General features: G+C 38.9%; 1 protein-coding gene across 3 annotated transcripts; it reads left to right on the top strand.

The window, feature by feature from the left end:
• Positions 1-4,502: 4,502 nt before the first annotated feature.
• Positions 4,503-33,610, top strand: LOC101420264 (NXPE family member 4). 3 transcript variants are annotated; one of them, XM_071212337.1, is made up of 6 exons: positions 4,513-4,592; positions 14,305-14,413; positions 25,856-26,589; positions 27,779-27,840; positions 29,793-29,999; positions 31,352-33,610. In XM_071212337.1, exons 2-6 carry the CDS (start codon positions 14,315-14,317, stop codon positions 31,885-31,887), a joined length of 1,638 nt encoding a protein of 545 aa, XP_071068438.1. In that variant the 5' UTR covers positions 4,513-4,592; positions 14,305-14,314; the 3' UTR covers positions 31,888-33,610. The 3 variants fall into 3 exon arrangements, with proteins under 3 accessions (XP_012383530.2, XP_071068438.1, XP_071068437.1); XM_012528076.3 differs by lacking the exon at positions 14,305-14,413 and having other exon boundaries at positions 4,503-4,592; XM_071212336.1 differs by lacking the exon at positions 4,513-4,592 and having other exon boundaries at positions 14,144-14,413.
• The last annotated feature ends 27,534 nt before the right edge of the window (positions 33,611-61,144 follow it).

Raw genomic sequence — 61,144 nt, 5'->3', positions numbered from 1 at the left:
TCATTGCTAACTTCCTTACCTTTTTGCAGTCAACTCAAATAATTACCTCCTCAAGGAAATCTACTCTAACCACACAATTTAAAATATCAATCCATTGTCACTGTCCCACTTTTACTCAACCCATACTCTCAACTCCCCTTCTTCAGTTCTCTTTTATCCATAGTAAAAACCATCTTCTAATGTGATATAAGATGCAATTTGTTTGATTATGGTTATTGTTTATAATGTGTCTCCCCCACCCTAGAATGTAATCATGATGATGGCAGACATCTGTGCCTGTTTATTCGTGTATGTTAACATGGTAAGCATGCAGTAAATTTGCTAAGTGAATAAATGGTATTAAATACTATAATAATATTGACTAAAGAGTGAGAATTTAAAACAAGGTTGAAATAAATACTAGATAAAACAATAAGATGTAAGGCAGGAAGGGATAATGGAAGAGGAGGGGAATAGATACTGATCAATTTTAAATCTTTTGAAATATGCATGTGAAAATTTTTTTAATTCAAATAACTATATAAATAAAGAAGATAAAACTTCTAAAACTATAGGAGGAGTGGGGAGGGAAGGAGAATAAAGAAAATAGTAGGTGGAAGGGAAAGAGATAAAAAGAGCACCTTGAATATAAAGCAAAGAATAAGATGGTAGACATTAATTCAAGCATATCAGTAATCACAATATTATAAATGCACTATATTCTCCTGTTAAATCTCATTGATTTCAAAATTAGAAATTCAAAAAATTAAATCTATCTTTAAAATGTACAAAAGATTTATCTAAAACATATGGACACAAAAATGTTAAAAGTAAAGAAATGGAAACATTTAAAAATATAAAAAAGTGGCATTTTCTTCCATTTGTTCCCCCAGAGCCTAACTTTTTCATTTTGTCTTCAAAGAAGTTTTAGGTTACAGAAAAGTCATGTACCAAATACAGGGGGCTTTCGTATACCCAACATTCTCCCCTTTTCCCCCCTTTGCCTATTAATATCATTTTATATGTGGATGGTACATTTGTTACAACTGATGTACGAATATTGAAACACAGATACCAACCATGGTCAATGGTTTACATTATGGTTTACATTTCGGACCATACCCTTTTATAAATTTTGATGAAATCTAACATGGCCTGTATCCATAATTGCAATATCATGTAGAACACTTCCATCTCCCCAAAATTGTCCCCAGTTCCACCTATTCTATTCCTCCTTCCCCCTCCCCTCAGGACCCAGAGCAACCACCAGGCTTCACTCCTTGAAGGACAGGATTCATAGTTACTTGCAACAACACTAAGGGCTTGACACACTGGTCTGTCCTCCCCTATCGGGTACTGTCCAAGCTCTCAAGAGACTCCTGCCCTTCTATTGAAAACATAGCGAGCCTCCCCAAGATGGGAGTCCACCACCTTCCAGCTCATTATGTGGGTTTCCACCCACTGATATAACACACTCTGAGAAGATGAACATTCACACAATCCCTAGAAGCCTGCTCCAGGTGCACCCTGTCCCAAACTCCCCCCACATACAACACCCTGAACCAGTAATCCTCACTTGCCATATTGTCAAAAGAGCATTCCCAATATTGTAGTTTCAACAACGGACCCACCAATTCCCAGTGTCCACCTACTCACTCCCCAAACCCTCCCCCCAGTTCCATAGATAGTCCAACCAACCCTCCCCAACCTACCCCCCAATGAACCAGTAATGCCCAACTCAATACAATCACTGCACCACTATTATGCCCCTCTACTGCACAGCTACATACATCCACCTTATCATAGATTGTACTGATATAGGCATTTGTTCACAACCTTCTCCCTTTCTATTTCCTGTAAACCTATCTTTCATAGTCTCACTCTATGAGTCTGCTCAATTTGCTTAATTCATATCAGTGAAGTCATGTAATATTTGTTCTTCAGCACCTGGCTTGCTTCACTCAACCTAAGTCCTCAAGATTCATCCATGTTATCCCATGTGTTAATACTGTATTCCTTCTTACAGTTGAGTAATATTCTATTGTATGTATGTACCATAATTGGTTTATCCATTCATCTGTTGACAGGTATTTGGGTTGACTCCAACTTTTGGCAGTAGTGAATAATGCCACATTGGTGTGCATATATGTGTTCATGTCCTTGCTTTGAGTTCTTCTGGGTATATATCCAGCAACTGAATCGCTGGATCATATGGCCATTCTATAGTTAGTTTTCTGAGGAACTGCCAAACTGTCCTTGATAATAGCTGCACCATTCTACTTTACCACCAACAGTAGATGAGGTTTGTGGAGAGGTTTTTGGATACAGAAGGGCCACAACTGTGAAGGCAAGGATTACTGGTACATGATGTCAGTAATGAGGGGATGTGGGAGGGATACACCTGGGACATGCCTCTAAGGCATATGAATATGTTCAAGTGTTCATGGGGCATTGTCTCAGTAGTGGGAGACCCACACAATAACTGAAAGAATATTGAATTTCCATCCTCGGGAGCGCTGCTATATTCTATAATAGGATGGCAAGAATCCCCTAAGCATAAGGACAGTGTCTAGTGAAGGAATATAGACCCTTAGGTCAGGCCTTTGATATTAATGATTGTCCTTATGAACCTCTTCTTGTGAAATTGACATTTAGCATAGTATTATATATTGCCTAAGAGTTACCTCCTGAAAGCCAACTTGTTGCTCAAATGCGGCATCTCTCTAAGCCAAACTCAGCATATAAATGCAGTACCACCACCACCACCACCCTGGCATGGGACATGACTCCCAGGGTTAAGCCTCCCTGGCACTGAGGGATTATTACCAGGCACCAACTAGCAATGCAAATGGAAAAAGACCTTGACCAAAAGGGGGAGATATTAAACACAGGTGAATTTTTATGGCCAAGAGATTTCAAAGTAAGTCAGTAGGTCATTCCAGAGGTTATGCTTATATACATCTCAGCAGGATTGTATGGACTACCACAGTAATGGTGCCTCAAACAGCATGGTTCCTGGGGGCTCTAGGGACATCAAGACACTATAAGCAGGCAGACAAGCTCAGGAATTCAGCACCCTGTCAGTGGGCCTTACTTTGGAATTTATGTTCCCCAGTGTAACAGAGTTAGACTCATTTATAGTTTCACTAAACATGGCTATTCTGCCCTTTTTATTTGTACCTATAATTAGCACTATACTTGTTAAATATATGTCCCAGAGACTTAAATCTTTGGTTTGTTCCTGTGCCAGCTGAGCCCAGAATCTCAGCAGACTTGCAACATAAACATTTCCATTCACTGAACTCACCTGGAACAACTAACAAGGAGATGATGATGGACAATGATCATCCCAAGGAACAGTGTCTGCAACTACAAGCAAGATAGTTCCATCCATCTGCCCCATGGGATCTAAGCCCCCACCCAATTAGAAACAGAGTGGGCATCATCATCCCCAAATCCTCAAGATTGGGGAATGAACACTGGACTAAGCTAGACTTACTATTATGCTACTATAGACTTATTATTCTAGCAAAGGAAAAAATTTTATATTTGATGTAAAGGCAGTGGCCACCAGAAGTTCTCAAGGAAGGGAGAGGGAAGAATAGGTGTAAACTATAATGTAAACTTTAGTCCACAGTTAGTAGCAATGTTTCAATACGTGTGTCTCAATTGTAACAAATGTACCACACTAAGGAAGGTTGTTGTTAATTTAGGAAAGTGTGGAAGGGACTGGGAGTGGGGCATATGGGAATCCCCTATATTTTTTGGTAACATTTCTGTAATCTAAAGCTTCAAAAAAATTTTTAAAAAACAACACATAAAGAACTTGTCTTTCCTGACTGATCATTTGAAAAGCATTGCTCTGGGGTGGTTTGCTGAGTACATGTCACTTGTGATCCTCAAAACCAAATCTTAGAAATAAGCACAAAGGTTTGGGCATCCAGGCCAATAAAGGACATGAAGTTGGAGTATGTTTCAGAGTGAAGCTCTAGTCATGTGACAAAACTGAAGGGGTAAGGGCCTGAGGCATGCGAGACAACCTCCTCAGCAAGAAAAGGAATTGCACCCCTCTTTCTCTATCCCACAGAGAAATAACACTTCCCCTTTTATTAGAGATTTTTTTCAAACCGATAGAAATACCTCCTGCACTCACTAGCTTGATGTCCTTGACAATATGTTCTCTGATTTGGAGCTGCCTTGAGGCCCCAGGTTTTCAGAGGAAAGTTTACCCATACAGTAGAGCCATTAGGCATATACTCACCCTACGATACCAAGGACCTTTGCTGTCTTAGAACTCAGAGACTTCCTTTCCCAAGGGTCTCTCGATAACACTTGGGGAGAGCCACAGAGATCCGAAGAAGTTTCTGGGAAACACCCCATTGGCAGAACCTGTGGAAATATAGTCATCTAATTGCACTCATCTTTATTGTCTTCCAAATTTACGCCCCAAGTTAATAATAAACCAGAACAAGAATTACAGAAACTGATGGGGGGGAGGGGTGGATAAAGCAAAACCCATTTACAGACAAAGAACACCGTCACAAGGGTCGGTTCAGAACTCCAAGATATTTTCAAACTACCCAGGTGGGAAAGAGAGAAAGACATTAAAACAGGTGAGTAAGCAAAACTCTGGGGACACTGCTACTCTCTATGTCTAATCTTGTCTGTGTTCACTGAGGAAGTGAAAAAAAAAAAACTAAGGAAAATAAATTAGAAAGACTGTCTTCTCTCAAATAAGAGAAAGAGAAGACAAGAAGGAGAAGTCAGAAGAAAGAGTGGGAAATAGGAAGTGATAATGAGAAAACCAAGTGGCCTCTTTTCCTGACATGGAAGGCTGGTTTTGACTGTGACGTGACCTGAAGAGAAAATATCTTTCTAAAAGTCAACGTACACAGCACCTAGTACATGGTAGGGACAGTCATATGAATGCATCTATAGTCACGTCTAGCTGGAGAAAGGGAGACTTGAGCCCAAAATACCTGTTTATAGCCCATGATAGTCTTGGTCTTGTTTCATGTGAGATATTGCAGACATTATCTGGGTGGGAGATATATAAATATCCCACAGGAATTTAGACTATAGGGGAGATAATGTGGTCTAGAGTTGCTTGGAAAGGTTTCTGTAGAGAAGGGTCCTCGGTTGGGGGCTGATTAGCTAGAGTTTGTAGGGGAGCTGAAGGCAAGCCATCGCGGGTGTAGGCGGGGTGGTCATAAACAAAGACAGAAATGCAGGAAGATTTTCTTTTTCTTTGTATATGTGTGTACCTTGTTTATATTGTGTGTGCATATTTTAATTTACATAAATAATGATGTGATAAAGATTTGTGATGTGTTATTACTTTCTTTACTTTGTACTGTTTTAAGAGCCCTCCATGTTATATGTAAATCAAAGAGTTGCTTCTAACTGCTCTAGAGCACCTCACAGTACATATCACTGTTTTCCTAACCATTTCAGAGTAATACATGCTAAGGTGTTTCTAAGTCCCCACAGCTACACACACAAATATACAAACAAATGAAATAAAATATTGTACATGAGAGTTTATGTTCCTGACTAAAACGTTCTCTGTGATAGATCCAAATTGGACTGTTTGAACTTAAGGGTATGGATATTCCTAATTTCCAAAACCACACTGCTTTAAAAAAGGATTATATTAATTTGTACTCTCACCAACAGTACAATAGAACAGTTTTTTAAAAAGACAATATAAATTATGACCCAGTTGGATTAACTCAACAATGGTAAAGTGGTTCAGCTTTAGAAAATCTATTATTGCAATTCACTACATTTTCAGAAAAAGGGAGAAAAATCATATAATTACCCCAAAGAACCAGAAAAAGCTTTTGACAATAATTCAACATCCATTAATAATTTGAAAAAACATTTAGCAAATTGTGAACAGAAGAGAATGTTCTTAATCCAATAGAAGGCATAAGAAACAGCTAATACCAATTACATCGAACCACCTACAAACATGGTGAATAATGAAATTAATACTGGGAATTAGACAAAGGTATCCAATATAGATACTTCTAATCATTTTTGTATTGAATATGAGCTGATTAAAAACAATATAAAAATAAATCACTTGTATTTCTGTAAGCCAGCCACAAGCATTTAGAAAGTAGAATTAAAATGATACTATATATATAGTATATACATATATGCATATATATATGCACACACTCATGTAATTTCTGCTTCTAAAAATAACAGACTAACTTGTATTAGACTAAATCTTTCGAGAACAACTAGAAAACTAGATACTTTTTTTTTTTAATTTGTTTGAAGCATAGGAGAGCTCTCAAGGTGTTGAGGTCTTGAGAAGCCTAGATCCAGAATGAAAATAAGAGAAGAGAAGAACAAAGAGTAATTAAGGAAATAAAAGGAAAATGGAATAACATCTTCAAAGCATTGTCCAAAATAAAACAAAACAGAAGCCTGTGGATATAGAATTAAATACCAGCAACTGCATCCCTCAAAAATGAAAAGAAATAATATATAATTTTAAGAATTTTTTACTAGAAGATTTTGACATACAGAAATACTAATGCTAGGTCTTCAGGTAAAAGAAAAATATTCCCAAATGACAGATGGAAATGCAAAAAAGGAGGGAAAAGCAATAGAAAGGGAAATTGAATGTGTAACTCTAAATGAGTATGTATTATACAAAATGATAGTAATAATATAGCATGATGTTTTAAATATTTATAGAATTTAAAAAACACAACATTAATAGCAACAAAAAATGAGGGTTTCAGATGTAAATGGGTTATTACTTTCTAAGGTCCTTCAGTTTGTAGGAATTACTAAAAGTGCCCATTTGCATTAGACTTCATTAAATCAAAGATGCATATTGAAATTTCTAAAGTACTGTAGACAGATGTATAACTGATAAGCTAAGAGTGAAAAAAATGAAATATTTTATTAATAAAAAAGAGTCAGAGGATGAAAGAAAATGTAATCGAATACAAGTGGGAAAAATAAAAACCAAGTAGTAAGTTAAAATTACACAGATATATCAATAATAATATTAAATGTAAGTGGACTAGAGTCCCAGGTACTATGCTATAAAAGCAGGAAAGTTATATGGGACTTTCTTGTAAATGACAGTATTGAACTCTGGAACAAAATATTAAAGAACAATTATCCCAAAAAAAATTTTTTAAACAATTATTTGAAAACACTAGAGAATGAAAAAAAAAATCCTGGCAGAAACTGGAGGGGATATGAATTCAAAGAAGGGAATCATCCAGGGTGAGAGCGACACATTACTGGCTTTTCCCCTAAGGACATGCCCTAGTCTATACTACGCAGCGCACTTAAACTCAAGTAGAAACCTATAGGCAGATGGCATATGGACAGCGTATGAAGAGTCCAAGACAGAGAGAGTGGCTGGAAACTGAGCTGGGAAATCTCAGGAAGGAGAGAAGCTCAGAGAGAAGAGCCACAATATCTGGGTATAAACTACTCTGAAATACTTGACTGACCTCTGAAATGCATGCACAGTTGAGACCCTGAGGACCTTAGCAGAAAACAACAGCCTGAAATAATCAAGTAGGGATTTCATCTCTTATTCACGTCAACTGGGAAATTACAAATTGACTTGTAAAGCAACAAAAGCATTTATGAGAGGTCTCAGAATTACAGTTCAGGGAGCACACAATCAGGTAAGAACCCAAACTTACTTGGGGCTTCCAAGCAAGAGTATTTAAAGAAATAGCTGTTTGGAAAGAATTAGAATTGGTAGATGTTGGGGGGTGGCAGCTTTCCAAATGTCCTTCAAGTTAGACAGTTGAATGAGCTTTTTATCTTGCAGGTATTTCATGGCATTCAGATGTCCCAGACACATTGCTGCTTATGGTTTTGCAGACCTTGGCAGTTTGTGAGATCTGGGTGAGAAGGTCATAAGAATAACCTCCTGAATGGCCTCCTAATTCCATTTTAAATCTCCTCACCATAGGAACTCCATTTTGTTTTATCTCTTTTCCTTGTCTTGTTGCACTAGCAAAGACTTCAAGTGCAATGTTGAATAGGAGTGGTAAGAGAGGACATCTTTGCTTTATCCCCAATCTTAGAGAGAAAGTATTGATCTCTCATATTAAGTAGCATCCTTTTATTGTTTTAAAATTTCTGATTCAGTGCTTTAAGTAAGTCTCTTGTATACAGAATAGTTTTGAATTTTGCTTTGTTAACCAATCAGAAAACATTTTAACTGTTTGTATAAACCCATTATTGAAACTGATAAATGTTTGACATCAGTTTGAACATATTATTTTATGTTATAATCATATACATCCATGTTTTTTATACTTTATTTGATTTGGTCTATCTTTGAGTTCTTTTTCTCTGCTATTTAGGAAAGTTTACATCTTCGTTCTATTACTCCTCCTTTTTATCTTGATTAAATTCTATTGGCAGTGGGGAGAGTATGTGGTCTGAGTCCCAATAAGTAAAAGACTTTTGTAAAAACCTTGGACTTTCCAAAGACTCACCCTAAAATACATAAAACCCAGCCTCCACACGTTCAAAATGAGAGAGAAATTACATTCATGAATTGGAAGGCACCATGTTAAGAGAGCAATTCTCTCCAAATTTATCTACAGACTTAAAAGAAATCAATTCTGGCAGCCTTCTTCTGTAAATGTGTAAAAAAAAAAAAAGTTAAACATTTACTACAGTCCACCCAGTCATGTCAGTCTCAGGTATTTACCAAAGAGAAATGAAACTATTTGTCCATATAAAGAACTACAAAGGAATATTCAAAGCAGTCCTATTCTCGATAGCTCCAAATTGGAAACAACCTAAATGTTCATCAACTGATGAATCAATAAAAATATGATGATATACCCATACATATCCATTGATAAACCAACTGAGTATACCACAACTGAGGAATGAAAAGGAACAATGTACTGACACATTCAACAACATAAATGAATCCTCAGAAGTGTTACACTGAGTGAAAGCAGCCAGACACCAAAGAGTACATTCTACATGATTTCATTTATATGAAACTCTACAAAACAAATCCAATCTATAGTGCCAGATGCCAGATCAATGGTTGTCTGGGGCTAGAAGTGAGGGTGGTGTAGGAATATAAAATTGGCTGGGAAAAGGAACAAGGGAACTTTGTCGGGTAATGGAAATATTCTTTATGTTGATTGTCATAGTTACAAGGTGTATACATCTTCAACCCTCATAAAACTGCATGTTTATAAGGTCTGCATTCTTATGCTTTGTAAATTATACTTCACTAAAGGTACTTTTTTAAAAGTTACTGCAGCAGTTCCTAGGCAGCAGTTTCACATGATCTGAAGTAGGCAGTGGTGGTGGTCTTAGGAAAAGGACCACATATTCAAGAGATATTGAATAGGTAGGTAAAGGTAGGCTGTACTGTAGGTGGAAGGAAGGAAGGGGGGGAGCGTGGTTAAAATGTAAGGATTTCAAACAAAATAGTGGTTTATCTCTTTCTCATGTAAACGTCCAGGGAAGGGCTTGCCCCTTGAGTTTGCCCAGGAAGTCAGGCATCACTGAAGCTCTGACATCTTCTACCAGTGGTCTTAACCTGGGTATACAGACCCTCAAATGGAACTATGGCTAGAATTAAGGAGGTCTTTGTACTTGGATGACAAAAAAACTACACCTTTGATGTCACTGATCTCTAAATGAAACTTTACAATCCCGACAGTAATAGGAGAACCTGTGGCTTAGTCACCAATATAGATTGCAAGTATTTTCATATCATTATACAATTATGGCCAAAAATTCACATTGCTGAAATTATCATAAATATTTGACCTGCCACTAAATCATGTTATTTAGTGTGCTAGTCAAGAATTGCTATATCACCAATTAAGTTTTTAAAAATTATAAGTTTTTAAAAATAGGGATAATATCAATTCAACATAATTGTTATCAATCTATTGAAATATTAATTAATTAATCAATTGGTTATATTAAAAAATATCATTTGGAGAAGAGCTCTAAAGACTTCTCCAAACTGTCAAAGGGGCCCACATTACAAAAATGTTTTAAGACCTCCCTGCTTTAGCATATTGCCATCTCCTCCATGACTAAAGTTTGGCTGCTGCCATATCTAGTTTTAAGTAGGTAGGAAGAAGAAAGTTGGCATGGAGGAGGTATACTTTTGCCTTAAGAAAAGGTCAGGCAGCAGAAAATACCAGCTCTGTTTAAATTCCATTTCCAAGGACTCAGTCCCATGGCCAAAAATAATGAAGAAATAAAATAATGGAGACTGAGAAGCATTATGTAACGGGGATACCATGAGCTGAGCTACATTTCTGTCACTACTGATGAAAGGGACAGCTCGCAGTCTCTACACATTGAAGCAATAGTGTCTGAGAATGACTGGATATGAGTATAAGGTGGACATGGCCTTTGGTGGTACCATTGAAAAAGATAGAGGAAGGAAGAGAGAGAGGACATATTGAAGAAGGGAAAATAATCCACTTGGACAGGTACAATTCAAGAATCCTGTGACCATGCGTATACTAATAAACCTGCTCCCCAAGAAACATAAATAAATAAAACTGAGGCAGGTTAGTTTAGGGAATGAGAAGATGAAGCTACCTGGCAGAAAAACATGGCTGTGAAACTTGTGACCATGGAATTCCACCTGTAAATACCCTGAGAGAAATACCTCCCAAGAAGGCTGCTGGAAGAAGCCCACGAGAAGCCCCATTTGGAACAAGATTTCGTCCAGAATCAAGGAAAAGCCTCGGACATTCTCAAGGAGTCTTATCATTGTGCCTCCCCCCACACAATGATGGTGGGGTAATCAATCAAAAGTGCAAACAGGGAAACGGACTTTGGCCCAGTGGTTAGGGCATCCGTCTACCACATGGGAGGTCCGTGGTTCAAGCCCCGGGCCTCCTTGACCCGTGTGGAGCTGGCCCATGCGCAGTGCTGATGCGCGCAAGGAGTGCTGTGCCACACAGGGGTGTCCCCCGCGTAGGGGAACCCCACGCACAAGGAGTGCGCCCATAAGGAGAGCCCCCCAGCGTGAAGGAGGGAGCAGCCTGCCCAGGAATGGCACCGCCCACACTTCCTGTGCCGCTGACGACAACAGAAGCGGACAAAGAAACAAGACGCAGCAAAAAAAAGACACAGAGAACAGACAACGGGGGAGGGGAGGGGAATTAAATAAATTAAAAAAAAAAAAAGTGCAAACAGCTGGGCCCACTCCCCCCAAACATTAACAAGGGGAAGAATAATTAATGGTTTGAAAAGCAAGTGCAGAGGGAAGCGGCTGTGGCTCAATCAGTTGGGCTCCCGTCTACCATATGGGAGACCTGGGGTTTGCATCCCAGGGCCTCCTTATAAAGGCAAAACTGGCTTGTGTGCAGCAGAGAGCTGAGGACCCGTGCGCCACAGAGAGCTTGTGCAGCAAGATGACCCAACAAAAGGGAGACAAGCAGATACAGGAAAAACGTGAAGCGATGGACACAGAGAAGAGACATCAAAAGAAAAGGAACAAGCCACAAGGGGGGAAATAAATAAATAAAAACTTTTTTAAAAAAAGCAAGTGCAGAGGCTAAATAACTGCTTCTCTGCCTGAACCAGCTCACAAGTACACCTGTGAATCAATATTATATCCCATTTCTATTCTCTTCTCTCATGTCCTTAGTAAACTACTGGCCTAACTAAACCAGCGTGTCCTTAAATTTTTTTTATAGTATAGCCAAGAACCTAGAGGAAATCCGAGAGCAAAACCTGTTTGGAGTGTTTGCTGGTTTCCGTAAGATAAACAGACCCATAGTGGTTAATTCCAATCCACCAAAAGGACGTTACTGAAATGGAATTTAGGAAGAGCTGTGCGCCGCTTATGCACTCTCATAAGCTGGGGTGAGTTGGCTCCAGCACACCTCGGCCTGTGAGGATTTCCAAGTGGGGACATGCTAAAGACATTTGAATATACAGAGCTGAAGGTAAGGCATAGAATCTGGGTGAGACTGATTGCAGAGTCAATAATATTATCTGGTGACAAGGGTCTAAGAAGAATTCTGATTTGGAGTTCTTTTTAATTTAGGCAAATGTGATTGAGAATAAGGATTGCAAGTAGAAAACAGCTACAGAACAATTATGGTGCCTCCAAAGAAATTATTCTCTAGGTATACAGAGGATGGGATTATTTCCTTTCTAAGACCTTGCCATCAGTAAAATACCTTCTTTGATAGAATCACACTAGTCACCCTTAGATGAGCCAACTCTAGCCAAGATTGGTTGTGCACCAGTAAAAGCACTAGACCAGGGACATAAGCAATAGAAGCAGCTGTTTGCCAGGAGCGAGACTGGTGGTACACATACTTGTGGAGAGGCTTGCCTCAACAGGTGACCGTGGGAACAGAGGGTCAAGGCACAACAGAAACTTTCAGCAAATGATCCCTTTATAGAACAGAGCGAAGAGTCCAGGAAGGGCAAATCACCTTGTCACTTACATGGAAGAAATCCCATCATGGCTGCTTAGCGTGTGTTTGTGACTTCCCCAGAGAAAGAGGTGGGGTAGGTGAGGTCTGAGAGAAGGCCACTTAACAGATGTCTGTTTACCAAACACTGTTTGTAATTCACAGTGGTTGGGTTCAGTCTGAGGTGACTGCACACAGAGGAAATCTCCTTTAGGGTGTCCATCAGTTATGGAAGGAACACTCAAGTCGATGGATACAGCACAGTGCACATGTTATATAACAAAAATATGTATCATGGACTAGGGAAGCACAGAGGAATAAACGATTAACTACAACTATTGGTATCAAGCACACATTCAAATGATGAACAGGAATTTTCCTATTTCCAGGTTTCTCAGGGAGCACGGGTTAGTGCGGGAGGTGAAGTGGAGGAAGAGGCGAGGAGAACTTCTGGCGGAACAGTACAGCTAAGGCCTCGGGAGCAGGGGAGAAGAAGGTTAGTTCCGAGAGCAGCAAGACTTTGGCCCTCTACTACAGGATTCTAATGCTACATAAATGTTTATTTAATTAATTTTATCAGTTCTCTTTACTCCAGACTACTCCTTGGTACCTGACACATATTGAGTAACTATTAAATGTTTCAAGTAAATCAATAGACAGGATAAGCTTGAAAGTCTATAAAAAGAGGCTGAGAGCCTAAGATTCATGAAAATACAGTCATAATCTATTTTATTTTGAGGAGGAGGAGGAGGAGGGGGAGGAGGGAGAAAGAGAGAGATTGCATCACAGCTCACAGCGTGTAAACCCAGATCAGAGCTGGGTCCTTGTCCATTCTCTTGCTTGCATGCACACAAACCATGTTATTACCCCCACACCAGTCTGGACCCTGAACTCAACAAGTTCCCTACACTGTGAACTCATGATTTAGACCCAAGGGTATCACTTAGTAGGACATGCAGCTGTGTACCACATCAAGCTGAAAACACTGTCATCTTGGACTCCCCAAAAGATAAATAGATGTAAGCTGACCCTTTGTTCTCAAGATTTTTTTCAAGTGCAGTCCGTTACTGCTCTACACCAACCAGATTCAAAACTACAACCTCTTTGGACTCCACCGAAACTTACTCACCTAAAAGCATTTCACACAATCTGTTCTCCAACAACTCTTGATTTAATGGTAAAGGACAGAGAGGAGAGGCTTTACATCTTGCACCCCCAATCTGTGCTATTTAAAATGATGCAATCTTATTTCTGTTCTCCATGTCATACTAATGTGGACCTGGTGGGGAGCGCTTCTCTTTTGCCCTCTTCCCCCACCACTACCTCTTCCTCGCTCATTCCCTCTGCCTTTCCTCATACAATACTTAGCGTTGTTGGATAATCTCCTCTTTAGTAGACAGAGTAATTCCATTCTCAAGTTCTACTTGCAAATTTTGAACTTGGTGCTTAGCCAAACAAAAGCTTTCCCCTACCACCCATTAACAGGGCCACTTTCTTTAAGGGCATTTCACAGATTATCTTTTGTAACTTAATCATATTCTTGCTTATTCTTCCCCAAAAGACAAATGATGGAGTAGTTTTTCTGCTTCTCATGCAACTGTGGTAAGTGATATGACTGAGAAAATCCAGAGCACAGTGAAAGAGCACATGAGGCATCTGACCCCTCTCCTTCAGGGTTATGGAAAGAGAAAGCAACCATCCCTCCACATGTGGATATGGAATAGTCAATAGTGGGCAAACAAGCTGGGGCGTGGGTTGCTCATGGGAGGGAAAGAGGAGAGCGGTTCACAAAAGAAGAGCATCCCAGCAGCAAATCACAAGATAAAAGTAAAAGGCGAGGTGAGCACAGAGGGATTCACCTCTCACGTGGTTCCCTCTCTTGTGTCATCTCTCCTAGGACACTCATCATGTTCTCAAATATGACGCTTCGAAAAATTCTGGTGATCTTGATGTCTTTATTGGTGGTTGCCTGGGTCTATTTTACCATTTATCCGGAATCCACAGGGGTAAGAATAGTTTTCTCCCACCTGACTCACAGCCCCCCATGAATGACCTGTCTCAGGTGAGTCCCAGCCAGGCAATCCTTTCCCTGCTTTCTAACTCTAACCCTGCTCAGCCTTCTCTCCTTCTCTACCTAATTTCTCAGAGAACTGTGGGCACTGGCTGTCTCCATTTCCTCGCTTCCCATTCATCCTCAATCCATTCTTATCAGGATTCTACCTCCAACATACCCCCAAATGGCTGTGGTTAGGCCGCAATAACTTTCTTGTCACTAAATCCAAGTGCATATATAATTTGACCACATAATCTAGTCTGTCTTTATTTTGTATATTTTCTCTTGTGTCACACAAAAGTTATTTTTAATTCCTCAATTGCCCTTGTTGTTTCTGGATGTCAAGTCATAATTAGAAGTTTTCCCTACTCTGAGGTCAAGTTGACTTCACCCACACAGTCTTATTTTTTTGCATGTGTCATTCCATTGTCTATATTTAAATATATGATCCATTTGGAATTTATCCTGTTTAATGAGGTAGGAAGCTAGTTTCACCTTTTACCATAAGGCTGTCCAGTTATCTCAATCCCCCCTGATTTCAGTGCTGTCTCTATCACAATCTTAATTTGCATATATGATGAGATCTATTTATGATTTTCTATTCTGTCCCACTGTCTTTTTAATTCATGTGTCAATACCACACTATTTCAATTATAGAGACTTTACAGGTAAGTTTTAATATCTAGGAGGGCTAAACACTAGCACATCCACCACCCCTGCTTTCATTTTTTATATCTCCAAGGTGTTCTTGGCTATTTTTCTTTTTTTTTTCCTCCAAATGAAGTTTATAATTGACCTGTTTAGCTCCAGAAAATATTGATGATACCTTACTGTAATTGTATTAAATGTGTAACTTACCACAGGAAGAAACAGCATCTTTATGATAAGTTTTTCTACTCAAGGACATGTTTTCCTTTCCATTTGTGCAATTTCTATTTTGTTTCCTTCAGTACTACTTTGTGAATTTTCCTCAAGTAAACTCTGAACACTTCATAATTTCATGTTAAAGATATCCTTAAGTATTTTATTGTCATTTTCTGTCATACATGGGGTCATCTACTATATCCTCACTCTGGAATTTGTAGAGAGATCTATATATATACACAAAGTCTCTTCACATTTATGCATTAATTTTTTAACCTGTTCTTTCACTAAATTCTTTTATTGTTTGTAGTCATTTTCCATTGATGCACTGGGGTTTTCTGTATATCTATAACTAGTCGATCTGAAAAACAGAGATTATTTAAGTCCTTTTCTTTCCAATTCTTATATCTTGAATTGCTCTCTCTTGTCCAACTTAATTAGCGAATACTGCCTAGCCAATGTTAAACAGCAGTAGAATTGTGGGCATCCTTCTCTTGTTCCTGACCTTAGTAGGAGAGTATCTATTCTTCTCCCTTAAGTAAGATGCTGGCTTTTGCGCTAAACTGTATGCGAAGAGTGTATCCATACATTTCTTTTTGTTAAAAACACATGAATCAGTGCTAATTTTGTCAAAGTCCTTTTCTGTATTTATGGAGATAATCACATACTTTTGTCATTAGTTGTATTAATATGATGGATTATATTAAAGATTTGCTAAAACTGAAGCAAGTTTGCATTCCTAGAACAAAACTCACCGGGTCATGATATATACTTTTTCTAATTTTCATGTAGATTCTGTTTACTTATATTTCATTTAAGATTTGGGCATCAATATTTATAAATGAGATCAATCCATCGTTTTCTTTTTTGGTACAATTTATCAGGCTTTAAGAAATACATTATACCTACTTCCAATCTAAAATTGTTTAAGAAAAATTGGGATTGACTGATCTTTAAAGTTCAGCAGAATTTTCTGTGAAGCCATCTGGTTGGTGATTTCTATGGGAGTGCTCTTTTACATTTTTCTCTAAATATTTTCCTATGATAATCATCTATTTAGATTCTGTCTCTACTTAGGTCAATTTTGGAGCCTTGTGTTTTCTTAATTATTCATTTTATCTGGAGTGTCAAAAGAGTTATGCATTTTATCTACACTTTCAAATGCTTAAAATTGTGAAAAATAGTTTCTTGGGGCTTAACCTTCTCCCTTTTTTGATGTTTTCCTCTTATGATTTCTAATTTTGCATATTTATGTATTTTTCCTTTTGTATTGATTAGGTTAGCTGGTGCCTTACCTATTTTAGTTTTTTGTTTCTTCTACCATTTTCCTGTTTTTTAAGGAGTTAATTTTGCTTTTACCTTTATATCAGTTCCTCCATCAGCTTTTTAAAATTTACTTTTATTTCCTTTTACAACAGTTTTAGTTAGGTGTTTTATTAATATGCTTTATTGGTTCTTACTGATATTAGTACTTAGTGCTATAAATTTTCATCTGATAATTGTTTAGCTGTATTTCATGGATTCTGTTATACCTTGTTTTAATTATGGTTAATTTTGGTTATTTTTGCATTATTCTTCTTGACTCAAGAGTTTAGAAACTATTTTTTTAATTTTCAAGCAAAATGGTATTTCTTTTTGTCATATTTTTATGAAATTTTTATAAAATATTTGCATTATAATCAAATAAAGCTGCTTCTATTATTTCTATTGTTTAATATTTATTGAGGTTTTCTATGTGACTCGCAAAGGTTTCATATGTTCTTAAAATGAGGGAGTATTCGCTATTACTAGAATTCAGAATTCAGTGTATATGCATAAGATTTGCTTTACTTGCTGTGCGTTTAGGTCTTCCATAACCTTATTAAGTTTTGTCCACTTGATATGTCTTAGATATGATGCATATTAAACACACATATCACTTGTGTGAATTTTCCTATGTCTCCTTGAGTCTCCTAGAGTTTCTGCTTTGTAAATGTATTGCTACCTTGGGTGCATAAATATTAATCACTTGTGAATTATCACCTGCAGCACATAAAATGTCCGCCTTTATCCTTTAATACATTGTCTGAATGCTACCTTGTCAAATACCAAGATTGCAACCACTGCTTTCTTTCCTTTCTTTTTCTTAATTGGCATATACTTAATATATTATTGCCCAACCTCTAAACTTTTTAAGACTTAATAAACTTTTTATTTTAGAATACTTGCTGATTTTTAAAAACTTTTCTAAAGTATTACATAGCTCCTCTATACCCTACACCCAGTTAGTCCTCTTTTTAACATTGCAATGGTACATTTCTCATAAATAATGAACCATATTGATGTGTTACTACTGTTTGAAGTCCATACTTTATTTTGATTTCCTTAATTTTTACCTAAAGTCCTTTTTCTGTTTCAAAATCCCATTCAGGATACCACATTACATTTAGCTGTCATGTCTTCTTAGGCTTCTCTAGATGGTGACAATTTTTTAGCTCTTCTTTGTTTCAGATGACCTTTACAATTTTGAGGAGTGCTGGTCAGATATTTTGTAGAATGTCTCTCCACTTTCATTTGTCTGATATTTTTCTCACGGTTAGATAGAGGTTACTGGTTTCAGACTGAAGCCCTCAGAGGTAAAGTGCCACTCCCATCACATCCTATCAAGAGTCCATGCCAGCATCATGACTCATCACAGATGGTACCTGCCTTATTCCCCTGGATGAGATAATGCTAATCATGTATACACACTGTAAGACTTTATCAAATATTTGTTGTGCCCACATTTTGTCTCAACCTGTAGCTTGTCTTTTCATTCTCCTACCAGTGCCTGTCGCAGGGTACTTTTTAATATTAACAAACTTCAACTTATCATTTTCTCTTTCATGGATTGTGCTTTTGTTATTTTTCTAAAAACTTATTACCATGACCAATATTACGTAGATTTTCTCCTATATTTATTTATAGACGTTTTATAGTTTTAGATTTCACATTTAGGTGCGCATCTATAAAGTTAAACTTTGTGTAAAGTGTGAGGTCTGTATCTAGGTTGATTTTTTTGCATATGGATGTCCAATTTTTCCAGCACCATTTGTTGATGAGACTATCATTTTTCCATTGATTGTCTTTGTACCTTTATCAAAAATCAGTTTACTATATTTGTGTGAGTTGATTTCTGGGGCCTCTATTATCTTCCATTGATCAATGTGTCCACTCTTTTGCCAATACCACACTGTCTTGATAATGGTAGCTTTATAGTAAGTCTTGAAATCAGGTAACATAAGTCCCCAAACTTTTTTTCCTTTTTCAAAATTGAGTTGGCTACTCTAGGACCTTTGCCTTTCCATAGAAAATTTAGATTCAGTTTGTCAATATCTATGAAGAAGTTTGCTGGGATTTTGATTGACAATGTGTTGAAACGATAGAGATGATGTTGCAAAGAATTGGCATCTTAACACTACTGAGCCTTCCAATTCATGAATATGAATTATCTCACCCTTTATTTAACCCTTTTTTTTATTTCTTTCATCAGTGTTTTTGAGTTTTCCACATACAGATCCTGTACATGTTTTATTAGATGTATACTCAAATACTTTACTTTTTTTTGGGGGGGGGTGCTATTATAAACGGTAGTTTTTAAATTTCAAATTCCAGTTGCTCATTGTTGGTACATAAATAATCAATTAGCTTTTGTGCATTGACCTTGTAGACTGCTACCTTGCTATAGCCACTATTAGTTCCAGGAGTTTTTTTGTGCATTCTTCAGGGTTGTCTACGTAGGCGATCATGTCATCTGAAAACAATGATAGTTTTGTTTCTTGCTTTCTAATCTGTGTACGTTTATTTCTTTTCCTTGTCTTATTGCACTAGCAAAGACTTCAAGTTCAATGTTGAATAGGAGTGGTAAGAGAGGACATCTTTGCTTTATCCCCAATCTTAGAGAGAAAGCATTGATCTCTCATATTAAGTAGCATCCTTTTATTGTTTTAAAATTTCTGATTCAGTGCTTTAAGTAAGTCTCTTGTATACAGAATAGTTTTGAATTTTGCTTTGTTAACCAATCAGAAAACATTTTAACTGTTTGTATAAACCCATTATTGAAACTGATAAATGTTTGACGTCAGATTGAACATATTATTTTATGTTATAATCATATACATCCATGTTTTTTATACTTTATTTGATTTGATCTATCTTTGAGTTCTTTTTCTCTGCTATTTAGGAAAGTTTACATCTTTGTTCTTTACTCCTCCTTTTTATCTTGATTAAATTCTATTGGTTCCCTATAATGAACAATAAATTAGCCTGTAATCTCTTTAATTTCTTTTTCCCCAAAACCTCCCTCTTCTTTAACATGTGACATAAAGTAGTATCTTCTCACTCCAGTTAATAACTATAAAGTAATTAGCAACCTAATTCTTCTTTCTGTCTCTCTCCCCATTTTGATAGTTGTACTATATCTACATTCTCACAGACCACAGCTATAGCATATTATACTCTATTCCTTAAAAGCATCATTTAGATGTATTTCCTTATGTAAATAAATATTTAATTCACATCACAAATCATTAGATCAAAGTTTCCAGTCATTAGGTTGTTTGAAGCCCATTCTGTTTAGTAGAGTCCTTCAGAAGGACTCAGGACAAAATAGACCCTGAGTTCTTATATTTGCATAAGAATTTGCCTGTGGATCTTATAACTGAAGATCAGTTTGTCTCATTATAAAATTTCTGGCTCATATCTGACTTCCTTAAAAACTTCGCTACACTGACTTCCAGCATAAAGTTTTGAGGTTGAAAAGTAGAGAAAATAAGATTTAAGGAAAAAGGTATATAAGAATAAAATGATATGCTGCCTAAGGAACAATTTACAAGGAAGATACAATATTCATGAATTTAGAGGTCCCTATAAATTAAAACCTAACATACAAAAGCAAACACAGTCATAATTACAAGCTAAAATTGTGGGAAGTTTTATTATACCTCTATCAGAAACTTACAATGAAGCAGAGCTAAAATTAGTAAATATATATGAGGTCTGAACATAAATGATAGGATTGATCTAATAGCTAAACTTTGGGAAGTAGAAAGTCAGTTTAGCATAGTGGGTTAAGAAATACATTTTTTTTTTAGATATTATTTTGTTCTGTTCTATTTGATTCCTTTTTAAAATATTTTTTTCTTTATTTTTAAAGGAGCTTTAGATTAAATAAATGATACATCAAAAATATAGGGATTTCCAAATACCCCACCCCTTCCCCCTTCTCTACTTTCTGTTAACTGTGTCTTTCATTAATGTGTTACATTTGCTATAATTGATGAATGCATATCATTTGGTTCTTTTTCTATTTTCTGTATCTCTGCTGAAATCTTATCTTATCCATTCATTATGACATATTTTCCTTTTCCCCTTTGAGCATTGTTACAATAGCTTTAAAGTCCTTGTTTGATAATTCCAACATCTAGGTGTCTCACACGTACTTGGCTGCAACTCAAATATTACTTGAGTTCTTTTAGCTTTAAATGCAAACTGATTTGTATCTACCACACAGTATGCTTCATGGGTCAGCTAGAGATATGAGCAGAGTTCATAATCAGAATTCGGCACGTGCCTTTCTCTAGCTCTCTCCTTTCTGGGGCAACACTCTCTTTCCAGTGCCTTGGTTGACATAGGCTCTATTCTCAGCTTCTTTAAGGCCAGAAAAAAAATGGTGAATTTCTATTGGTGTTTTAGTTACTCTCTGATTCTCCCATGGCCTTCACTTGGGTGGACACAGCAAATAGGAAACTCACCTCTTAATGGCTGCTTCTTCCAAGTTTCATCTCCCCTCCAAATGTGCTTATTTTCGTTCACTATTGATAGACTTTAGGTAGTTGTGTTTTTTGTTTTTTGTTTTGGGGGGGGTGGAGGGGCGGACAGATTTTGCTCATAGTAGATAGTTATTATCCAAAGGAGAAGCAGTCTGTTAAAAGCTACTTGGCCATACCTGCAGCAGAACTCATTTTTGTTTTACTTTATTATTTTTCACAATTATTCGCCATCCTTCTATCTTTCTCTTTTCCAATAGGCACCCACTCCATAGTATTTAATGCTCCTAATATTCCAATTGTCATGCAACACATATATTTGGGTTTATGTGTGGTCTTGAAAGATATATAATGCCATATTAGTATGTGTATTTTTTTAAAAAGATTTATTTATTTTATTTATTTATTCTCCTGCCCCTTGTGGCTTGTTTTGTTGTCTGTTCTCTGTGTCCATTCATTGCACATTTTTCTGTGTCTGCTTGTCTCCCTTTGTTGCATCATCTTGCTGCATTAGTTCTCCACGGCGCATGGGTCATCAGCTCTCTGTGGTGCACAGGCCAGTTTGCCTTCACAAGGAGGGCTCCCCACATGCTAGACAGGAATCAAACTGACTGAGCCACAGCCGCTTCCTGTATTTATTTTTTAATATGATTTTATTAGAGAGGTTGTGAACTTATAAAATAATCATGCACATGTGTGGAATTCCCATACAACACCCCTCTACGAATACACTGCATTGTTGTGGAACAGTTGTCACAGATTATAAAATAATATCATCAGATTATTACCACTATGATCTATAGCTTACATTTAGTATATTTTTTCCATACCCCCCTATTATTAACACAGTACATCTCTGGCACTGATGCAAGAACATTTCATTTTGTAAATTAAAAGAAATACATTAAAAATACAATTCATGTATTTAATTTACAAAATTGTTTCTTACTTTTTTCATTCAAAATTGATTTCTGAGATCTAATCATGTTGCTATACATAAATCTAATTCATAATGTGATAGCAGCATGCATTCTGTTATGTGCATATACAGAGTAACTTATCCATTCTCCTAGTAACTTGCAGCCATCCCTTTCCTAATGCACTCAATTATGGGATAAACATTTTTATACATATTTCCTTGGTATATCTGGATGAGAGTTTCTCTGGAATATATACCCAGATTTCCCTTCATTGAATTTTGCATTTATATCCTTTGTCCATTTTTCTAATGGATTAGTGACACTTTCATTTTTATTTTCAGTAGTAACTTTTATATTTTAGATAGTAATTCCTTACAAATTTTAGATGTTGCATTTATTTTTCCCAGTCTATCATGTATCTGTTAACCCTGGTTTGGTGCCCTTTATTAAGTAAAATTTTTTATTTTTAAATAATTGGATACATACACATTTTTCTTTATGTTTTATGTTTTTGTGATCTTCCTGATCTGAGGCCAGAAAGAAAATACATATTTATTGACATCGTACTCGTAGCTTTAATATTCATTAAGATTCATTAATTCATTTGGACCTTTCTATGTGGCATGTGGTAGGAATCTTTATTTTTTTCTATATAATGAGACAATTTTCCCAACACAATTTTCTAAACAGAATTTCCTGATTTGTGATGTTACCATTAACATATACTATATTGCCATATATAAACAGGTTTGTTTCTGGAGTGTCTATTCTCTTTGACTGGTCTCTGATTGATATTGTACTTGTACAATACTATTCTATTACTATAATTTATGAGAGTTAGTATTATTATTTTAAAGTTACTAGCTATTCACAGACTACTATCCTCCATAAAATTTTATATTCAGTTTATCAAGTTCCCTCTCCCTCTTGGGACTTTATTATAAATACACAGAATTTTATAATATTTTAAAGGAGAATAAAAGATTTTTATAGTATTAAACCCTCTAACATTTCAAAATGGCACAGCTCTTCATCATTCTGGTCTTTAAAATGTCCTTAAAGAGTTTTAAACTGCCTCCATAAAGGTTTTATGTATTTTTATTAGGGTAGTAACTGGATACTTTGCAGGTTTAGTTGTAATTGTGAAAAAGAGTCTGTTTTTCCCTGGTATTTTCCAGTCTATTATTACTGGCATAGAGGAATGCTATTGATTTTTGTAAGTTTGTTTTGAATGGAACTCTTTTCTTACTCTCTTAATGTTAATTATTTGCTAACTCCATTTGGTTTCTACATTGACAATCACAACACCTGCAAAAAGTGGAATAAAATAAAGAACATTCTTGTATTTGTGGTTAATAGTTCATGGAAGAAGAATGTCCTTCTATGAAGCAGAACAAATCTATGTCACTATTACAAGGTGATAAGAATATCGTGATTCATGGGCAAAATATATAGTTAACAGCAATATTGTAATATTCCTGCATCAGTGTCAAAGAAGGTACTATGTCAAAGCTAATGACCAATAATAAGGGGGTATGTGTTTTGTTTTTGTTTTTGTTTTTGTTTTGGAGAAAGGAAAACGTTCAAAGGTACTGAGGTGATGACTGCACAACTCTGTGATGAAAGTGTGAGCCACTGAGTATACATTTTGAATAGGCTGTATAAGTTATAGAATTGTATAACAATGTGAACCACGTGGTGGAAGATGGACTGTGGTTAACAGTACAAACAGGAGAGTGTTCTCTCATGAATACAAAAGATGTACAATGCTAATACATGGTGTTAATAATAGGGGGTGTGTGGAAAAAATATACCAACTGTATACTCTGAAACATAGTTCGTGGTCATAGCCTGATGACGTTCTTTCATAATCTGTAACGAATGTTTCAGAACAATATAAAGTGTCTTGGAGGGGTGATGTAAGGGAATTCTGTACATTATGCATGATTGTTTAGTAAACTCACAATGACTTTAATAAATATATATTTTAAAATAACAATATAAAAAATAAAGAGACGCAAAAAAGAGTTTGTTCCTCCCCTTACAATTCTTGTACCTTTGATTTGTTTTTATTTTATTATCCAACTCTTTATAAAATTGTGTTAAACATTAGTTCATTTGGTGGTAGCTAACACTTTTCTCTTATTTCTGAATTTGAAAGGAATCTGCTTAAGATTCCCGTTTATTGAACTTCAATGAGAAATAAATGTTGAAATACGGGAAATGCTTTTTAGCAACTAAATTTTGTTGGTCCCGAAATTTTATCTTCAATCCATTAAGATATAAATTATACTGAAAGATGTTTCTCTCTGGGGCCATCTTTGTAATCCTGAATTAACTCATCGTCACCTGTGGCTAACGGTCAAGGTATGTTCTAAAACATGTGAGAGGCTGGCAATCACTGGTCTATGCCCTTGTTATCAAGTGGGCCTGATGGTAAGATTGCCTCTGAGACTTCAGAAAAACTATACCCCTGGGTGATACATTCAGTCATGAAGACTCAGCGGATCTGGAGTGAGGCCTAAGAATCCAAATTCTTAGAAGCTGGGCAGGTGCTCCTAACAATCGACAGGGTTTGGAAATCAATGATTTGAGTTTTTAAAAAGACACGTTTTAAGACTTCTCTAGCATTAAAACTTTTAAGAAGTGACCTCTAAGGTTGTAGTGATTTCTAAATTAGAAGTTAACAGATGTTTAGGAGTGGTAACAAAAATGTGGAGGTGTGAGCAATCCAGGAAGAGGAAAAGTATTAGAAAAAAACAAGAATTGAGAGAAAGGAAGGACAGATCCTGAAAATAAAAGTAGTCTCATTAAACAATGAGTATAAAAGAGGGAGTGGCAAGACCCAGAGATTTAAAAACAGGCCACAGCAAGAAATCAAGTTAAGGAGATGAACTTTACCCCAAAAGCAATGAGATGCCATCGAAGGGGGTTAAGCAGGGAGGAGACATGAATAAATTCATACTGTAGAAAGACTGATGGCGGCGGACTTGGCCCTGTGGTTAGGGCATCAGTCTACCACATGGGAGGTCCGCGGTTCAAACCCCAGGCCTCCTTGACCCATGTGGAGCTGGCCCATGCGCAGTGCTGATGCGCGCAAGGAGTGCCCTGCCATGCAGGGGTGTCCCCTGCATAGAGGAGCCCCACAGACAGGGAGTGTGCCTCATAAGAAGAGCCGCCCAGTGTGAAACAAAGTACAGCCTGCCCAAGAATGGTGCCGCACACATGGAGAACTGACACAGCAAGATGACCCAACAAAAAGAAACACAGGTTCCTGTGCCGCTGACAACAACAGAAGCGGACAAAGAAGACGCAGCAAATAGACAGAGAGAACAGACAACTGGGGTGGTGGGGAAGGGGAGAGAAATAAATAAATAGATAAATCTTTAAAAAAAAAAGACTGATGGAGCGACAATGGAGGAAATTAACTGGAGAGGAAACAGAATGGAAGACAAAGTTTTAAACCTTGAGGAGACTATTATAATCCAGAGTATGAATATTGATGGCTTGAACTATGATACAATTGGGCAAGAAAATACTATTTGACATAGACAAAAGGGACATAGAGGTAGACTCAACTTAGTGATGGCAGGCTGGCAGGCACAAAGGAAGAGGAAGAGAAAATGCACCTGTATCAAGTTATCACTCCTAAGTATCCTCTAAGTGATACATTTTGGATTTAATATTTAGCTACAATATATTTAGGTAGAAACACAAGTTTTTACATTTTAAACAAAATGGTCAGTGATTTTAAATAATATTTATGATGACACATAAACCAGGACAGGTTCATTTCATAGTATGTCACATTCCTTGTCATTTCAGTTTTGGTCTGCCTTAAACTTACCCGTCTTCTTGCAACACTGGAATACCTCCACGAAGTCCTCACCCCCTAAAATACCAAATAATCCAACCAGGACACCAACAGAGACTGACCTGAGAATAAAGGAGATCACGCAGAAGCTAGACCAGCTGATCCCACCCAGACCTTTCGCCCACCTCAACTCCACCACCAGTGCAGCGCACAGCAGAGCCTCCATCCTCAACCCCCGAGACCCCTACTGCAGGGGGGAGCAGCTCGACGTCCTGCTGGAGGTGAGGGACCACTTGGGACACAGGAAGGACTACGGCGGGGATTTCCTCAGGGCCAGGATGTCTTCCCCAGCCCTGCAGGCAGGCGCTTCAGGAAAGGTGACAGACTTCAACAACGGCACCTACCTGGTCAGCTTCACTCTGTTCTGGGAGGGCCGGGTCTCTCTGTCTGTCCTGCTCATCCACCCCAGCGAAGGGGCGTCAGCCCTCTGGAGGGCGAGGAACCAAGGCTATGACAGGGTCATCTTCACAGGCCAGTTTGCCAGTGGCTCCTCTCATGTCGATACCGATTGTGCCCTGGTCTTAAACACAAGCGCTGAGCTGTGCCAGTACCTAGATGCTCAAGACCAAGAAGCCTTCTACTGCGTGAGGCCTCGGCACATGCCCTGTGCTACACTGACCCACATGTACTCCAAGAACAAAGAAATTTCTTACCTTGACAAACAAGAGAGGAGACTCTTTGAAAGGTAACTATTTCTGGAGACCCAGTGGGCAAATATGGTAGTGATTTTTTTTTTTTTTTTTTTTTTTTTAATTTTTTTTTTTTTATTGAATTTGTAATAATATTACATTAAAAATATATATGTGAGGTCCCATTCAACCCCACCCCCCCACCCCCCCTCTCCCCCCCCCCCCCAACAACACTCGTTCCCATCATCATGACACATCCATTGGATTTGGTAAGTACATCTTTGGGCACCTCTGCACCTCATATACATTGGTTCACATCATGGCCCATACTCTCCTCTATTCCATCATGTAGGCCCTGTGAGGATTTACAATGTCCGGTGATTACCTCTGAAGCACCATCCAGGGCAGCTCCATGTCCCTAAGACGCCTCCACCTCTCATCTCTTCCTGCCTTTCCCCATACCCTTTGTCCATTATGTCCACTTTTCCCAATCCAATGCCACCTCTTCTATGTGGACACTGGATTGGTTGTGTCCATTGCACCTTTATGTCAAGAGGAGGCTCAGATTCCACCTGGATGCTGGATGCAATCCTCCCATTTTCAGTTGTAATCACTCTAGGCTCCATGGTGTGGTGGTTGTCCTTCTTCACCTCCATCTTAGCTGAGTGTGGTAAGTCCAATAAATCAGATTGTAGGTGCTGGAGTCTGTTGAGGCTCAGGATCTGGCTATCACATTGTCAGTCCAGAGATTCAAATCCCCTAAATATATCTTAAACCCCAACATTAACTGCACCTCCAGCACATTAGCATGAAAGTCTATGGTAGTGATTTGACCTACAAGTCCTGTGAGTATACCAACTTTTGGACTCTTGTGAAGAGTTATTGGGAAATACCTGTAAGTTTGTTTGAGGACAGCAGTCCCCAAAATTTTGTGATATTTAACCCTTATTACTGAGACAAAAAGTATACACAGAAGGAAAACTTTTAAAAGGATAAAAATGTATGAGAATGTTTGTGCTCTAATATATTCTTTCTGCACCTCAATAAATAACCTTGTACACCTGAGTGTCTGTATCTCATATACTAGTAAGTAAAGAAATGGAAATTTACTAAATGGTCTTAAACTTTGGGCATAGTGGTCAACTTTTCAAGAAGAAATAACTAAAGCACTGGAAAATCTGGTTTCTTGTTTTTTCCAGGTCTTTGGGCCACCTGCAGACTAATTTCTGTACTTATTTATTTAAGGTCAAATGTGGGTGTAGAAATTATGGAAAACTTCAACACCATTAACGTCTCCGCATGCAACAGTAAGTTCTCTTTGTGTCTGATGGGTGGTGCTTGGTACTGGACCTCCTCAAGGGGTTTCGCCTTTCTGCTGGGCTTGTTCACTATTATCAGTCCTACAGGCTCCAGGCCAATATAGCTTGCTAAGATGGCCCAAGATACCAGTTATGAAAGTGAGGGAACAGCTAGAACCACAAGAATATCTTTAATCTGTGTTACTGACTGTGATTACCATCATCATTCTACATATCAGGCAACAGATTATTTGCCCACCTAACACAATATCATTCAAACATCAAAACTCTTTCCCAGGTCTTCGCCTAGTTTCCTACCTACCCACACCACCACTGCGCACATTACTGACTCCAACACCACTATCATCATTTCCTCACCATCCCTCCCCACACTGTATCAACATCATCACCACTTCCCACATCACTACTGGACCAAGAACCACTGATATTCTATTCATGAACTATTGTGATTAGTAATCGAAGAAAATGTGGCATTGGTATGGCATTGGTGTGGAGAAAGTGGCCATGGTAGCTGCTGGGGGTAGGGAGTGGGAGGAAGAGATGTGATGTGGGGGATTTTGTGGGGGTTAGAGTTGTCCTGGGTGGTGCTGCAGGGACAGTTAACCAGACATTGTATGTCCTCCCATGGCCCACTGGGCTATGTGTGGGCCATGATGTGGACCATTGACCATGAGGTACAGTGGTGCTCAGAGATGTATTCACCAAGTGCAATGAATGTCTCATGATGATTGAGGAGGTTGTTATGGAGGGAGGAGTGGGGTGAGGGGGATGGGGGGTATATGGGGACCTCATATTTTTTTCATGTGACATTAAAAAAATAAAGACAAAAAAATAAGTGAATTAATAGGATCCATTAAAAAATAAAAAAAAAATAAAAAAATAAAAAGAATCACCATCTAGAGCCTTCCAACCTGCCATCCAGGAGTGGTCATTAAAGTTTTTCCCTCAAAGACTTTGCCTCCTTTCAAACAGTTTTAACATACAAAATAGCATTTCCACACTTATATTTACTAATTTCTTTTCAATACCTTTGACTCCAAACAGCCTAGGAATTACCCACCTACACATGATTTAAGGCAAGATTTTTTATGGCCCTTTTGTTTCAGCTCTAACAGCTTGCTAATCACTAATAATTGTATTCACACTTAACTATAAATATAAACCTAGTTGTAGAAATGGCATCACTAATAATTGTATTCACACTCAACGGTAAATGTAAACTTAGTTGTAGAAATGGCATGTTTTCATAAAGAATACACAGGCACACTCATACCAATTGGAAAAATAGTAAATTTACCTTCATTTGTTTGACCAAGCTCCCCAAGGACTCCTTGCCATTCTATCCACGTCGGCCCCTTAGAATCCCAGAATCCTCTTTAACCAGTGACTGCCTGGTTAACACCGGGCACATGTTGGACCTCCAAGACCCCACTTCAGCCAACAGTCTTATCCATGAGGATTGGCCAGTTCCCAAGCCAGCTAGCTGTTAATATATTTTCAATATCACCCTGCAGTTAACTGAGAGATTTAATTTGATGATGGTGTGTAAGTGTGGCAGTGTGACAAATTGAGAGTAGAGTGGACTAAAATGATAAGGTAATTGGGCTTTCATTACTAAGCAAGAATTGATGACTTGACTTTCATAGAAAGGCAACTAAATATTTTACATTTTACCCTGAAGGCCTTTTTGCTCTGGGAGAAAACATCTCTTCTTAGGATGAATCTTAGTGGGAATTATATAGAAAATTCACTTTAGTGATTAATTTTACTGAAAAATAGCTATTGCATTAAGAGGATGCTTCAATAAGACTTTTTCTACCACTGCTACTACCATCCTTACCTTCCTATTAAGAGGTAATTTAAAAAGAAATAGGCTCTTGATAAATACTTGTGGATAATTTGATGTTTTAGAAGATCCTATCTTGCTTTTTTTTTGGCAGAACAAACAGTTCCAATTAAAAAGAAATGCAAGCTTGGAATGACATCCGAAATACCAAGTGGGCATGTCTGGAAGGACACCTGGATTCCCACATCCTGTAGTTTGATTCCGATTGAAATGAAAAAATGCCTGAGTGGAAAGTTCATATATCTAATGGGCGATTCCACGATCCGCCAGTGGATGGAATACTTCATGAAGAATGTCAACAGTATGCCTCACTCTAAGCTATTATTCTCATCCTTTTCAGAAACTTTTTTTTTATTTAAAGAGAAGAAAGAAATAAGGGAAGTCCTCTTCTTTTTCATATTGTTTAATTGGAACTCACTAAAACTTTTCATAAGACACATTATCTTTCTAAGAATGCATTTATCAGACTAAAAGGGAACCAGGGTAGCAAAAAGTTTATCACAATCCTCTCGCCACAAAGTCCACATTTCAGTATTTACCCAGCAAGCTCAAAAATTATTGACGCAGCTGAGATAATTTAAAATTTACCAACCCTCTTCAGCTAAACTTTTAAGTTGTGGTAAGGAAACAACTGTTTCACAAATTGACAAAAGTTAGATTCTATGGCAAGCGTGTGTTTTATAGAAGATAACTGAAGTTGGAAGCAGCATGAAGAAAATAGCCCTGCCATTTTCCTCCTCCCTCTCTTGTCCCTTCCATATTCAAGGCTCACTGGGTTAGGATTTCAAATGTAGCCCTTTAATTCTAAGAGGGTACGTGCTAGAAAGCATTATTAATCCTTTCCTAAATATCTTCCTCAGAAGTTCTAGCTACAAGTGAGCTGCCCTTGATATTTCTTTAAGAGTCTCATTAGTACAATGATAAATGGAAGCATTTCATTTTATGCTATTCATTTTATGCTTCTTTTCAAAAGTGTTAACATCTGGTAGACTATTTTCACAAGAATTGGAAAGAACTTCAAGTTAAAGTGCTGGTTCTGTCACTTACTAGATGTGTAGTGTTGGGCAGGTCATTTCCTCTTTTGTTTCTCTGTTCTATACCATGCCAATGATGTAATACAATGCTATAGTATAGTAATAATATAGTAATATATATATGTAAAAGTATATCTGTGTGTGTTTATATGTGTGTGTGTATATATATACATATATACATATATATGGAGCTTTGAGGTGCTCATCAAATAAATACTTTGTCAACTGTAAAATACTTCTCAAATGAGTAGTAATACCATTATTATTTTAGGTGATATATTCAGTACCATTCCAGGTACGGGAGTAGCAAATGCAGAAGTATAGAATGTAATCTCACTCATAAGGTGATTTACAGAGTGGTTGGGGAAATAGGCTTACTTGTTTTGATGAATGTAAAGAGGATCAATTAGTACATTTATCATCAAAATCGCTTAGTCTACAGTTAGGAATATGTACAAAAATAATACCTGTACAACTGACCTTATCATCCCTCAACAAAGTTACCTCAATGACTAGCTTATTCAACTATAAGCTACAAATCTTCTCCTCTATCTTCATGACCAGTCAATCTTTGTAACTCTATTCTCCTTTCATTTTGGGGTTGCACATCCATCATCAGCACTGAAGTCAGTGGATCTGCATGAATCTGGAAAACTTCGACACCAACTTGCTGTGGACTTGGATAGGAATATCAACATCCAGTGGCAAAAGCATGGCTATCCCTTGATTGGATCACTGACCTATTCAGTCAAAGAGATTGAGTACATCACCCGAGTCATTGACAGAACTGCAGGGGAAAAAAATACCATCATTGTTATTTCTCTGGGCCAGCATTTCAGACCCTTTCCCATTGATGTTTTCATCCGAAGGGCCCTCAATGTCCATAAAGCTGTCCAACGTCTTCTTCTGAGAAGTCCAGATACTGTGGTTATCATCAAGGCAGAAAACACCAGGGAGATGTACAATGATGCAGAGAGATTTAGTGACTTCCATGGGTATATTCAAAATCTCATCATGAAGGACATTTTCCATGATCTTAACGTGGGCATCATTGATGCCTGGGACATGACAATTGCACATGGCACAAATGCTGTGCACCCACCTCAACCTGTTGTCAGAAATCAGATAAATACACTGCTAAACTACATTTGTTAGATAATGCGCATCTCTGCAAATCATTCACTTAATTAAAAGCATTTATTGTGTCTGCTAGCATGTCAGATGCAGAGTTTGGCTCTGAACTCCCAGTTAGCATAAGGGGATAATCTGATCTATGAGCCACTAAATCAGCCAAATCAGTTCTTTCTAATCTGAGCTTCCACTTAAAAATGAAAATGAAAATATTTGTGAAATGGACCTTTCCTTCTTGACCAGAGCCATGCATCTCCACACAAATGGGAAATTAAACAATTTAAGTTAAACGCTCTCCACTCTGATGCACAGAAAGTCACAGAAATAAAGAAATTGCAAGATTAATACTTGGAGAAAGCAGTCCCATTTCCTTACTTTTTCCACTAAATCTAAACTCAAGATCATTTCCAAGTGAAGAGAGGTGGAGCCTTGTGAGGCCATTCTCCAGAGTCCACAGGCTGGAGGTGGGGGTAGGGGCTGCAGAGTTCCAGGCAAGGCCACCTGGGTCCTGGAATGCTCTGACTCTTCTCCCCTTATATGAGCTCAACTGCTAAGAGCAAATTTGATCCTATACCACTCATCCTTCAAGAATTTAGGATAACACAAGCGAAAGTACATTGCACCAGAAGTTGGGGGGAGCTAGGCTTTATTCCTCTATCAGCAATTTTAAGACTTTGGATAAGTCACGTCAGCAAACTGTGCCTCAGCTTCCCAAATGAAGTGGATAGTGGAAGATTGTTGATTTCAAACCTTGCTCCATGCAACTCTGGATGCCTTAGATAGGACTTGAGATACTGATTTGGGGCACAGAAGTGAAAATCAGTGCCTTGTGGACAGGGTACAGGTGCCCCTACCACACCTTCATTCAGAATATCAGCCACTTTCATGTATCTGTGTACTGGACTTCTGGGTGAAATTTTATATTATTTAATTTAAAAGCTTATATTTTCTAATGGTATAAATAGTTTGCAATTACTTTGTGAAAGATTCATGTGAAATAGCCATAATAAGTAATACATTATTGTTAGTTAGGGAAACAGAGGAACAGGAAATGACTGTCTTTCAGGAGTAAAATAAAACACTGTATAGCCCGCTAATTAGTACTTATACAATAATCTAAGTATGATTCAGGAAGAAAAGGAAGAAAAAAATAACATCTTTTGTGGATGATGGCATATTGGGGAAAGATACAGATACCTATTGCCCATCGATCCTTGTCTTTTATTTCTACCAACTAACGACCCCTGCCAGATACATATCCCTAAGAACTCAGGACGACTGGAATAAATACAGTTCTTGGGCTGTAAGGCAAGTTTGTTTTATCTTGTCCAGCATCACACATTTTCTGTCTTCTGAGATAAGGTTTGTGTGCGCAGTTTCAATATCTAGTGTGTCCTTTACCTGAAATATGATCATTTTCTGTAATTTAAAATACTATTCATGTGAACTGATACATTTTTTTCCTTATTTCATATGAAAATACTGCTGGGGTATTTAGATATTTGTACCTGTTATAGATACTTTAAATACCTGTCAGTAACCCTAGTTCTGACAGTATTCTGATATTTTACTCAATAGATGTTTTAGTGTTTTTAGTATTTGCAGCTGAATGCATGAGATAAATGATTGGAACTAAATAAGTGAATGAATAAGTTAATAAGTATCCCGTGACTGATGTGGGGAGGAAGTAAAATTTCAGAAAAGTGAACTGACCGATAAAGAGAAAAGTAAAGGATTAAAGCTTGAAGACGCGATCATTATTTTATCTCTCTTCACTTTATTACCTCTTGTATTGTACATCTTTTGTTTTGTCCTGCCCAATACTCCATCTGGTAACAGAGCCCCACTTTTCCTGGAGAACAGCACCTTTCCCACTTTGTTTCATACTAGTCTCAGTCCCAATCACCTGACCCTGCCTCTCTCCTTGGCTCCTACTTTTCATCGAAGCACTCTTCCCCCACATAGTGATCGGTCAGAGGAGAATCATTTTGGAGGTGTTTTTTTTTTTCTGTGATTTAATACAAATTCTGAGAGGAAATTTTCCTTTCTCATTGTGATATCTTAAAAACTAAAAACAATATACAACTTAACCTCCTTGGGACTATCTTTGCTGAAGTATGGAGAGGATCAGCCTGAAGGTGAATCCAAGAAAAGAGGTCATTGGGAGCCTAGGGACTTAAAGATGAAGTTAGATTACATTATTTGAACCCCTAGATTCAGTCTTACCTAAAGCTAGAGCAACACCTAAGACTTCCCATTCAGATGAATGTTAAGTTCCCTTTTCCTTTATTCAATATGATTTGGACAGTACAACTGAAAAAAGGCTTGGATAATGACCTAAAGTCACTTTTAACTTAGCTCTGTGTAGTAATAATAAGAGTGAGAGATTACAGGTTATATATGTACTTGTGAAAGTAATTACAGACCATAGGAAATTAGCAGAATCAAGCAATCCCAGGACTTATGATTGATACCAAAAAGAACTTTCTGAATACCCTGAAGGGAAATATTTTAAATGATAATATTTCTGTCAATCATTTGCTATGAATCTTACTTAGATCAGTAAAGGTGGACACAAAGCCAGTTTGTATGGAAAATGAATGACTTTATCTCACAGATTCCACCTGAAAGAAAGACTGAGAGAAACAGATTAAAGAACTATTAAGCAGAATTCTGGCTGACCAAGATGGCAGTTAAGAGGCTCCAGGGTGCCATTCCTCCAAAGAATCTTAGAACAACTAGCAAAAACTGGCGAAACCAACTTCCTCAAAACTCCATAAAGTAGTTAAAGGGTTGCAGTAACTACACAAGTGTCAAATCAAGAAAACACAGCTATACAAATGGTAGGAAACACTCATAGCACTTTTGCTGGCCCCTCCCTCAGCCCTTACCCAGTGTGATGTGGAACCAGACTGCACTCCCATTGTGGGTCCCTGGCCCTAAACCGGAGGGAGCAGAGTAACCCCTATGTGCATAGTAGGGCACCTGTATGTTGGTCCTAATCTATCGGGTAGCAAAAGGAAAGACTGAACTATGACACCCCAATTCTGGCTCACCAACTCAGAACTGGCCCAGTAGGCATAAACCGCTTGTAGACAGCTAAAGCAGTGGAAGAAACAATTAAGCAGCTAGGTCAAAGGATTATTGATTGTAACACATACAATAAAGCACCTGAGGGTGGTGAGCAATCTATCCCATAGGGAGTACAAGGGATATTCAATTCCTGTAAATGAGGGGATTCCTAAAGCTATGAGTAAGCACAAGTCCAGGAAAAGACACACGCTCAAAGAAAAAAAAAAAAAAAAGATGGAGAAACTCCGCACTTCACTATCAGCTAAGCTGAACTTCTTGGTAGGAGGGCTAAATTCAGAAGGAAAGAAAAGACTTGGAAAGGTGTTTTTTGCATTGGTTTGTTTTGTTAGTTCCTAGCACTCAAGGAAATCTCCATTATATCAATAATTGGGTACAAACTTAAGAAACAGAAGCTCAAGGACTAAATCCCTGAGTTAATCTATTAAAATATTAAAATGTACTGCATGCAACCAAAGACTACAAGACAAACAAACAAACAAAAAACCCACAAAATATTGGCCCCACAAAAGGAACTAGACAAAACTTCAGAAACCAATAATATGCACAAGGCCATAAAGGAAATCATGGAGAAAACTAAAGGATATGAGGAAAACAATGAATGAATAATATGAGAATCTCATAAACAGAGAGAAATTTTTTAAAAGTTTAAATTTAAAAAGGAACCAAAAAGAACTATCAGAGGTGAAGATTAGAATAACTGAAATGAAAAACTCCCAGGAGGTTTACAAAAGCAGATTGGAAAGAATCAGTGAACATGGAGACAAAATGATTGAAATTATTTAGGTTGAGGAATAGGGGAAAAAAGAATGGAAAAGGGAGCAGAGACTAAGTGAGCTGTGGAAGACCATCAAGTGTACCAATATACACATTAAGGGAATCCTAGAAGCAAAAGAAAAAGAGAAAGGAGTATTCAAAGAAAACTATGGCAGAAAACTTCCTAACCTTAATGAGAGAAATAAATATGTACTTTCAAGAAGCTTGGCAAACTCCAAACAGGATAAAATTGAAGACAGCCATTCTACGATGCATAATCATCAAACTGTTGAATTCCAAGGACAAGGAGAGAGTTCTGAAAGCTGTGAGAGAAAAGCAATGTTAGCCACAAGGGAACTCCATTAAGATTAAGCTCTGATTTCATATTGGAAACCATGGTGGCGAGAAGGCAGTAGGATGAAATAGTTAAAGTGCTGAAAGAAAATAATTGCCAAGCAAGAATTTTATATCCAGCAACACTGTCCTTCAAAAATGAGTGAGAAATTGAGACATTCCCAGATAAACAAAGAAGGGGGCATCTGTTACCACTAGAACTGCCCAACAAGCAATGCTAAAGATTGTTCTTCAGACTGAAAAAAAAGGAGATAACATATTGGATCAAAACAGCATACTTCCTGTAAAGGTAACCATATGGGTAATTATTTATATAAATACCAGTTCTACTATATTGTATTTGTGCTATATAACTCCACTTTAAAATTACAGGTTCTAAAATACAAATGCATACAAAGTAATGAGAAATACATGCTTTTGGACATACAAGGTATAAAGGTACCATTAGTAACATTTACAACAAAAAGGTGAGGGGATTGAGGGGTGTAGTGAAGGTGTTCATTATTGAAGTTAAGTTGGTATCAAATCAAATGTGATTGTTATAGATTCAGGATGCTAAATTTAAGTGCCATGGTAAACACAAAGAAAATATACATGCAGAAGGAAATCAGAAGGAAATCAAGATGGTACACTACAAAAAATTAAATAAACATGAACATAGGTATTAATGGAAGAATTGAGGGACAAAAAAGGTATATGACTTACACAAACAAAACAGCAAAATGCAGAAGAAAGTCCTGTATTAAAATGAATTAAGCTCTTCAGTCAAAAGGGAGGGACTGACAGACAGATTAAAAAGCATAACTCAACTATATTCTGTTTACAAGAGACTCACCTTAAATTCAAAAACACACATAGTTTGAAAGCAAAATGGCAGGAAAACATATATTATGCAAAGAGTAACCAAAAGAGAATTGGGATAACTATACTAATACCACACAAAATAGACTTTAGGGACAAATAATGTCACTATACACTGATAAAGGGGTCAATTCAACAAGAAAATATAATGATTATAAATATATGTGCACCTAATGGCAGAGCCCTAAAATACATGACATAAATATTGACAGATTTGAATGGAGGCATGCACTATTCCACATTAATGGTGGGAGATCTCAATATACTACCTTCAGTAATATATATGGAACATCTAGACAGATCAATAAGAAAAGAGACACTTGAATGGTACTATAAACCAACTAGACCTAAGAAGCTTAGATAGAACACTTCATCCAACAGCAGCATTCTGTTGAATCTAGTTGGTTTAGAGTATCATCTCATTTACAATAGCAATTGAAAAATCAAGTATGTAGGAATAATCTTAATTAAGGATGTAAAGGACAGACACATTGGACACTACAAAACATTGTTTAGGAGAATCAAAGACCTAAATAAATGGAAAGACATTCCCTGCTCATGGAGAAGACTAAATATCATTAAGATGGTAATTCTACCCAAAACAAATTACAATTTCAAAGCAGCCCCAATTAAAATTCCCATAGTCTTCTTTGTTGAAATAGAAAAATCAATATCAAATTTATATGAGAAAAAAATTTATAGAAAATGAGCCCCAAATATCCCACACCATCTTAAAAAAGAACAAAGTTGGAGGACTCACACTCTCCAATTTTAAAACTTGTTACAAAATCTCAGAAATGAAAACAACATGGTACTGGTGTAAGGATAGACTGATAGATCAACAGAGATTTCAGAAATAAACCCTCACATATATGGTCAGTTAATTTTTGACAAAGGTGCCAAGTCCACTAAATTGGAAATGAATAGTCTCTTCAACAAATGCTGAGAAAACATCCATTTGCAAAAGAATGAAGGTGGACCCCTACCTCACAACATATACAAAAAAGTAACTCAAAATTAATCAAACTCCTAAATATAAGAAGCAAAACTCTAAAACTCCTAGAAGGACACATAGGGAAAAATGTTTAATACTTTGTATTAGGTAATTGTTTCTTAGACTTTATACCGAAAACTGAGGCAACAAAAGAAAAATATATAAATTGGAATTCATTAAAATTAAAAACTTTTATTCATGAAAGGACTTCATGATGGAAGTAATAAAACAGCCTATGGAATGGGAGGAAATATTTGGAAACCACATATCCAGTGAGGGTTTATTATCTAAATATGTAAAGAAATACTATAACTCAACAACAAAAAAGACAAAACAATCCTATTAAAAATGGGTAAAAGACTTGAATACACATTTCTCCAAAGAGGATATACAAATGGCCAATACACATAAAAAGATGCTCAATATCATTAGCCATTAGGGAAATATAAATTAAATCCACAAAATGATACAATTTCACACCCATGAGAATGGCCACTATTAAAATCATATGAGTTGCCGAGGATGTGGTGCATTCGTTGTTGGTGGGAATGTAAAATGGTACAGGCTCTCTGGAAAACAGTTTGGTAGTTCCTTAAAAGTTAAGTATACAACTACCATACGACCAGGCAATCCCACTACTACATATATACCCAAAAGAACTTAAGGCAGGGATGAAAACAGATATTTGCACCCTGATGTTCATAGCAGGCATTATTCACAATTGTCAAAAAATGGAAGGAGTGCAAATGTCTATCAACCAATGAATAAATAAGCAAAATGTGGAATATATACACAATGGAATAGTATTTGGCAGTAGAAAGAAGTTTTGATACATGTGACACCATGGTTGAACCTGAAAAACATCATATTGAATGATATAAGCCAGCCCCAAAGGAATAGATACTGTACGATCTCAATGATATGAAATAATGAGAATAAGCAAATTCATAGAGTTAGAAATTAGAATACCAATTACCTCAGAGGAGGGTAAGGGTAGGGAATGGGGCATTAATGCTTGTTACAGAGTTTGCGTTTGCATGATGAAAAAGTTTTGGTAATGGATGATGATGCTAGCGAAATATATAGAATGTAATTACCACTGAATTATATGTTTGAATGTAGTTAAAAGGGAAAATTTTAGGTTGTATATGTTACTATAATATATTTTTTTAAATTTTATTTTATTTATTTATTTTTTTAAAAATATTACATTAAAAGAATATGAGGTCCCCATTCACCCCCAGCACCCCCACCCTACCACTCCCCCCACAATAACACTCTCCCCCATCATCATGACACATCCATTGCATCTGGTGAGTACATCTCTGGGCATCGCTGCACCCCATGGCCAGTGTTCCACACCATAGCCCACACTCCCCCACGTTCCATCCAGTGGGCCATGGGAGGACATACAATGTCCGACAATTGTCCCTGTAGCACCACCCAGGACAACTCCAAGTCCCAAAAATGCCTCCACAGCTCATCTCTTCCTCCCATTCCCCGCAACCAGCAGCCACCATGGCCACTTTTTCCACACCAATGCCACATTTTCTCGATTATTAACCACAATAGTTCATGAATAGAATATCATTAAGCCCACTCTAATCCTTACTGTATTCCTCCTTCCTGTGGACCTTGGCTTGGTTGTGTCCATTCCACATCTATGTCAAGAGGGGGCTTAGATTCCACATGGATACTGGATGCAATCCTCCTGCTTTCAGTTGTAGGCACTCTAGGCTCCATGGTGTGGTGGTTGACATTCTTCAACTCCATGTTAGCTGAGTGGGGTAAGTCCACTAAATCAGAGTGTAGGAGCTGAAGCCTGTTGAGGCCCAGGGCCTGGCTATCATATTGTCAGTTCAGAGATTCAAATCCCCTACATATGTCTTAAATCCCAGCACCAACTACAATTCCAGTAAAGTAGCATGAAAGGCTTGTGAAAAGAGATCACATCTGAGTCCAGCTCCATCATGCAGAAACACCAGTTCCAAAGAAGGGCCAACTGACATGGCAGTGAACTCCAGCTGCCATGACCAAAGAACCTGTGGGTTTCTTTAGCCCTCAAAAGAACCAATACTTGGGGTTGTATCTACTTTATCTGTCTCTGAGACTGCTCAGGTGTGCATAAGGGCAATCCTTCTGACAACCTCCAGACTCTTTTTTAGAGACTCATAGCCATATAAACTCATTTCTCCTTTCCATTTCCCCCTTACTTTAGGTAAAACAGCATTTTTAACTCCTGTTATTATATGTAGACAGGGATATTCTGCTGGTCCACGTTGAACATTTAATTCAAGGTCATTTTCTAGTTACGTCATCAGCTGGTACTTGGTAGTGATCCCTCGGTGCCAGGGAGGCTCATCCCCAGGTGTCATGTCCCACGCTGGGGGGAAGGCATTGCATTTACATGCTGAATTTGACTTTGAGACTGGCCACATTTGAGTAACACGGAGGCTGTCAGGAGGGAACTCTTAGGCACAGTGCTGCTCTATGCCTTGTTCTTATTTCAGGTGTATAGGCTCACAAGCATAGTCATTAGTATCAGGGGCTCACTGTTGGGCCCTCATTCCTTCCTGGTCCTTGCTGTTGCACCTGGGGGACTGCCTCTGCTCCCCTAGGGACCATGACAGGGCCCACCCCCCTATCCCCCAATCAGGAACCCAGTACCCCCCCCAGCTGTTGTTTTTAATTGTTTCCACTATGAGTATATCCAACCATTTACATGCACCCTGGACACATGCCCTGTATAACTCCCTGTCAACCATATGTCCCCTGTCAATAACATCCCATACCAGTATTCCTCCGCTGTCATTGTTGAACCACTCTGTGATCCAAAACTTCCTGAAAAGTGAAGCCCAATATAATGTCAGGTTCCCTTAATAATAAATGGAATATAGCAAAGAGTTTAAAGGTTAGACATAGAATATATATTGATGTGGAAAAATTCTACATTCTATCTTTTTCTTTTCTTTTTTCCTAATTATTGAGCTTCTCTTCACAAGAGCCTTAGATCACAGTAATTCATATATACAATATACAGTACTCCCACATATCCATTATAAAATCTTTTCCCTTCCACAGCGATAATCTTTTAACTTATTCATATCATATTTACTGAAACTGATGTACAGATATTGAGACAATAGCTTTCAAACAAAGTAACATTTGTGTTTACATTGTGGTTTATATTTTAGGCTATACAGTTTTCTAAATTTTTTAGTTATCCTATGTTTTACATTATGGTTTACATTATTAGTCTGTTTTTGGTGTAATATTACATGTTTTATATCCATCCTTGTGTACTCTTGTGAAACACTTCTTTTGCCCTCACAGTTACTTTGGTTCCATCTAGTCAATACCTATTTCCCCCTCCCCTTGGGGCCCACAGTGACAGTCAATCTTCATTTCTTGAGGAGCCGTGTTCAGAGATACTTGCAACAGTGTTGAGGGCTTGACTTGTTCAACTGCCCTAATGCCCTGGGAGCCACCCTTTCTCTTGAGAGATACAGTTCCCTCTATTTGATGGCATTAGTCCTCCCCAGGATGTGGGTCTACCTTCACTCTCATTATATGGGTCCCTACCCAATGGTATAACCCACTCTGGCAAAATGAGCATTCAGATATTCCCTGGGAATCTGTCCTGTGTCAGATTATCCCCTTTGAGTATCTTAAACAGGTAACTTTCCTAATTATATTTTGAAAAGGTTTTTTCAGCATTATACTCTCAACCAACACCTGACAATCTCCTATGTTCGTATGTTGCCCCACCCTCCCCCCAATTTCTTGGGCAATATTACCTATCCGCCCATCCCTAGCCCCCCTCAAACCCTCAAAGTCCCACCCAAAGGTAACCCTATGCCCCCATTTTATCCCTTCCTTGTACACATACTTACCTCCAGCTTCTCATAGATTTCACCCATGTAGATGTCAGCTTACATCCTCCCTCTACCCCCTGATTTCCTGCAAGCCTATCTTCCAGTCTCTAGCTCTCTGAGGCAGCTTGCTTATTTCATATCATTGAGGTCATGTAGTATTTGTCCTTCAATGCCTGGGTTGCTTCACTCAACATAAGGTTCTCAAGATTCATCCATGTTATCACGTGTATTTGTAGTGTATTTGTTCTTAAAGCCGAGTGGTATTCCATTGTATGTATATACCACATTTTATTGATCCACTCATCTGTTGATGGGCATTTGGGTTGATCCCAACCTTTGGCAATAGTGAACAATGCTGCTATGAACATTGGTGTGCATGTATCGGTTTGTGTCCTTGTTTTCAGTTCTGCTGGGTTTATACCCAGCAGTGGTATTGCTGGGTCATACGGCAAATCTATGGTTAGTTTTTTGAGAAACCGCCAAACTGTCCTCCAGAATGGTTGGATCCTTCTGCATTCCCACCAGCAGTGGATGAGTGTTCCCATTTCTTCACATACTCTCCAGCATTTCTATTCTTCTGGTTTTTTCATAGCTGCCAGTCCTATGGGAATAAGACGGTATCTCATTGTAGTTTTGATTTGCATTTCCCTGATAGCTAAAGATTTGAAGCATTTTTTCATGTGCTTTTTAGCCATTTGTATTTCTTCTTTGGAGAAGTGTCTGTTTAAATCTTTTTCCCATTTTTTAAATGGGTTGTTTATCTTTTTATTTTCAAGATATAGGTGCTCTTTATATATGCAAGTTATAAGTCTCTTATCGGATATATGGTTGCCAAATATTTTCTCCCATTGTGTAGGCTCCCTTTTTACTTTCTTGACAAACTCCTTTGAGGTGCAGAAGGCTTTAATTTTGAGGAAGTCCCATTTATCTATTTGTTCTTTTGCTGCTTGTGCTTTTGGTGTGATGTTCGTGAAGCCATTTTGCGGCGGCTTGCTTGGTCGGTAGAGGTGGGGTCTGGCTGCGGACGAGGGGTCGATCCAGCTCAGGACGAGGGTCGGTCCCGCTTGGGACAAGGGGTCGGTCTGGCAGCAGACGAGGGGTCGGTCTCACAGGGGTTGCGTGGTTCAGCTGACGGGGTCGCCCAGCGAAGCCGGCGACGAGGGGGTCGCCCGGAGAATCAGGCGACGAACTGGGGACAAGGGAGGCCAGGCCCTTGTCGGGGGCTCTCAGGACTGGAGGGCGCATGGCAGAAGAACTACCGTGGAGACAAGGTAAACACGCAAGTCCAACTTTATTGAGGGAGAGGCAACAGTTTTATAGGGGCTGGGGAAGGCTGATTGGTCGAAGCCACGCCCTGTTCTGATTGGTTGCCGGAGAAAGGTCAGTGGGAGGTACTGGATGGGGGAGGGGTGGTGATTAGGGATTGGCTGTTGCTGTTGCTGGGGGAAGTGGCAGGGTTTAGTGATTGGTGGCTGCTGTTGCTGGGGTAGAGGGCAGACTGGAGTTTCCCGCCCACGCCTGGCTGTTGCTGCTGTGGGGGGGGGGGGGTGGGAAAGGACAGACTGGAATTTTCCGCCCTGCGCCTGCACAGGGAGAAAGAAGAAGAAGGCATTGTGTGGCGCTATCCGGGAGGAGGGGCGGCCACGGAAGCATGGCTGCCGAGAAGGGGAGACCCAAGGGCACTCTGCGCCCATGCCGAGCTTCCTTCAGGGGTGGCGGTGGGCCCGACCAACCACCCTATTATGGGGGCAGTGGTTTGGAATAGGCCTACCGCGGCCGCCGCCCCCCTCCAGGCCAGCAAACCACACTTCAGCCCGAGGGGTGGCCGCACCATTTCCTATTACAAGGTCTTGTAGATGTTTCCCTACACTGCTTTCCAAGGTCTTTATGGTCTTGGCTCTTATATTTAGGTCTTTGATCCATTTTGAGTTGATCTTTGTATAAGGTGTGAGCTGGTAATCCTCTCTCATTCTTTTACAGATGGATATCCAGTTCTCCTGGCACCATTTGTTGAATAGGCCATTCTCTCCCAGTTGAGAGGGTTTGGTGGCTTTATCGAATATTATATGGCTATATATATGAGGTTCTATATCAGAACTTTCAATTCGATTCCTTTGGTCTGTGTGTCTCTCCTTATGCCAATACCATGCTGTTTTCACTACTGTAGCTTTGTAGTATGTTTTGAAGTCAGGTAGTGTGATTCCTCCATTTTGTTTTTCTTTTTCAAAATGTCTTTGGCTATTCAGGGCCTCTTTCCTTTCCAAATAAATTTCATAGTTAGATTTTCTAGTTCGTTAAAGAAGGCTGTGTTGATTTTTATTGGGATTGCATTGAATGTGTAGATCAGTTTTGGTAGGATAGACATCTTAATAATATTTAGCCTTCCGATCCATGAACAAGGAATATTCTTCCATTTATTTAGGTCTTCTTTGATTTCCTTGAACAGTCTCGTATAGTTCTCGGTGTATAAGTTTTTTACATCTTTAGTTAAATTTATTCCTAAATATTTGATTTTTTTTATTTACTATTGTGGATGGTATTTGTTTCTTGATTTCCTCCTGATCTTGCTCATTATTGGTGTACAGAAATGCTACTGATTTTTGCGCATTGATGTTATAACCTGCGACTTTACTAAACTCATTTGTGAGTTCTAGAAGCTTTGTTGTAGACCTCTCAGGGTTTTCTATGTATAGGATCATGTCATCTGCAAATAATGAAATTTTTACTTCTTCCTTTCCAATCTGTATGCCTTTTATATCTGTTTCTTGCCTCAGTGCTCAAGGAAGTACTTCTAAGACAATGTTAAATAAAAGGGGAGAGAGTGGGCATCCTTGTCTTGTTCCTGACTTTAGGGGGAAGGATTTTAGGATTTCTCCATTGTAAACGATGTTGGCTGTAGGTTTTTCATATATACTCTTTATTATGTTCAAAAAATGTCCTTGTATTCCGATCTTTTGGAGTGTTTTTATCAAGAAAAGGTGCTGTATTTTGTCAAATGCTTTTTCTGCATCTATAGATATAATCATGTGATTTTTTTCCTCCAATCTGTTTATATGGTGTATTACATTGATTGATTTTCTTATGTTGAACCATCCTTGCATACCTGGAACGAATCCCACTTGGTCGTGGTGTATAATTCATTTAATGTGTTGTTGAATATGATTAGCAAGTATTTTGTTAAGTATTTTTGCATCTAGGTTCATTAGAGAAATTGGTCTGTAATTTTCCTTTCTTGTGGTGTCTTTGTTTGGCTTTGGTACTAGGGTAATGTTGGCATCATAGAAGGAGTTAGGCAATGTTCCTTCTGTTTCAATTTTTTGGAAGAGTTTCAGCAGGATTGGTGTTAGTTCTTTCTGGAATGTTTTGTAGAATTCACCTGTGAAGCCGTCTGGCCCTGGGCTCTTCTTAGTTGGAAGGTTTTTAATGACTGATTCTATCTCTTTACTTGTGATTGGTTTGTTGAGATCATCAATTTCTTCTTTCATCAATATAGGCTGCTTATGTGTTTTCTAGGAATTTGTCCATTTCCTCTGAATTGTCCTTTTTGTTGGAATATAGTTTTTCAAAATATCCTCTTATGATAATCTTTATTTCTGTGGGGTCAGTGGTGATATCTCCTTTCTCATTTCTTATTTTGTGTATTTGCATCTTCTCCCTTTTTTTCTTTGTTATTCTCGCTAAAGGTTTGTCACTTTTATTGATCTTCTCAAAATACCAGCTCTTGGTCTTGTTTATCTTTTCAAGTGCTTTCTTATTTTCTATTTCATTTAGTTCTGCTCTTATCTTTGTTATTTCCTTCCTTCTTCTTCCTGTGGGATTACTTTGTTGTTGTTTTTTTTTTCTAATTCCTCCAAATGTGCAATTAGTTCTTCAATTTTTGCTCCTTCTTTTTTTTTTTTTTTTTGATGTATGAATTTATGGCTATAAATTTCCCTCTCAGTACTGCTTTTGCTGCATGCCATAAATTTTGGTATGTTGTGTTATCATTATCTTTTGTTTCAAGGTAGTCATTGATTTCTTTTGAGATTTCCTCTTTGACCCACTGTTTTTCTAAGAGTGTGCTGTTTAATTTCCATATCTTGGTGTGAAATCTGGGCCTCTGGCCCTTGCAGAGATATTATTTGTATGATTTCGATCTTTCTGAATTCATTAAGCCTTTCATTGTGGCCTAGCATATGGTCTATCTTGGAGAAAGATCCATGTGCACTTGAGAAAAATGTATATCCTGCTGTGTTTCAGTGTAATGATCTGTATATATCTATTAGATCCAGCTCCTCTAAAATACTGTTCAAATATTTTGTTTCTTTAGTGATTCTCTTTTGAGATGTTCTGTCCAGAGTTGATAGTGGTATATTAAAATCCCCCACTATAATTGTAGATGCATCTATTCTTTCACTTAGTTTTTCCAGCTTTTGCCTCACGTATTTAGAGGTGCCTTTGTTAGGAGCATAAATATTTATGATTGTTCGTTCTTCTTGAGAGATTGTCCCTTTCACTAATATGTAGTATCCTTCTTTGTCTCTCACAATTGTTTCACATTTAAAGTCTATTTTGTCTGATATTAATATAGCTACTCCTCCCTTTTTTTGGTTATTGTTTGCTTGTAAGACTGTTTTCCAACCATTCACTTTCAGCCTCCATGAATCTCTGGGTCTAAGATGTGTCTCTTGTAGACGGCATATAGATGGGTCATATTTCCTTATCCAATGTCCCAGTCTGAATCTTTTGATAGGTGAGTTTAATCCATTGACATTCAGTGTTATTACTTTCAAGGAATTATTTATGTTAGCCATATTTTGATTGGACTTGTGTTTGTCATATTTTGTTTGTTTTTTCTTCTCTTTTTGTCCTTTTTGTTGCTCTTACACTCTCCCCCAACTCTGCCTGTCCTGTTTTTTCCTTTCTTCCTGCAAAACTCCTTTAGAATTTCTTGAAGGGGAGGTTTCTTGTTGGCATACTCTTTCAATTTCCATATATCTGTGAATATTTTGAACTCTCCATCATTTTTGAATGCTAGTTTAGCTCGATAGAGTATACTTGGTTGGAAATTTTTTTCTTTTAGTACCTTGACTATATCATACCACTGCCTTCTTGCCTCCATGGTTTCAGATGAGAAATCAGCACTTAATCTTAGGGAGCTTCCCTTGTATGTGATGGTTTTCTTTTCTCTTGCTGCTTTTAGAATTTTCTCTTTCTCTTGAGCGTTGGATAATTTGACAAATATATGTCTTGGGATGGGCCTGTTGGGGTTTATGACGTTTGGGGTGCGTTGTGCTTCTTGGATATGTACATCTGTCTCTTTCAGTAGATTTGGGAAGTTTTCAGCCATTATTTCCTGCAACACTCCTTCTGACCCCTTTCCCTTCTCTTCTCCTTCTGGGATGCCTATAATACGTATGTTTGTGCATTTTGCATTGTCATTCAGGTCCCTAAGTCCTGGCTGGATGTTTTCTATCTTTTTATCGATCAATTCTACTCTCTGTTTGATTTCTGATGTACTGTCTTCCACATCGCTAATTCTCTGCTCTGCCTCTTCTAATCTGCTGCTATTTGCTGCGAGTGTATTTTTGATTTCTTGAACTGTGGTGTTCATTCCCATCACATCTGTTATCGTTTTGCGTATGTCTGCAATTTCCCCTCCAAGTGTTGTCTTCATATTGTTTACTTCTTCCTTTACTTCATTAAAGTTGTCTCTGATATATGTTCTGAGATCTTTAATTACTTGTGGGAAGTTCTGCTCCCCTTCCTGGTTTTTAGTTTGTTCATTGGATTCAGCCATGTTTTCCTGATTACTGGTTTGGTTTGTAGGTTTTTGTTGCTGTCTGGTCATCATTTTATCTTGATGGGTTTAATCAGTTCCTTAGCTTCTTTGTCTAGTCTTGGGGATTAATTAGCTGTTGTTTCTGCATAAGTGTTTTATCTTCTCTTTGTCACTTTGTTCTTCTTATTCTAATTTCTTATTGCTGGCTGAGTTCACTTTGAAGGAAAGTATTAGGGCCAGGGAAAGTCAATTGTGTAAGAAAGGAAAATGTGTAAAGTAGTATTGGTAATAAATGTTAACAGAGCAACAATATGAGATCTGGGAGGATGAATGTTAGATTCATGTAAGTTGTGTATAGTTATAGCAGTAAGTAGAGTACCTATAATGAGGTAGTCAGCTGAATATGGGAGGAATATGGTATGAATAAAAAGCTTGTGTTTTCATGAGAGAGGGAAAGAGAAAAGAAAGGCAATAGTTTCAAGAGTGGATGAAAGACAGAAAACAAACAAAGGTATTAGAAATTAAGAGTCAGACCATTTGGGAATCAAAGAAAGGGAGATGGAATATAGGAGAGACAGTAGATGATGGAGGATATCAATATGTGGGGGAAAGGGGATAGTGTAGGTAGCCAAAATCAATTCACACAGAAATGAGGCAACGGAGGATGAGGAAACCCAGGAAATGGAGGTGTTCCCTGCAGCACCTATTGTATAATTAAGATAAAATAAAATAAGAAGAAAATGAGGGACAAGAGAAGAAAGAAAGAAAGAAAACGGGAGGGTGTGTAAAGGGAGGGGAACAAGTAAGGAAAAGAAAACAAGACATAGAACAGCAACAACAGCAACAACAAAACCCCTAAATAAAAAATAAAAAAAAAAGACCTTGGGTGATATAATGGGAGAAAAGACTAGAAGATAACGCAATATTAGCAATCAGGACAATAAAAAAGAAAAAAGAAAAAAAAAAGAAAAAACACAAATGTTGAGGGCTAGGACATTCAAGGACCTCAGATGGACCTCAGGGTGTGGTGGATTCAGGGATGGAAAGTCTGTGACATTGCAGACTCAAGAGGTGTGAGTCTCTGGGGTGTGGGCCACGAGGGTTTAGGGGACAAAGACCTGGCAACCTCAAATCTGGTTACCAGGGAGCCTGGGAGCACTGCAGTGCAACACAGCCTTCAGGGATCCCCGCAGCTGGGTGCCAGCCCCTATGGGGGAGGTCACATCCGCAAACTCTGACCTATGTGTCAGAAACCTGCAATTCCCTCTCTCACTAGGGTGTCTTCTGTGGCTGTATCACCAATTCGACTTCAGGGCACCTTGTGCCCTGCAAGCCCCCAAAACAGCCAGCTGGGGGTGCCTCTACACCCTAGCCAATTTAATGACGCTGCAGATCAGCAGCCAGGCCCAGGGGGCGGAGCTCCAGCCGGAAGCGCCGATATCAGTGCCCGAAACTGAAGTTCCCACACCTCGGAAAAGATTCCCCTAATCGGCTTCCAGACATCTCGGACCCTACAAGCTCCCAAAACAGCCTCCTGGTGATGTCTCTTTATTGCAAGCGATTTAAGGCCACTGCAGATTGGCAGCCGGCCTTGGGTGCGGGGCTCTAGCCTGAAGCGGTATTAGTGTCAGAAATCAAAAATTCCCCACCTCGCAAAAAACTCCTGTCTGTCTCCCCAAATCGGTTTGGGAAGGCCTCCTGCCCTGCTAACCCCTGAATAGCCCGCTCAGGGCTTATGAATTCCCCAGTACTGCAGAGCCTCCAGGAATCACCACCGCAGTGCCGGTACCGCAGTTCCGCCCACCCCAGGAGGGAGCATCAGGCACAGAGCCCATAACTCCATGTAATAGAGCCTCAATTTTATCTTATACATGAATTTTCTCTGTTACCTTCCCACCAAATCGATGTCCAGACACCTCCTGCCCTGCAAAATCCCAAAACAGCCTGGTCCTGAAGAATTTCTAACGCTGCGCAGCCGCTGCTTTGCAGGAGAGACTATCAGGCGCACTCACTCAACCACCATCTTGCCCTGCCCTTATAATACATTTTTAAAGTACTATGCAACACAATTATTAAACCCTAAAGTAAAATATATACTACAGTCTATAGTGTACATATAATAAAATTGTTTCGTTATTTGTAACAAAGGTACCACACTAATGCAAAGAGTTGAAAATAGAAACTATGGGGAGGATGGCATCATTTTATGCAAATTCTGTATTTCCTATATGATTTTTCTATAAGCATACAACTTCTCTAATTAAAATAAATGAGTTTTTTCTCTGAGAAGATCAATAAAATTTACATATCTATTTAATCTGATCAGGAAAATAGAAGATACCAAGTGCCAACATCAGAAAAGAGAGATGCAACAACATATGAATTCTACAGCTATTTAAAGGGTAACAAAAGAATGTTCTGAACATCGGTATGCCAATAAATTCCACAACCTTAGATAAAATGAATAAATTGCTTGAAGGACACAAATTAACAAAGTTCACTCAAAAAAGAAATAAATAAACCAAGTAGCCCTGTACATATTACAAAAACTGATATTCTTTGAAATTTTTTCCCACATAGAAAACTGCAGGCTCAGATGGTTTCTACCAAAAATAAAAAGAAGTAATAATATCAATTATACATAAAATATGTCCCAAATTTTAAGATAAGGGGATATTGACATTTGAATTACCAATGTTCATAGCAACTTTCTTACAATTGCTGAAATATGGAAACAACCCAATTGCCCTTCAACCAATGAATGGATAAACAAAATGTGGTATATACATACAATGGAATAATTTCAGCTGTAAGAAGAAATGAAATAGGAAGCATATGACAACATGGGTGAACCTTGAGGACATTATATTGAGTGAAATAAACCACTAATATGTGCTAAATAGGATGAGTAAACTCATTGAGATAAACTCTATAGTATAAGTTACCAGGATATAAAATGTTGATTGAGAACGGGAGCTGATGCTTAATATATATAGAATTTTTAATAAGGTTTATTGTAAAAGTATGGAAATGAATGGAGTTGATGGTAACACATTACAGTGATTATAACAATTTATCACTGCTGACTTATAAAAGTAATTGTGGCTGAAAAGGGTAGTCTAAGAATGTAAATGTCAATTGAAAGGAAGCTGGAGGATAATCTAGGGACTGTATAACAGTGATTTCACTGGTGGATAAGATTGTGGTTAATAGTATAAATATAAAAATGCTCTTTGACAGAGTACTAAGAATATGGTGATACATGGGAAAATTATAACTAATATAACTTCTGGATGATAGATAGCAGTAATATCATAATATTTTTGCAGCAGTGGCAAAGAAGAATTTATATCAATCCTAAGGAACAATAGTGAATTTATTAGTCAGGGGTCTCTAGCGAAACAGAATTAACAGGAGATATCTGTAACTAGCAAGAGATTTTATAGAATTCTCTCACATGACCATTGGGATGCATAACTCCAAATTCTGCAGGCAGACTGCAGCCAGGAGCTCTGATGAAGGTCCTTGATGGGTTTCCAGGATATGTGGGCTGTCCAAAGTCAAGCTGGAAAATTCACTCTGAATGCTGAAATCACTTTCCTTTTTTCCTTTTTTCCACTCTAATCCATATTTTATTTCTCCATCCTCAGGGCCCTGGGATGGTGATGTCTACTCCACCTCTAAATCAAGAGGGGGCTTAGATCCCACACCATGGATGGGATTTTCCTACTTGCAGTTGTAGACTCTCTCCGTTCCCTGGTGTAGTGGTTGACCATCCTCACCTCCCTGTTAGCTGATCTGGGTAAGTTTAGTGAACCGGAGAGTAGGTGCTGCAACTCTGCTGAGGCTCAGGGCACAGCTGGCACATGGACAGTCCAGAGATTCAAGTCTCCTGAGCATATGCCAACCCCAGCGCCAACCAGAAGAGGCATGTGTAGAAAGGTCACATCTGAGTCCAACTCCATCACACTCAGGACCACAGGTTCCAAAGTAGGTGGTCCCCTGGCAAGGCATGAACTCCAGAGCCATCTCTCATGACCGTAGGAACTGGGTGTTTCCATAGCCCTAAGGAGGACCACATCCTGGGGTTGTATCTACTTTGGATGTCTCCGAGATCCTGCTGAGATGTGCATAGGCATGACTCTTCTGATGCCCTCCAACTCATTTTGAAGTCTCTTAGCCATATAAACTCATGCATCTTTACCATTTCCCCCTTTTATTCAAGGTCTTTTTCCACTTTCCCTTTTTTTTTTTTTTTTAATAAGCATTTCATTTATTCCCAAATCTGTTCTAGACGGGAAAAGACCCTTTGTGACTGGTTAAGTCATGCTAGGTTTTGGGCATGAATGTATTTTTTTTTTTTGTCTTTATTTTTAATATTACATTCAAAAAATATGAGATCCTAATATACCCCCCACCCCATTAGCCCACTCCTCCCCCCATAACAATCTCCTCCATCATCATGAAACATTCATTGCATTTGGTGAATACATCTCTGAGTACCGCTGCACCTCATGGTCAATGGTCCACATAATAGCCCACACTCTCCCACATTCTACCCAGTGGGCCATGGGAGGACATACAATGTCTGGTAACTGACAGCACCATCATGGACAACTCCAAGTCCCGAAAATGCCCCCACATCTCATCTCTTTCTCCCACTCCCTACCCCCAGCAGGCACCATGGCCACTTTCTCCACACCAATGCCACATTTTCTTCGATTACTAATCACAATAGCTCATTAATAGAATATCAGTAAGTCCACTCTAATCCATACTCTATTCCTCCATCCTGTGGACCTTAGAACGGTTGTGTCCACTCCACATCTATATCAAGAGGGGGCTTAGATTCCAGATGGATGCTGGATGCAATTCTCCTGCTTTCAGTTGCAGGCAGTCTTGGTTCCCTGGTGTGGTGGTTGACTTTCTTCACCTGCATATTAGATGAGTGGGGTAAGTCCAATAAACCTGAGTGTAGGGGTTGCAAGTCTGTTGAGGCTCAGGGCCTGGCTATCACATGGTCCCTTTTAAGGTATTCAACTGATTGAATAAAATGTCACTCATTGCTGACAGCAATCTCCTTGGTTGACTATAGATGTAATCAGCCATCTATGCAGTAAACTCACTGATGAATAAAGTCCATAAATGTCCTTGAATTACAATTAGCCCAGTACTTCCTTGACCAAAAACCTGGGGGCACAATTACCTGGCTGAGTTGACACATTAGCTCAACAATGACAGTCCGATCTTTGTCAATTTGGCAGCCATACAGATCACCTTAAACCATACTTAGTCTCTAAATAAAAACAGTAACAGACATGAGTATATATATTCCCACCCAACAATATTCAACTGTCCTGCACACAACAGGAAATGCATTAATTCCCTACAGAATAGGGTGTAAGTTCTTGGGTAATAGTCACTCTTAAACTTGACATCCTTAAATATTATGACATGAAACTAATGCAATTTGTCATATGATAAGGGAAAAGGTTAGAGAAGAAATGAAAGACATTTGGTTTATCTATGTACACAACCATCCTTATAACAAAGGAAGGAAAAAAGATTCATGAAAATTACAGTACTCTTTCTGTAACTGGTCATGTCGTCAAAGTTGATATTTATCACTACCTTCTTCCGCTACGCAGTCCATCTTTCCTTTACCCTCACCAAGCACCTCAGCTGGCCATGGTTCTTTGCCTAGTGGGGTGACTCAGACTTTCATTCCTAAAGATACTGGGCCATTGTTAGTCTTATGTGGATTGGGTTGTTGCAATTTTCCCATTGACTTTAATCACGGGGCATGGCAGTACAGGAGATGCCCTAGAGGATCTCCTGTATTCTAGGCAACGCTTCTTTATCCCTATTATGAAGATGTAGTCCTATTTCCCCTTGGTAGTCAGGATCAGTTACCCCAGCCAAGACAGCAATTCCCTGCTTTGCCTATTGATTCAGAAGCACTAGGAGCCCAAGGTGACCAGGTGGCAGTCTGTACTTCCAGTTCTATGGAATCACTGTTGTGTTCCCTGGTGGAAGCACTCCTCCTTTTGGAATTAAAGCCAGCAAAACTTAAGGTTGCAGGGACAGGAAACAAAAATTTTCCTAGTGGATCACTAGGGGTAATAGTGAGTAGTGCCAATCCCAATTCCACCCTTGATTCCTGGACCCATGCATCCTGACTATGGGAGAAACACCGCCATAGAGTGGATGCTGATTTAGAGCATACACAGCTTCGGAGAACATTGTCACAGCCCTACAAGGTATTGTGTCCTAGTTCCTGTGTATTTGAGTCTTCAAAAGGTCATTTCACTGTTCAGTCAATCAACTTGCTTCAGAATGATGGGGAACATGGTAAGACCAGTGACCTCCATGGGCACATGCCCATTCCCACATATCATTTGCTGTGAAATGGGTTCCTTGATCAGAAGCAATGCTGTGTGGAAGACTATGGCAGTGGACAAGGCATTTGATAAGTCCAGGGATGGTAGTTTTGGAAGAAGCATTGCATGTGGGGACAGAAAACCCATATCTGGAATATGTGTCTATTCCAGTTAAAAGAAATTGCTAACCCTTTCATGAGGAAGTGGTCCAATGTAATCAGTCTGCCACCAGGTAGCAGGCTGGTGATCTTGGGGAATGGTGCCATATAGGGGACTGAGTGTGGGTCTCTGCTGCTGGCAGACTGGGCACTCAGTAGCCAAGACAGCCTTAGTGAAGGGAAGTTCATGTTGCTGAGTCCATGCATAACCTCCATCCCTACCTCCATGGCCACTTTGTTTATGAGCCATTTGGGCAATGACAGGAGTGTCTGGGGAAAGAAGCTGAGCATTAGCCACAGATGGGGTCACCTTATTTCCTTGATTATTAAAATCTTCCTCTGCTGAAGTCACCCTCTGGTAAGCACTCATGTGGGACACAAATGTTTTCATAGTTTTTGTTGACTCAGAAATGTCTATCAACATAGCTCTTCCCCAAACCTGTTTGTCACCAATTTTCCTATCCTGTTCCTTCCAAGTCCCTGACCATCCAGCCAAACCATTGGCAACAGGCCACGAATCAGTGTACAAACACACATCCAGCCATTTTTTTTCACAAGTAAAATGAGCAACCAGGTGTGCTGCTCAAAGTTCTGCCTACTGGGAGGATTTGCTCTCACCACTATCCTTCAGGGATGTCCCAGAAAGAGACTGTGGTCTTGCAGCTGTCCACTTTTGGGTGGTACCTGCATATCATGCAGAACCATCTGTAAACCAGGCCCGAGTTTCCTCTTCCTCAATCAACTCATTGTAAGGAACTCCCCAAGAGGCCAAAGCTATGGGCTGGGAAAGGAGAAGGTAACATGGCAGGGGTCGTAACCATGGGTGTTTGGGCTATATCCCATGTAACTTACTTGTGCCTTCAGGTCACGTTCAAGCCCTCTCTTCTTGATGTGATGTGGGGGTATTTTTGGGACTTGGAGTTGTCCTGAGTGGTGCTGCAGGGACAGTTACCAGACATTGTGTGTCCTCCCATGGCCCACTGGGTGGACTGTGGGAGAGTGTGGGCTATGATGTGGACCATTGACCATGAGGTGCAGCAGTGCTCAGAGATGTAATCACCAAATGCAATGAATGTCTCATGATGATTGAGAAGGTTGTTGTTGTGGGGGAAGGAGTGGGATGAGGGGGATGGGGGGTATATAGGGACCTCACATTTTTTTAATGTAACATTAAAAAAATAAAATAAATTTAAAAAGCCCTCTCTTGTATGTACCACGTCCACTTTATTACGGTGTATGGTTGTGCATGCCCAACTTTATGGTTTGGTGGGTCAGACAATCCCCAGTTCATGCATGCAACTCAGGTCTCATGGTAACTTGATGGCCCATGGTTAAGTATTCAGTCTCTACTAAGGCACAGTAGTAGGCCAAAAGCTGTTTCTCAGAAAGAGAGTAGTTAACTGAATAGAACGGCAGGGCTTTCCTCCAAAATCTTAAGGGACTGCATTGTGATTCTCCCTTAGGGGCCTGTCAAAGTTTCTAGATGGTATCTTTATTTGCCACTGAAATTTCATCACCCTTGGATCTGCTGGATCATATGGCCCAAGTGATAGAGCAGCTTGCACAGCACCTGGGCCTGCCACAGGGCCTCCTCTTTTTCTGGCCCCCAATCGGAACTGGCAGCTTTCCTGGTCACTCAATAGATGGGCTGGAATACCACGTTGAAATGAGGAATGTGTTATCTCAAAATATGAAGACACAACTAAGCATTGTACTTTTTTGGTCATAGGAGGGGCCAGATGCAGTAGCTTGTCCTTCACTTTAGAGTGATATCTTCACATGCCCCACACTCCCGGACACCTAGAAATATCACCAAGGTTGAAGGCCCCTGTATGTTTATTGGATTTATCTTCCATCCTCTCTCATGCAAATGCCTTACCAATAAATATAGAGGCATTGCTACTTCTTGCTCACTAGGTCGTATCAACATGATACCATCAATATAATGGACCAGTGTGATGTCTTGTGGGAGGCAGAGGCAATCAAGGTCCCTGCAGATGATATTATGACAAAGGGCTGAAGAGTTGATATATCCCTGAGGCAGGATAGTGAAGGTATATTGCTGGCCTTGCCAGCTGAAAGCAAACTGTTTCTCGTGGTCCTTACTAATGGCAATTGAGAAAAAGCATTTTCCAGATCAATAGCTGTGTACCAGTTACCAGGAAATGTGCTGATTTCCTCAAGCAATGATACCACACTTAGGGCAGCAGCTGTGATTGGAGTCACCACCTGCTTAAGTTTACAGTAATCTACTATCACCCTCCGAAGATCCACCTGTTTTCTGCACAGGCCAAATAGAAGAGTTGAAAGGGGAGGTGGTGGGAATCACCATTCCTGCATCCTTCAAATCCTTGATGGTGGCACTAATCTCTGCCATCCCTCCAGAAATTTGGTATTGCTTTTGGTTTACTATTTTGCTAGGTTGGGAAGTTGTAGTGGCTTCCACTTGGCCTTTCCAACCATAATAACCGTCACTCCACAAGTCAGGGATCCAATGTGGAGATTCTGCCAGTTACTGAGTATGTATATTCCAATTATGTATTCTGGAACTAGGGAAATTACCACAGAATGCGTTCAGGGACACACTGGACCCACTGTGAGCCAAACCTGAGATAAAACTCCATCAATCAAATGACCTCCATTAGCCCCTACACTGATGGTGGACCACAGTAAAGTTTTGGGTCTCCTGGGATTACTGTCACTTCTGAGCCAGGGTCTAGTATCCCCAAAATATCTGTCCATTTTCCTTTTCCCCAATGCACAGTTACTCTGGTAAAAGACTGTAGGTCTCCTTGCGGAAAGCTGGGAGGAAGATTAAAAGAAAATTTTTTGGCAGTATAATAGAATCCTTCCCCAAGGGACCTGGCCTTCTCCTCAAGGGGCTATGGGTCTGTAAAGTGTCTCAAATGTGTGATTAAGGGGCCACGAATCTCTGTATCTGTAATTCAAGTTAGGGTTTTGTTCACTTCACCTAGAATTCTTCTGCTTATAAAGATCAAGAAAGAATTTAGTAGACTGCCCATCTATTTCACTTCTAGGTACCCCATGATCTATTATCCAATGCCATTAATCTACATGACTCAGACTCTGGATTGCTGCTTTGAGTCTGTCTTTCATTGCAGTAGTCACACCTACCTTGTCTTTGGCGATTAACTAACAATATTCAACTTTCACTGGTCCAAGATCTGATCATCCTCATAATGTTTAAAGACTCTAGTTCCATCACAGCAGTTCCAACAGTAATACCTAGACTACAGAGAAGAACAACCACAGAGCTCTTCAGGAAGATGGAGTTAGTCTTATAATTTTATTCCTCACTGTTAAAGGTGTGTCCTCTGGATGTCCCTGGGGTGCATAGCCAGGTCTTAAATGGTAAATTCTTTCTAGCATTCCAATGTCTCTAAACATTTGCATTCTCTTTTCTACTCTGTGCCAGGGTAAACTGGGCATCTCAACCTCAGACAAGCTAAGCCATCTTTTGGTCCATGATTCAGTCAGCCACCAAAACAAACTATTAGAGCCCTTTCTGACCCCTCAAGCTACAGCATTGAAGCCAGAATTCTGCTTAGTGGGGCCATATCAATAAATTCAGCCTGAACCAAATTTATATTCCTTCCACCATTATCCAGTACCCTTAGTATCCATTCCCACACATATTCCCCTTTTGTGATTTTAGTGTAGTAATATGTTTCCAAGAGCAGAAGTGTGGTGGGGGTGGATAAGGAGAAGGATTAGACATTCTTGCAAAATATTGACCTCAGGGCATTCCTTTGCATTTTCATCTGGTGAGGCAAGGTTAATCTCTTCAGGCAGGGGTTAGAAAGCAGATTCCTCATGGCAGGGTGGAGTCTGGGCAGTGCAGGATTTAGTCTGTCTGGTACCTGCTTCAGGTCTGGGAGGAGGTCTAGACTCCCTGGGGCAGGCTGGAGGCTGGTGATACAAGGTTGAAATTACATGGTCTCCACAGAGCTGGCCATTGCAGGTTTGTCTGGCAAAACTTCATTAGAATTTGGGGTTCCAGTATCCCCACCATTATCACCATCATTCCATATGTCCCCATCCCAATCCTCAGGGTTCCACTCCTTGTCATTCGATGCCTTCATTTTAGCAACAGACACCCTGCAAGGTTGAGATTGTAGTTTTCTTTGTAACTCTGCTACTCATACAATGAGACTCTGAGTCTGGTTTTCAGATTTCTCGAGTCTGGGGCTGCATGAAACAAGATTTTCTTTCAGAGAACATATAGAAATTTTCACATCATTCATGTGGCATTTGAGTTGCAAATCTGAAGACTTTAGCTCATCCCTTTCTTTTGTAACTGTATCCAGAGTACCTAGGAGGAGCCAGCCAACATCATTTTACCTTTTGATTTCACAAAACTCTGTTAGGTGTTGAAAACACTCTCACCCAGATCCTTGCATGATGATATTTTGCACATCTCCACTGCCATCTCACACCATGGACTGTTAGTGGCCTCTTGATTATTAGAAAGGGAGTTATTAGTAAACTTGAGGCCAATTAGAGTACAGAGCCAATTACAAAACTCCCAGAACCACTTCAGAAATCCCATATTTAAATTCTGTTTCTCAAGAACCAGTCCTTATACAAAGCTGTATTAGTCAGTGTTCTCTAGAGAAACAGAATCACCAGGAGATATCTGTAAGTAGTATGAGATTTTATAAAATTCTCTCACATGACCTGGTAATGCACAAATCCAAATTATGTAGGCAGGCTGCAAACCAGGGCCTCTGGTGAAGGTCCCTGATGAGCTCCAAGGAGATATTGGCTGTCCAAAGTCCAGCTGCAAAATTCTCTCTGAATACTGAAATCACTTTCCCTTTTTAAGGCATTCAGCTGATTGCATAAAATGTCATTCATTTGTTAGGGCAAACTCCTTTGTTGACTGTAGCTGTTATCAGCCATCTATGCAATAAACTCACAGATGACTGAAGTCCATACATGTCTTTGTATTACAATTAACCCAGTATTTGCCTGACCAAAAAACTCGGCACAGTTACCTGGCCAATTTGACACATTAGCATAACCATCACAGAGGGGTATAAGGGGGTATGGGATTTTCACCTTGGGAGTAATGACATTGTACTAAAATTGACTGAGTTGATGAGAGCACAGCTCTGTAATGATAATGAGCCACTGATTGTACACTTATTTGGACTGTACAAGGTATGGGACTGTATAACACAGTGACTCCTATGGTGGAAAATAAACTGTGGTTAACAGAACAAATATGAGAGTGATCTCTCATGAACTATAAAAATATATATAACACTAATATAGGTTGTTAATAATAAGGTGGGTTGGGAGAAAAATACACCAAATATAAGATATGGGCTATAGTCAGGGGTGAGATTTTGATGATGCTCTTTCATAATTTGTAGCAATTGTTTTACAACAATGCATGGTATGGATGGTGAAGAAATGTATGGGAGCCATGTATGATGATATGCATGTTTGTTTTGTTAAGTTCACAACTTTTACTATACACTTATTGTTTATATATATTCATGTATGAGTGATATAATTCAATACAAAATTTTAAATTAAAAAAAGATGAGGAGATGCTTCTCAACTTATTCTATAAACAAGCCTCACCCTGTGACCCAGTTATCAATTACTGTGTAATTGTCTCTCTCTTTCAAATTCACTGTTTTTTGACTGTTATGTGGAAATGGGTATGGGCCCTTTAAATATTATTCCTTTCTCAGCTGGCACTAAAGTTTTGTTAATAGAGAGACATTACTGGAAGAAAGTAGTTCTATTTCCTGGCTCCTTGTGCAAGGAGGCCAGCAGCTTCCAGTGGGCACTCCTGTAGCACAGTGCCTTTGGTACAACACCCAATGAACAGCATTACCCACCAACATCCTAGAGGACAGATTTCAGCAAGTTCCTCCTATGTGACATTACAGTGATTTCTTTGCCAATCAATGAATTAGTGCTGTGGCATCTCCAAAAAGCCTGGATCCTTGCCATGGTGTGGGTTTTAGGGGCTCTTTCTTGGGTGCTCTTATCAGCTCTAGGGTTAGTGATTGATTTTTATATCTGTTATTCCTACTTCTTACTAGTCAATCCCTCATTACTCTTTTTGCCATTACAGAAAAGTCATGTACCATATACAGGGGACTTTCATATACCCAAAATCCTTCCCCTTTTCCCCTTTGCCTATTAATATCATTTTATATGTGGATGGTACATTTGTTACAACTGATGTACAAATGTTGAAACACAGATACCAACCATGGTCAATGGTTTACATTATGGTTTACATTTTGGACCATACACTTTTATAAAGTTTGATGAAATCTAAGATGGCCTGTATCCATAATTGCAATATCATGTAGAATACTTTCATCTCCCCCAAAGTGTCCCCAGTTCCACCTATTCTAATCCTCCTTTCCCCTCACCTTGGGACCCAGAGCAACCACCAGACTTCACTCCTTTGGACAAGATTCATAGTTACTTGCAACAACACTAAAGGCTTGACACACTGGTCTGTCCTCCCCTATCGGGTACTGCCCAAGCTCTCAAGAGACTCCTGCCCTTCTATTTGAAAACATAGCGGGCCTCCCCAGGATGGGAGTTGACCACCTTCCAGCTCATTATGTGGGTTTCCACCCACTGATATAACACACTATGAGAAGATGAGCATTCACACACTCCCTAGAAGCCTGCCCCAGGTGTGTCCTGTCCCAAACTCCCCCCACACGCAACACCCTGAACCAGTAACCCTCACTTGCCATATTGTCAAAAGAGCATTCCCAATATTGTAGTTTCAGCAATTTACCCACCAATCCCCAGTGTTCACCTGCTCACTCCCCAAACTCTCCCCCCAGTTCCATAGATAGTTCAAACAACCCTCCCCACCCTACCCAATGAACCAGTACTGCCTAACTCAATACAATCACTGCACCACTGTCATGTCCCTCTACTGCACAACTACATACATCCACCTTATCATAGATTGTACAGATATAGGCATTGGCTCACAAATTTCTTCTTCCTTTCTATTTCCTGTAAACCTATTTTTCATACTC

The sequence above is a fragment of the Dasypus novemcinctus genome, chromosome 27 (genome assembly GCF_030445035.2).
Source record: "Dasypus novemcinctus isolate mDasNov1 chromosome 27, mDasNov1.1.hap2, whole genome shotgun sequence".
NCBI lineage: Eukaryota > Metazoa > Chordata > Mammalia > Cingulata > Dasypodidae > Dasypus > Dasypus novemcinctus.
The sequence above is the reverse complement of the archived record's forward strand: the minus strand, read 5'-3'. Positions and strand labels throughout refer to the sequence as shown.

Coding starts and splice junctions, on each gene's coding strand:
- LOC101420264 (XM_071212337.1), top strand. CDS start 14,315: ATGTTCTCAAATATGACGCTTCGAAAAATTCTGGTGATCTTGATGTCT. Junction 14,414..25,855: donor TTTATCCGGAATCCACAGGG/GTAAGAATAGTT, acceptor TTGTCATTTCAG/TTTTGGTCTGCCTTAAACTT. Junction 30,000..31,351: donor CTTCATGAAGAATGTCAACA/GTATGCCTCACT, acceptor ATCCATCATCAG/CACTGAAGTCAGTGGATCTG.